Here is a 72,089-nt window from a genome sequence, read left to right on the forward strand (position 1 = left end):
GCCTGCCCAAGCATCTCAGCAACAAAATGCCTCCACCAGCAACAATAGGTCTACCCAAGAAAAAATAAACCCCCATCAGCAACAGTAGACCCCCCAGCATCCAGCAACAATAGACCCTCAAGCAGCTAGTGACAACAGACCTGCCCCAAAACAATAGATTCTCCCAGCAACAATAGATCCCCCCCCCCACCGCAGCAACATAAGCCACCCACCAGCAATAAAGCACCCTTTGCCAGTACAGTAATTCTGTGTTCTCTGAAAAATGCCCCGCAGTACAGGAGGGGGGGGTCCCTTTTCATATGGTTTCACACACATTAGACTCTGCATTTTTTGCTAGAAAAATTACATAAAGCCCTATAATTTACTGAAAGCAGAGACCCTGTAGAATATAATGACAGTGGCAGATGCAGTTCGAAAAGTATCAGTTCTATAAGTAGTCTATCTCTGGCACATTGTCTCGGCTGAAGGAGTGGACGCCGACCCCAAGAAATTGGAAGCTGTCCCCTTCTGGCCAAGGCCTTGTAACAAAATAAAAAAACTGGTCATTCCTGGGGTTCTGCTTCTAGTAGATTTGTAGAGTAAAATAAAATAAAAAAAAAATCTAAATGTTTTTTAAAGCGCCCTTGTCTACCTGTGCTCTTGCACAGGGGCGAATGCATACGTAGGTCGCGCACACATATAGTGCCTTAAAAAAGTATTCATACCCCTTGAAATGTTCCACATTTTGTCATGTTACAACCAAAAACATATATAGATTTATTTGGATTTTATGTGATAGACCAACACAAAGTGGCTCATAATTGTGAAGTGGAAGGAAAATGATAAATGCTTTTCACATTTTTTTACAAATAAATATCTTAAAAGTGTGTCAATACTTTGTAGAACCCCCTTTCACTGCAATTACAGCTGCAAGTCTTTTGGGGATGTCTCTACCAGCTTTGTACATCTAGAGAGTGAAATTTTTGTTGCCCATTCTTCTTTGCAAAATACCTCAAACTCTGTCAGATTGGATGGAGAGCGTCTGTGGACAGTAATTTTCAAGACTTGTCACAGATTTTCAATTGGATTTAAGTCTGGACTTTGCCTGGGCCATTCTAACACATGAATATTCTTTGATCTAAACTAGGGCTGTTACAGATTAAAATTTTCGTGTTCGACTAATCAATTTTTCTTTTAATCGATGAATCGACTAATTTCGATTAATTATAACGCACATACAGATCCAACTACTTTTAGCTGATCTCCTTGCATTGCAACTCTGCATTAGTCAGTGGTAAATGTGGTATACACTATATACAATCACCTGACACTAGTTAGTTTCCACAATTCATGACTTAACGTCACAGTTCACACAAATACGTTTTAAATTCAAACTGTAGCACTAACGTAAGTAATTTTTTTTTTCCACAGTAGCGCGACAATCCCTCCACCTCCGGTCTAACTAATCACTCTCACCTTATGGCATGGACCCCTGTGCAAACAGGTGGTCATGCAAGCGGGTATCAAAAGGGTTAACATGGACCATAAACTTCTCTCACGTCTCCTTAGATCTCAGCAAGGACACCAGGTCATGGGTAGAAAGAAAAGATCTAAGTGCTCAACGCTTAAGTATAAGATTTATATTTTGTGTTCAAACACAAACTACTCAGATAAAGATGATAAAAACACAGCATGTAAAGCCGACAATCGTGTTAGTTCCGTAGGGCAGCAGTGGGTGACATCATGCATAGCTCCTCCCCGTACGCGTTACGTTCAATCAGAACTTCGACATCACCGGACTTCTCCCCCCTTCCCTTCGTTAGCAGACGGAGGCAGGCGGAACTCCCTGAAGACACGGAAGCCGCCGGAGAGGTGAGTACCGATCAAAAGAATTTTGATCGATCAAAAACAATCGATTAATCAAGGAATTAATCTTTAATTTCCACAGCCCTAATCTAAACCATTCCATTGTAGCTCTGGCTGTATGTTTAGGGTCGTTGTCCTGCTGGAAGGTGAACCTCGGCCCCAGTCTTAAGTCTTTTGAAGACTCTAACAGGTTTTCTTCTGATTGCCCTGTATTTGGCTCCATGAATCTTCCCATCAACTCTGAACAGCTTCCCTCTCCCTACTGAAGAAAAGCATCCCCACAGCATGATGCTGCCACCACCACGTTTCATGGTGGGACTGGTGTGTTCAGGGTGATGTGCAGAGTTAGTTTTCCACCACACATAGCATTTTGCTTTTAAGCCAAAAAGTTCAATTTTGGTCTCATATGACCAGAACACCTTCTTCCACATGTTTGCTGTGTCTCGCAAACAGGACTTCTTATGGTTTTCTTTCAACAATGTCTTTCTTCTTGCCACTCTTCCATAAAGGCCAGATTTGTGGAGAGCACGACTAATAGTTGTCCTGTGGACAGATTCTCCCACCTGAGCTGTGGATCTCTGCAGCTCCTCCAGAGTTACCATGGACCTCTTGGCTGCTTCTCTGATGAATGCTCTCCTTGCCCGGCCTGTCAGTTTAGGTGGACAGCCATGTCTTGGTAGATTTGCAGTTGTACCATACTCTTTCCATTTTCGGATGATGGATTGAACAGTGCTCCCTGAGATGTTCAAAGCTTGGGATAGTTTTTTACAACCTACCCTACTTTAAAATTCTCCACAACTTTACCCCTGACCTGGTGTGTTCCTTGGCCTTCATGATACCATTTGTTCACTAAGGTTCTCTAACAAACCTCTGAGGACTTCACAGAACAGCTGTATTTATACTGAGATTACATGACACAGGTGAACTCTATTTATTAATTAGATGACTTCTGAAGGCAATTGGTTCCACTAGACTTTAGTTAGGGATATCAGAGTAAAGGGGGCTAAACACAAATGCACGCCACACTTTTCACATATTTATTTGTAAAAAAGTTTGAAAACCATTTAGCATTTTCCTTCCACTTCACAATTATGTGCCACTTTGTGTTGGTCTATCACATAAAATAAAATACATTTACGTTTTTGGTTGTAACATGACAAAATGTGGAAAATTTCAAGGGGTATGAATACTTACACTATATATATATATATATATATATATATATATATATATATATATATATATATATATATATATATATTTTTTTTTTTTTTCTTTTTGTATTAAAATAAAAAAGAATAATAAAAAAATGAAAGTGTATTTTTTCCCAAAAAATTGCGTTTGAAAAAATGCTGTGAAAATACTGTGACCATTTTATTCTCCAGGGCCTCTGCTTTAATTAATATATATATATATATATATATATATATATATATATATATATATATATATATATATATATATATATATATATAATGTTTGGGGGTTCTAACTAACTTTCTAGCAAAAAAAAAAAAAAAAAGATTTTTACATGTAAACAAAAAAATGTCTCAGAACAGGCCCGGTCTTCAAGCAGTTTATAGATTAACAGGAAACCTCCATATACCCTCCCTATAGCTACAGTTGATCCAGAGGAAGGCAATTATTTAGAACTGCTCATTATAATAATGTACTATAATAATATACATATTAAAATAAAAGAGGCAGCAACGTTCTTGTCTCCAAGTTTTGAAGCGCGGTACGGTTCCAATGCTGCAGTTAGGAATATAAACGATTTTCCCATAGCTCGCTATGTAACCACAGACACATTACTGGTGGATTCAACCTTTTTTTAGGGTTTAAAAATCATGATATCAACCAAAAAGTCACTTCTACATTATTCTGCAAAAAAATTAATAAACACCTGTGAAGCACACATTGCTGTTTTTCCAATTTTACCTAATCAGCACAAAACATTCAAGTTAAAAAAAGAACATCCTAAGGGTGGATTTATCCTTTAAAGAACATTCTCCTTTATCGTTCATCCAAATTTCACCCACCCATAACAATGACGGCATCATTTTTTTTTTAAGGTTAACCCTTCGATTGCTACTCTGTTTACAAGAGCTGATGTCTTATCTGAGCTTCCACTTTTTTGTTCCCCCTTTTAAAAGTTGTGAAACTCAATGGGCCAATCCCAAGTGTTTGTGGGAGGGGCCAAGACACTCCTCCACCGACTGCCCCGCTGATGTTCATCACTTCATGTTCGTCCTCAGTGCAGGGCAACAGGTAAGAAAATTTACTGACTTTCTATACAATCGGAGAACAAGTCATCTAAGATTTTACAAACCTTGCACTAGGCATGCATGACATAGAACAATGTTTCAAAATATTTTAGTTCCTCTTGGTTTTTATTATTATTACAAGTTGTATGTTGTAATCCGGCATTTGTAACAGAGGTGTTTAGAAATTTTTTGTACGATATGTGAAGAATAATAGACATATACAGAGCTGGAGCGCTAAGGCTGACCATACACTATACAATCTGATTCTACAATCTCTGTACAATTAGAGTTACCCAAACTATGTAATATAAGCACAAAGCTAAGGCTTCATTATTCATTATTATTATAATTATTCATTATAATTTTTTTTTTTCCGTTCAAAAAGCAGCAATATGCTCTTCCTAAACATTACTACACAAGTTACAATGTGATTTAGATCTGCCAAAAAAAGTATGTAGTATATGTAGTATAGTAGTACAAGGACCTGCCTGATTGGGTACAAATTGATTGGCTAGTTTAGGTAGATCCTCTTATTACATAGTTTTGGTAAATCCCAAAAAGTTGGTTGTAGAGAGATTGTACGGTCAGATTGCAGTGTGTATGGGGAGCCAAAATAATTTGCCTGTTTATGCTGGTATATATAGACCCCTTTTTTTGCGTTATGGGAAAGAAATGTGAATGTGGTCCTGTGTTTCGATGACAGATGAGAGGCTGGCAAATCGATAGGAAGCGTTATTAGAGTGAAAAATTTCTGAGGCATCGGTCAAACGTCCGTCATTAAATCTGGGAAACAATAGCCGTTATATTAAAGGATCACTGTGAACATTTATCTACCTCTGACACTTTTTCTGCATTTTTTTAGAGAACGTTGATCCATTCTCATCTCCCGAAGGAGCTTACAATTTAATAACCCCACACAGGCATACCAAGCAGAAGGGGCTGGAAGCCAATTAAACTATTATTATGAATATGGAAACCCTTCATAATGACCACAATGGGTGTACTTCCATTATTACATAATATAAAATACTATAATATAACATACTGTATAATAAAATATAATATAATTTCAACTATATCATCACATTTATAAAATGTATTTTATTATATTATATGTTATATTTTATTATGTTATATTATATTTTATATTATATTTTATATGAGGTTATCTTATAATGTAACATCACATATAAGATAATATCAAATATAATATCACATAAAATAGAATATCTAATATAATATGGAAACCCTTCATAATGGCCACAATGGGTGTACTTCCATTATAATAAAATATAATATAATACATTATAACATATAATAAAATATAACATATACTTATATAATTTATTATATGTAATATTATATTATATATTTTATGTGATGCTAAATTATATTATATGTGATATTATATTATATTTTATTTGTTATTATATTTTATGTGATATATTATACTGTATGTGATGTTATATTATATTTAATTATATGTGACATTATATTATATATGTTCTAATATAACATCAAATATAATATAAAATACAATATATTATAATATCACATATAATAAAATATGATATATATCATATAAAATATAATATTACATATAATAAAGTATATTATAACGTGATATTGTATTATATGTTATATTTTATATGTGATATTATATGTTATTAGATATAACATTTTATGTGATGTTATAGTATATTTGATAATATATTATATGTGATGTTATTTTATAATATAACCTCAAATAAAATATAATGTAATATAAAATATAATATAATATCACATAATAAAATATAACATATAACATAATATAATATAAAATAAATACATTTTATAAATGTGATATAATATTTATATTTTATTATATGATATTATATTATATAAATATATCAATCAAAAATATCAAATAAAATATAATATAGTATAATATTATATTGCATATAATATACAGTAATATCACAAGTAATAATATACTGTATCACATATAATATAAATATAACAATATAATATAAAAAAATTCAGTAGGGAGAATTGGAATCCTTTGTAATGGCCACAGCAGGTGTGCAGACCTTGAGCCATATAAGGACTTGGCAGGCAACCCTGCAGCACCTACCAAAACTGGAATATTAGTTTTGGGTGGACAGACCCTTTAAATGCCTTGCTCCTTAGTTACCCCTGTTACAGCCTGTACTATGCGTATTCTGCCTCTTGCTTGTTTTGCTGGTGTCAGCAGGTTTTACTGAAAGTTCTACCAGAAGCTCTTTCTTATCAGTCCCCTTCTTTGCTACAGAGGAAAAAAAGCTGCTTTTCTAAGCTCAGTCCTGCCCAGATACATATGCCGTAGTGTATGTTTACTAGTTTTGTAGCATTAAGGCCAAAATAACGAGGATGGTCACTTTTATATTATAGTAGTAACGCCATATCGAAAACTGAATCTATATTTGGGGTGATGGAATTCCAAGGAGCAGGTAGCCAAGACCCTACAGTATAAGAAGAATATCGGGTTGAAGTGTTGAAGTCCTAGGTTCCATTTTCACCAGGAACCAAAGAACATAACGTAGTGAGAGATACTAGAGCATTATATTGTATTTCCAGGCAAAACCTTTTTTTTTACATGTTGGATAGAACAGGGAAGGGTTAGACTCTCCTCTGTTTGCCCTGGTTACTATTGTCACAGAGAAAGAAAGTGAGGGGAAGTCTAATATGTTAGAGTTGTCCCCAGAACAAGACAGGAGGATAACTTTTCCAATGGGAACAGCCCTCTTTTACAAATGAATGCTTCTGCTTGTGTTTTTGCATCTAAGCCTATGCACATCAATGTTGCCCAATAGGAATCTTATTACTTTCAATATACATGCTGTTCACATCTCCAGGCTCAGTCAGTGAAAGCTCGAAAAGGTGAAAGAGCTTTTTTGCAGCTGTTTTGCACAGTTTTGGCCCCACAGACTTCAAGGGATGGACAATACATGCGTTTTCGCACGTTTTTGCGCCTGAAAAGCTATCAGGTTCAGGAGTTGTTTCAGGAGACATGTAGACTGGAATGTGTTTCACGAAATGTGTGAACTAGAACATCTTTCAGAAGACTTGTAGACTAGAACATTTTTCACGAAACCTGTAGACATGACCAGACCTGTAGATAAGAACATGCTTTAGCAGGCCTGTAGAGTAGAACATCTTTAAGGAGACCTGTAGACTAGAGCATGTTTCAAGAGACCTGTAGATAAGAACATGTTTCAGGAGACCTGTAGACAAGAACATGTTTCAGAAGACCTGTAGACAAGAACATGTTTCAGGAGACCTGTAGACAGGAGCATGTTTCAGGAGGCCTGTAGATAAGAACATGTCTTAGCAGGCCTGTAGAGTAGAACATGTTTAAGGAGATCAGTAGACTAGAGCATGTTTCAAGAGACCTGTAGATAAGAACATGTTTCAGGAGACCTGTAGAATAGAACATGTTTCAAGAGATCTTTAGAATAGAATGTGTTTCAGGAGACCTGTAGACAGGAACAGGTTTCAGAAGACATGTAGACTGGAGACACATCACATGAGACAGCTAGGGAGCACCGCTATTACAGCCCCCATTACAGCCCCCTTACAAATCAATGCTTCTACATTTGTGCTCCCTACAGCCTCTTTTGATATTTCAGATTATTCTGTTGTAAAATATAAAAGAAAAAAATTGTAAAAAGAGATAGACAGCATGGTAAAAGGTAAGATAGACGGAAAGTCATAAACCAAACCATTTGGCTACTAGAAGTCAGCTTAAAGTATATTTTTCATCACTAAGAAATAATGAGGTTGAGAAATGCAGCCTCCTGCCTCCAGGGGCTGCTAGGGCCACCAAATAAGTGACAGAGGGCCTCATTTGGCCCCAAACACTCAGGTTGGGCACTGGGCTATAGAGAGTTCCCATTTCATACTTTATCAGAGTACAAAGTATACATACAAAATAAAGGTGTGTAATGACTGGACCAGGTGAAGATTATGACATCACCACCCCGCATCATCACCTCGTCCAATCAGAGAACACCTTGTATTGGCTGAAAAAAAAAATACAAGACAATCTGTGAATGGCGGCCAATGCAGAGCAAGCACCCCCCTGTGTTCAGCTGCTTGGCACAGGACCCAGAAGACATCAGTGTGCTTGCAATGACAATTGCTGACCTGTTTTAGTAGATATTCAACATGCTCACTGTAAAGTGTTGTTGAGATCTTTATCATCTCACTTATAATTAGAAAATCAAACAAACTTTCTTAAAAAATACATTTACAACAAAATTCTCCTGGTATATGGCCAGTTTCAGTAAGACTAGCTGTAAATAGGGATGATTTCAGAGACAAAAAAAAAGAGAAATTGTTTCCTGCAAATACTAGTCGACAATTTTAAAGAGTAACTCCACTTTTGTTGAGAAAATAAAACAACCCCACTCTGGGTGATCTCTGTACATTGCAGGGGTTTTAACAATCTTTTTTGCAGATTCCTACCTTTTGCTATTCTGAAGTAATAGCTGTTTGTCTGTGTGCATGTGCAGAGTGAATGTGAATAGGAGTGACTTTGTAATTATCAACCAGCTGCTGCACCTGCAAGGTTCTAATGAGGAAAGTGTCAGGGTCTGCATCTTTTTAGACGTGATTTCCTATTGGGGAGTAGCTCACCAAAAATGGCATTATTGTTGCAGGGGATGACTGAAATCTGACTTGTATCTTAGTGCAGCCTTCTGGGAAAATTAGTGAGACAATCACACAAGCAGGAAATTACATATCTGTGGGGGGGGGGGGCGTTCTGTATACCATCTGTGTACAGAACGCCTCCAGGTTGCCATATTGCATTGTACAGAAAATTACAAAGCTGCAGATTGAAAAGGAAATGTTGTCTTTAATAACATTTAATTACAATATGCCTCGTGTAGCAATTGTATACGCTATATTATTTATTTATTTTTTGCTATTTTTTTCCTGTGAAAGTGGAGTCTACAGTTACTGAATGCCTATTTGTTTCTGTATTATTGTTGTGGTCCACGCATGTTGCACGTAGAACCCATTCATTTCAGTGGGCTGCCCTACCCGCGAGAAACACAGGGAAAGAAGATCCCAACCCTTTTTTTAAATCTGCTGCGGCACCAGGCAGTTTGGTGCACACAACAGCATGCAGTGGTTGCATATCCGTCAGGGTGCCTTTAGGAATGATTTGATTAAGAATGAATTATCAATAAAATTAAGAATTAACGGCACCTCCACACGCCTGCTGTGTGTTTCTCTGGGGGTCGAGAAGGCGTGACTTTATTATTATTTGAATATAAAACACACATATACACAATATATATAATATATATACAGTGGGGATGGAAAGTATTCAGACCCCCTTAAATTTTTCACTCTTTGTTATATTGCAGCCATTTGCTAAAATCATTTAAGTTAATTTTTTTTCCTCATTAATGTACACACAGCACCCCATATTGACAGAAAAACACATAATTGTTGACATTTTTGCAGATTTATTATAAAAGAAAAACTGAAATATCACATGGTCCTAAGCATTCAGACCCTTTGCTGTGACACTCATATATTTAACTCAGGTGCTGTCCATTTCTTCTGATCATCCTTAAGATGGTTCTACACCTTCATTTGAGTCCAGCTGTGTTTGATTATACTGATTGGACTTGATTAGGAAAGCCACACACCTGTCTATATAAGACCTTACAGCTCACAGTGCATGTCAGAGCAAATGAGAATCATGAGGTCAAAGGAACTGCCTGAAGAGCTCAGAGACAGAATTGTGGCAAGCCACAGATCTGGCCAAGGTTACAAAAAAAATTCTGCTGCACTTAAGGTTCCTAAGAGCACAGTGCCCTCCATAATCCTTAAATGGAAGATGTTTAGGATGACCAGAACCCTTCCTAGAGCTGGCCGTCCGGCCAAACTGAGCTATCGGGGGAGAAGAGCCTTGGTGAGAGAGGTAAAGAAGAACCCAAAGATCGCTGTGGCTGAGCTCCAGAGATGCAATCGGGAGATGGGAGAAAGTTGTAGAAAGTCAACCATCACTGCAGCCCTCCACCAGTCAGGGCTTTATGGCAAAGTGGCCCAACGGAAGCCTCTCCTCAGTGCAAGACACATGAAAGCCTGCATGGAGTTTGCTAAAAAACACCTGAAGGACTCCAAGATGGTGAGAAATAAGATTCTCTGGTCTGATGAGACCAAGATAGAACTTTTTGGCCTTAATTCTAAGCGGTATGTGTGGAGAAAACCAGACACTGCTCATCACCTGTCCAATACAGTCCCAACAGTGAAGCATGGTGGTGGCAGCATTATGCTGTGGGGGTGTTTTTCAGCTGCAGGGACAGATGAATGCGGCCAAGTACAGGGATATCCTGGGCAAAAACCTTCTCCAGAGTGCTCAGGACCTCAGACTGGGCCGAAGGTTTACCTTCCAACAAGACAATTACTCTAAGCACACAGCTAAAACAACGAAGGAGTGGCTTCACAACAACTACGTGACTGTTCTTGAATGGCCCAGCCAGAGCCCTGACTTAAACCCAATTGAGCATCTCTGGAGAGACCTAAAAATGGCTGTCCACCAACGTTTACCATCCAACCTGACAGAACTGGAGAGGATCTGCAAGGGGGAATGGCAGAGGATCCCCAAATCCAGGTGTGAAAAACTTGCTGCATTTTTCCCAAAAAGACTCATGGCTGTATTAGATCAAAAGGGTTCTTCTACTAAATACTGAGCAAAGGGTCTGAATATTTAGGACCATGTGATATTTCAGTTTTTCTTTTTTAATAAATCTGCAAAAACGTCAACAATTCTGTGTATTTCTGTCAATATGGGGTGCTGTGTGTACATTAATGAGGAAATAAATGAACTTAAATGATTTTAGCAAATGGCTGCAATATAAAAAAAGAGTGAAAAATTTAAGGGGGTCTGAATACTTTCCGTCCCCACTGTATATACACATACACACAATATATATATATATATATATATATATATATATATATATATATATATATATATATATATATATATATATATATATATATATATATATATATTTTTTTTTTTTAATATAACGAAATGTATAATATATAAAAATTATATATATTATATATATATATATATATATATATATATATATATATATATATATATATATATAATTTTTATATATTATACATACACATGTATGTATGTGTATATACAGTGGGGACGGAAAGTATTCAGATCCCCTTAAATTTTTCACTCTTTTTATATATATATACACACACACACATAGATAGATAGAATTTATTATTTCATTATTATGTAGTTGCTATATTCTATTTGATAATGTTTCGCTCCTTATGTGTTTTTACAATGCTACAAGTCGGTGTTATGCCTGAATGAGGTCCAGTGTTTGTCCAATGGTCCTTGTAATATCAAGGCTTGCAACCAAAAATTCATCTGGGGAATAATGGCCAGTTACGTCATTCTAACTGCTCACCCGCAACTGGAACATGAGTTCCTCTTGAGCAAGGAGTGTATTCATTGTTAAATAACAGAGCTCAGGCTATGCCCGGCCAATCACGTCCAGTGTAGAAAATGGCCAGGTAAGGACTTTATATAAATTGAGCAATGTAGAAGAAATACCCTATAAAAATACAATAAAATGTAGGGCTAGAATTTACAGCAAAAAAATGTTTATTAGCTGGTATGATGGGACCTTACTTCCAGTGCATAATGTCACTTTCAAGAGAATTCCTCTCATTTCCTGTTGTGTCTACACAACATTAAGTGAAGGGAAATTTCCCAATTGGGACACAAGTGGACAAAAACTTAAGAGGCATTTTAAAGTCCAACAGAAGAAAAAAAAACTATTCAGGAATAAGGAGTAATACGTAACTTATTCCTGGGCTCCTGTAGGCTTCTCCCATCCATGCGACCATTCCAGCAAAGCCTCCTCTCTGAGGTGCTCCTGGCCAAGGTTGTATGCTTGCCTCCTCCATGTACAATACATAGTTCGTAAGGTTGAATAAAGACAATAGTCCATCCAGTTCAACCTGTGTAGGTGTGTGTGTCAGTGTCTATAATCATTTCCCATATCCCTGTATGTTGTGTTCTTTAAGATGCACGTCCAAGAGTGTTAAAAATATGCATACTTCCCGCTGACACCACCAATTGTGGGAGAGAGTTCCACATCCTTATCGACCCAACAGTGAAAACCCCCTATGTAGCTTAAAGAGGAAGTAAACCCTGTTGGGTTTTACTTCCTCTTTTGCTCCCTGCAAAGCCTGCAAATTAAAAGCATAATGGGCTAGTATGCATCGCATACTAGCCCATTATGTGTCACTTACCTGCAAATGAATCCATCGCTGTCCCCTGTGCAGGCTGCAACCATCTTCGCCTCTCTTCCTTCCAGGGGCTGCAGACTCCGGCTCTGTGACTGGCCAGAGCCGCATGATGTCACTCCCGCACTTGCCTGGGGAAGAAACGGCACTGAGGTCCGTTTCTTCACATCGCATGCGCCGATTACATCATCGGCGCATTAAAAGTGAAATGTCTCCTAAACGGCGCACGTTTAGGAGATATTTCCACTACCTATAGGTAAGCCTTCTTCTAGGCTTACCTATAGTTAAAAGTCAGGAGGGAGGGTTTACAACCACTTTAAGATAAAACTGCTTCTCCTCCAATCTCATTGTGTGGCTCCGTGTCCTCTTACACCCCCTGAGATTAAATAGTTTTCTACCTACGCTGGGGTCACCATTGAGATATTTGTAAATTGCTACCATGTCCCCTCTCAAGTGTCTCTTCTCCAGAGAGAATACATTTAGCGCTTGCAGTCGTTCCTCGTAATTGAGGTCCTCCAATCCCCTTTTTAATTTCGTTGCCCATCTTTGGACTCTCTCCAGTTCCAGCACATCCCTTCTGAGGACTGGATCCGCATCAAAACTATAAGTCTTCATGTGGAGGGACCACCTACAGCCCACCAGAGTGGAGGAGAGAAGAGGACAGCACCGTAGCTAGGCTATAACCCTTCTCTGCTCTATCCAAATGGAAAACAAAATGGGCATGGCTGTACATCCACTTTCAGTTTTGGTGAAATGTCTAAAGGCTTAGTCACATGATCATGTGATCTTCAATGAAAGTGAATATCCAGTCTAAGGCTATGTTCACACTTATGTGTGTCGGGAATGCATGCTTAAAGTGGAGGTACCCCCCCCCCCCCCCCGAAAGGTGCCAAATGTGGCACCGGAGGGGGGAGGAAGAGACTGATAAGCGGAGCTTCCACTTTTGAGTGGAACTCCGCTTCAATCAAGCGCTTTCCTAACGTGCGCAGAAACATGATTTAGCAAGCATGCGGTGGTGCCAATAATTCTTGATCTGCCAATACATGTGTTTTGGGTGCTGAAACACATGGTTGTCGCAGCACCATGCGTTTCGGTGCAGCACGATTTGTAAACCATTTTGCAAATGAGTCAAGGTCTTCTGTGCATTTCTTACGCATAGGGCAGCTCTTTGAAGCGAATGGGCTATGCTGCACGTGGAAACGCACACGCATTTCATCGCACCTACATGGTGTGAGTAGAGCCTTAAAGAGGAGGTCCAGCCTGGTTGAAAAAAATAAAAGTCAGCAGCTACAAATGTAGCTGCTGACTTTTAATATTAGGGCACTTACAGTACCTGTCCAGGGAGTCCGCGATGTCGACACCCCAACCGATCTTCAGATTGACTCCTGGGTGCTGCCACCGCCATTCCTGGTAAGGGAAGGTGGCAGTGAAGCCTTTCAGCTTCACAGCTGGTTCCCTATTGAGCATGCGCAAAGAGCGCTGCGTTTTCTAATTTGCCCAGCAGTGGGTGAAGGAGGAGGGGGGCCGAATTTCCTGGGAGATCGGGCCGCGGCTCCATCTCCAGAAGTGGGGAAGGGGACCTGTCAAAAACAGGTCCCAGTTCCCCTCTCCAACCTGAAAGGTGCCAAATGTGGCACTGGAGGGGGGAAGGAAGTGTATAAGCAGGAGTTCCACTTTTGGGTGGAACTCTGCTTTAACTCCTACCCTTCCCTTCAGTAAAGATGGCACAATCAAGTGGCTAGGCCTTCCGACATGCAGCTAGCACTGAGGGGAACCTGGGGCAGCATTCTATCTAGGAATGGGAACACAAAAGTAACCCTTTGGCTTTGTGGTTAGCACTGGGTCCCTGGTTTATATCCTGGTCAGGATAGTATTACCTGCATGGAGTTTGCACGTTCTCCTTGTGCAGCCATGGGTTCACTCTGGGTACTCCGGTTTCCTCCCACACTCTAAAAAACATGCTGGTAGGTTAATTGGCCCTAGTATGTATGCATGTGAGATAGGGACCTTAGATTGTAAGCTCCTTGGGGGCAGGGACTGATAGTGCTGTGTAAATTGGTGACACTATGTAAATTTCTATAATAATGAATCATGCCCCATGCCATTGGTCTATTATAGCGTACCCCCCCCCCCCCAGGTCCTTCCAAAGCAATGATAAACTTTCTATGGAGCTCTGCATACTGAAGTGTGTGATCTGAGCCAGGACCAGCTGGGTGTGACTCCACAATGTCCAAAGATAACACCCCATGCATTCGTTATCTCTTATATACACCCTGCCTCTGCTAGATAGTCCTACCTACTCAGCAAAACCAGGACAGGGACAAATGCCGAACATCAGATCTGAGTGTCCCGTACAGCAATGTCCTATAGTGATGACTGATCACTCAATGAATCATTGCTACAATTGTACTTTATTTTATAAAGACCTAAAAATGTGCAAAAAAAAATCTGCAGTTCCCTTTACATTAAAAAATAGGATTTTTATAACAGCTTACCTGTAAAATCCTTTTCTTTTGAAGTACATCACGGGACACAGAGCCATAGTAGTTACTATGTGGGTTATAGGCCACCTTCAGGTGCTGGACACTGGCACACCCTAAACAGGAAGTTGCCTCCCTATATAACCCCTCCCATACTGGGAGTACCTCAGTTTTGTAGCATTTTTGTAGCAGCACACTACGCTCAAAGGCAATATCCTCGTGCCTTTTTACATTCACCTGATAGAATCTGGTAAATGTATGGATTGAAGACCAAGTTGCGGCCTTGCAGATTTGAGCCATGGAGGCTTAGTTATGTGCTGCCCACGGAGCACTAACAGCCCTAGAGGAGTGCATTTTGATTTGAGAGGGTGGAATCTACCTCTTTAAACCATAAGCTTGTAAGATTACTTGTTGAATCCATTTAGAAATAGTAGATTTCGATACTGCCTGTCCTCTTTTAGGACCTTCAGGCAATACGAACAAAACATTTGTTTCCCAAATCTGATCAGTCGCCTTTAAGAAGACTTTGACTGCTCTCACCACATCAAGAGAATGTAGTGTTTTTCTTCCATAGAACAGGGTTCTGGAAAAAAATGAAGGTAGAACAATATCCTGGTTTAGATAAAAACCTGATACTACCTTCGGTAAAAAGTTAGGATAAGGACGCAATACTACCTTATCCTTGTGAATAATAATAATATGGCTCTTTACAAGAAAGAGCAGCCAACCCTGATATCCTTCTTGCAGAAGATATGGTTACCAGAAAAACAAATTTCCTTGTCAAAAAAAGGACCAAGGGAATATGTCGTATCGGCTCAAAAAAAGCTGTTTTTGTAATGCCGACAGAACTAAATTCAAGTCCCAAGGGTTCAGGGGTGACCTAACCGGAGTATTAAGCCGCGTTACTCCCTGAATAAAGCTACGAACTAGAGAATGCCAAGCAAGTGGTCGTTGAAAAAATACTGATAAGGCTGAGACCTCTCCTTTGAAAGTACTCAAGGCCAGCTTTATTTCTAACCCCATCTGCAGAAGGTCAAGGATTCTACCTATGACCTATTTCCTGGGGTGCCAACCCCTGGTTTCATACCAGGAGACATATGCTTTCCAGACTCCATAATATATGATTATGGAGGCAGGCTTCCTTGCATTAACCAAGGTAGATACCACTGAACCAGACAGCCCATGTTTCCTCAGAATGTGGGTCTCAATAGCCAAACCGTTAAATTTAGCGTTTGAAAGGCAAGATGGAATACTGGACCTTGCAAGAGAAGGTCTGGATGTGGTGGTAGGGTCCATGGGACCCCTACCGCCAACCTTATGATGTCTGCATACCAAGATCTTCTGGGTCACAAAAAAAATCACAGACTTCCCTTCCTGCTTGATCCTGCAAAGAAGTCGTGGATGCAGGCAGAAAAGGAGGGAATGCATAAAACAGTAAAACTGATTCCACGGGAACACCAAGGTACTTTTTCCGCATGCTAGCGGATCCTTTGTTCTTAACACAAAGTTGACAATCTCTTTGTTGAACCTGGACGCAAACAGATCTACGTCTGGAATCCCCCATCTTTGACCTATTGTCAGAAGATATCGGGGTGAAGGAACCATTCTCCCGTGAACAACTGCTGGCGACTCAAATAGACTGCCTGCCAATTTTGTATTCCTAGTATTCAAAACTGCCAATAGGCAAGGTACATTGTTTTCTGCCCAAGATAGGATAGGATTCACCTCTCTCTGGGCCGCACAACGTCTTGTGCCCCCTTGGCGATTGATATAGGCCACTGCTGTGGCATTGTCAGATTGGATCATGACAGGACAGCTCCACAAATGAAACGTCCAGGCCCTCGGGACCAAGCGCTCTGCCCGAATCTGTAGAATGGTAATGGGCAAGGTCATTTCTAATCTGGACCACTTCTCTTGGACATTTGCCTCTTCCAGGACTGCTCCCCAACCTAAAAAAGGTTGGCGTATGTTGTTACCACTTCCCAGGTAACTGTAGGAAGGATTTTTCCCTTTGCAGTTTTTTGGTATTAACCATAAACTGAGGCTCCGGCGCACCTTTGGAGTCAGACACATTGGAAAATCTAGAGCTTGAACCCTCTTGTTCCAAGCCGATAAGATACCGTTTTGCAGCAGTCTTGAATGAAACTGAGCAGAAGGAACGGCCTCGAATGAAGCCACCATCTTTCCCTCATGCAAGCTGAATAGAAGGAAACTGAAAATGAAGATTTTCTACCTTAATAATTAAATATTTCTAGTGTGCGGGGAAATATGCCCATGGGGGTATGCACCCTTGACGTCAATCGACGTAAAAAGTTCTCCTCCTTGTAAGATGGAGACAACTGATTGGATTGACTCCATGCGAAAAAGAGCGGATATTCAGGAACCGGTTTAGGTTCCTGAAATCCAAAATGGGTTTGACATTTCCATTTGATTTTGCCTTGAAAAAAAGGTTTGAATAAAACCTCAACTCCAGCTCTTTCATGGGGACCAGAATGACCACTATTTGCTAAATTATGGTCCAATGCTAGAAGAGAGACTTCTTTTTCTCTGGATCTTAGGAACGTTTGACCTGAGAAAACCAGGAGACGGTTACTCTTGAAACCCCAGATTGTACTCTAGAGCTATTTCTGCCAGACCCTTGAGAACTGGAGACGTCTTTCCACCCCCAAGCGACCGGGGGCGCCTCATAAGGAAACTTTAGTATCTTGTTTGTAGGTTTCTTTTGTCCCTGACGATTACCTCTTGAACTTGATGGGGGAAGCCGTCGTGACTACCTGGAGGCTGATACCCCTGGCACTGGAGAAGGAGCTTTTTTAAATGAAATACATTTACTCCTTTTCTTAAATGGCAAAGGGCTACCTTTCCACTAGAAATTCTTTGGATGAATTAACCAAGATATCCCAAACAGCTGTTCACTGCAAAAAGGAAAATCAGCCAGGATTTTTTTTTTTTTTAGATATGATGCTTCGGCTGACCAATTTTTCAACCATAGTATTCTATACATATGTACCAGCCCAGCGAAATGTGTGAGGCCTGAAGATAGAATCTCTCATAGCATCTATTGCCAACATAAAGCTACCAGGAGCTTGCCAGAACCTGGGCCTGCTGAACAGGGATAACTTTGAGAACCTGTTTAAAACTGGTCTCTCAAGGATTTGACATATACCAATTACTGTCAGCACAGGCTGAGACACTCAACCTGTCAGAAAAACAATATATGTTTTTTTTTTAATTTGTATTTCTTAATAGGAATTCCAACTCTTTATGCGTTGGAACCCTAATGCTGCAAACACACGATTGGAAATTCGGCCAGCAAAAGACCGATGAGAGATTTTGGTCAGAAAATGCGACCGTGTGTATGCTCCATCGGACTTTTGGTGGCGGAATTTCCGCCAGCAAAAGATTGAGAGCAGGTTCTCAATTTTTCGGTCGGAAAAAGTTCCTATCCGAAAATGGGATCGTCTGTACAAATTCCGACGCGCAAAATTCCTACGCATGCTCGTAAACAATTCGATGCATGCTCGGAAGCATTGAACTTAATTTTTTTAAGTCACCGCATTCTTGACGGTCGAAAGTTTAGAGAACTTTTGTGTGACCGTGTGTGTGCAAGACAAGCTTGAGCGGAATTCCGTCGGAAAAACCATCCAAGTTTTTTCCGATGGAAAATCCGCTTGTGTGTATGCGGCATTAGTATTTGAGCATTGTCTGCTGGACAAGTCAAACTTTTAATCAGCGTCAATTGCTGGTATCTTCCACCTTTAGAAAGTTTTTTCCTCCATAGGATAAAGTGTGAAAAACTTTTTAGGAGGGAAAAAATGCTTATCTGGGTGATCCCACTCAGAATACATGAACTTTCCCAACAATGAATGGACAGGAAAGGCATGCACAGCTTTGAGGAGGCTTTAGCGAATCCAAAACAAGAAGAGGACACTCAGTTAAGGGTAGCATAAAATGTGGAGCGGGCCAATTCAGTAAGAAATTGCACCCACAATGTGAAGCTGATCATATAACCCCTCAGAAGAGAAGTCATCAGCCTTATCACGGTTCTCTGAGAGAAAACATCTTCTCCTGCCCCCAGATCCTCAGTTTGAGGGTCCTAGGGTAATGGAATGGAATCTGTCGCATTTTAACCCAATCTGGGATGCGATTAAAGTCGCTAACCTTTTTCCCATCCTATCATGGCTGAGAGAAACCCTTTTTTGAAATATAGGCAGGGGCTGCAGTGTTGTAAACAGTTGCAAACATTCCATGGCCCCTGAAGGCTCACTCTGACCAGCCACCCCCTCTCAGGGGAGGATGCTATTGCAGAGATAAGTTTTAGCTTTCAGAGCTTGAGGGAGATCCCTTTAGCCCTCTTTTGGGGTGTTTCTAGCCCCCCTTCCGACCAGCACCTGAAGGTGGCCTATAACCCACATAGTAACTACTATGGCTCTGTGTCCCGTGATGTACGATTAAAGAAAACTAAGTGTCTCCTTCACCAAACACATGACACCCTCTCCTAGCAAACTTAAAGGAGAAGTACAGGGACAGCTCGTTTGGCTGTACTTCTATTGTGGATCACAGGAGTGCAGTTCGTTCTGCACCCCTGTGACCCATTTTCAGCTGACAGCGGGCTGAAGCACACTGACGGCTGACGTCACAGAGCTGGTCCAGGCTTGGGAAAGATTGCAACAATGAAGTCGGGATCCGCCCACATGCCTGGACCGGCACCGCTGAAAGCCTGACTCAGCCGCTCCTGCCCCCTTCACAGCCCAGCGCTCCAGTGAGGGAGGGGGGTAGAGCAGAGAGCCAGTGACTGACAGTCACCAGGGAGCCAAGAGAACTGAGTGATCAGGGGTGTTTAATCGCTCGGTTCTCAGTGTTAGAGCCGGCGGGGGACAGATGGGCAGGGCTTTTTTTCTCAGAGAATAGGTGCAGGAACTCCCCTTTTCCAAGTCACCCCTTGTCTCTGTCCCCTACCCACCTCCGAGCACCGTTCCTTGGTTCCACACCCTACCCACCTCCGAGCACCGTTCCTTGGTTCCACCCCCTACCCACCTCCGAGCACCGGTCCTTGGTTCCACCCCCTACCAACCTCCGAGCACCGTTCCTTGGTTCCACCCCCTACCCACCTCTGAGCACCATTCCTTGGTTCCATCCCCTACCCACCTCCGAGCTCCGTTCCTTGGTTCCACCGCCTACCCACCTCTGAGCACCATTCCTTGGTTCCACCCCCTACCCACCTCCAAGCACTGTTCCTTGGTTCCACCCCCTACCCACCTCCAAGCACCGTTCCTTGGTTCCACCCCCTACCCACCTCCCAAGACCACCCCTTTTAAAGAATACAGGAGCAAGTAACATCTGTGGTACTAAGTAAGTTGTATTTAGCTTATTATAGATAACAAAAAAAGCAGTAAAATCGATCCCCTGCAGCCAACAATAGATCCCCCCAGAAAAAATGGACCACCCACAACCAAATACCCCCCTCCCCAGTAACAATAGACCTCCTGCAGCAACAATAGATCTCCCCGCAGCAAGCATCGATAAACCCCCCAGCAACAATGGACCACCTACAACAAAATACCACCCCCCTCCATCAGCAACAATCAACCTCTAGCAGCAACAACAGATCTTCCAGCAGCTAGCAACAATAGACCCCTCCCTCAACAGTAGATCCCTCCAAGCAACAACTGACACCCCCCAGCAACATAAGACCCACCCCTAGCAACATTAGATCCCCTGCCAGCAACAACAGACCTCCCCTCTGGAAAAATAGATCCTCTCCAGTGACAATAGATCCCCCAGCAGCCATCAACAGACCCTGCAGCACACCCCTGCACCCCTTGCCATTACATACATTCAGCCCTGGAGGTGCCAGAATTGCGTTCCCCCTGCGTTCCCATTTGAAAAAAAGCCCTGCAGCTAGGTAAGTATGGTTCCAAAATAAAAACCAATCCCATACTTCTATTTTAAAGTAGAACTAAAAGTAAAACTTAGTTTCATTTTGGATCTAGTAAGGGAGGGTTTTTGCCATCTGTGTCCCCTTTAGGGAGATTTCCCGTGATATCTCATTAAAAAGGACTTGCCATGGGTTCAACTGTCACAGCGATAGGGGAAGTGGCTAATAAAGCGTGATCTGCAATCTATTAGCTTCAGTGGAGAAGTGAGACATCAAGGATATAATAGACCCCTGATGTCTCATTAAAGAAAACCTGCCATGGGTTCAACTGTCACAGTGGTTGGGAAAGTGGCTAATCAAGCGTGATCTTCAATCCATTAACTTCAGTGGAGAAGATATGAGACATCAAGGGTCGAAAAAACCCCTGATGTCTCGTTAAAGAGAACCTGCCATGGGTTCAACTGTCACAGCGGTTGGGGAAGTGACTAATAGAGTGTGATCTGCAATCCATTAACTTCAGCGGAGCAGAGATGAGACATCAAGGGTCTAATAGACCCCTGATCCGGCTGAGTTTAGAGCAGTGATGAAGCGCTGCTCTAAACTCAGCACATAGGAGACGATGCATTTTGCCTTGTCTATACGGTGGGACTGCACTGGAATAGGCACCCAACAAAGTCCCACCGCATCTGGTGTGAACCAGACCTTAAGAGTATTTTTTAGCCCTCATTCACATTGGAGCGACTTGTCATGCGGTTTGACAGGTCAAAAAGAGGCTCAGGGCTTAAGTGGTTAAATAGCGTTTATAGGTGTTTTTGGCGGTTTTTCAGTAACCAATCAGAACCCACTTTTTATTGTTTCCTTATTGTTGTAAACTGATAAAAATTCAATATGATTGGTTTTGGTTGGTCGCTACATATGCTGCATTGCACAATCTTCTTAAGTGTCTTACATCTTCCTGCAGCCCTTCATTCGTTCCTTTTTTACTAGTAAGTGCGCTTGTAGATCGCTGCGCAAATACAGTGTGACATCATGTATTGCAACGACCGCCATTTTATTCTCTAGGGTGTTAGAAAAAAAGAACAAATATATATATATAGTTTTTTTGGGGGTTCTAAGTAATTTTCTAGCAAAAAAATAATAATAATTTTAACTTGTAAACAACAAATCTCAAAAAGAGGCTCGGGACTTAAGCGGTTAAATAGCGTTTATGGGCGGTTTTTCAGTAAAAACACTCCCTATAATGTAAAAACGCCTAAAAATGCGACTAAATGCTGTTTTTTTTGGCATTTTACAGCTCAACAGCCTCTGCTCCTGGACGCACAGGCTGTCATTTTTTGTTTCTGCGGCCCCTAAAGGTTTATGCCTCCAAACGCCTCAGTTTATGTGTGTATGGACACATAGGGTAACATGGAGGGGCTTTTAGAGGCAGTTAAAAAAAAAAACGTCAGACGCCACTAACAGCAGCTGTAACAACCAAGCAGAGAGAAGCATGCAAGGTGTGGTAAGCCAAAGCAACCAATCAGAACTCACTTTTCATTGTTTCCTTATTGCTGTAAACTGATAAAAGTTCAATACGATTGGTTTCGGTTGGTCGCTGCATACACTGCATTGTACAATCTTCTTAAGTGTTTTAGATCTTCCTGCAGCCCTTCATTCGTTCCCCTTTTTACCAGTGATCCCTCGTGTGTAACCACAAGCAGGATTGTGGTTACACATGATGTACACAACATGACTATTTGTGTTTTCCCAATGAGTGAGATTTCAACAAATCACTTAACTGTTACTCAAGCAAAATCATTACACATCGAGCAACGGTTGATTATGTCACCACTAAAACCTGTCCCCCGAAAGTCACAGAGATAGGAACAGGAGAATAAAAGGGTATTACACCCAAAATCAAACATTTATTATATTGCAGCCCACCACTTCTTAGATGTAACGGCTGCATTACTTTTTTTTTTTTTTTTTTAGGACCGGTTCACACTAGTGCGATGTGACATCGCATATGAGTCGCACCACATTGCTGTGCACATCCACATGCGATGTCTGTGCGATGCCATTTCAGTCATACAAACTGTATGGCTGAAATCGCATTCGCACCAAAATGGTGCAGGACCCGTTTTTTTTTTTTTTGGTTCGTACTGGAATCGGATCGCTGCATTCAAAATCGATTCCGGCACCATTTTACAGTTCGCACTGCGATCTGCAAACCGATCTGGGGGTGTCGTTAACTTTACATTGACACCTACAGCAGTTTGCAGATCTCAGTGTGAACCAGTGTGCGATGCGGGAACCCGCACCGGATTAGCAGGGTTCTCACGTCTCACTAGTGTGAACCGGGCCTAAGTCTATTTTTCAAAAGCACAAGCTGTATCAGTGACAGAGATGAGACAAACCATTTACCACTGAGAGGGGTGCTTACAATGATCAGCTATTATTGTAAAACATTTATCCCAAAAAGGAAAAAACTATTTTCTGTAACTTCTTTTTAAGTGTTAGCTGGCTTCAATGTGTTAGTGTAGTTAATTTTACTAGTGCACATAACAATCCCCCTGTCCCCAGACTGTCAATCCATAGCAGTAAGTGTGATTTCTGTCTGCTGCTTCCTTCTTCTGCTATCAGAGCAAGAGAAAAAAAAAAAAAGGTGAAAAGAGAGGGAACCCCAGCACACAGCCTGTGATTGACAACCTCATCTCTGTTCCTGTTTGAAGGGGGGGGGGGGTGTCCCTTCCCTCAAATCAGCTCTCAGACCTCTCCTTACCGAACTCTGCAGTGTCTAACTCTCCACCCCCTGCTTTCTGAAAGCTCAGACAAGCTGTATAAATTCTAGACTTTGAATGAAAGAAGAGAAGTCTGCAGATAAACAGGTAAAGCCTATGTAGGAGGATTTGTGTCATCTCTGTATACTACCTGAGGCCAGTCACTACACTGGGTATATGTAAAGGTTTACAAGCACTTTAAAATGTATGAAATTAGCATTTACTAATGCTGCAACTCACGGTTTTCCCCTACCCACAATGTCTTTTTTTCCCCCAGATACCCTGATATTTGAACATGGCTTCTTTCATCAAACTCTGTCCCTTCTACACTCGGGACCCCTCAGTGTTCCTGCGGGTAGCTAAACCCGCCATCCTGCGCAGTGCAGAGCGCTGTCCAGTCTTGGTGTCGCGCGCCTTGTCCACTAGTGCAGCTAACCAGCAGAGGTCCAAAGACTCCACACCACCTACTGGAAGTAAGTCATAATGCTATAAACTGGGTGGACGCCCTTTTGAAAGCTGATTACTATTTTATCAATGAAGACCTGTCACCTATATACTGCTAGTACAGGGGGCTGGCTGCCTCAGGGCCAGAGAGATAGATTATAATAGAAGAGATCCTGGTCTATTTTTGCAATAACAGATGAGTTATAAGAAAGAATGTACCAATGGTTTATGCTGGTCATGGCCAAAACCTAGAAACGGTCAAAGAATGCACTATGTGTAAAAAAAATTTGGTGTGGAGGAGCTCAAGTGTCTCACACAGAGTCCTGACCTCAACCCTACCAAACACCTTTGGACTGAATTAAGAAATCAACTGCGAGCCAGGTCTTCTCACCCAACACCAGCACATGACATCACAATTGGGCTCAAATTCACTCCAAAACCTCGTGGAAAGCCCATAGTTTTGGATTAGGATGGCCAACAAGCTCATATAGGTGAGATGGTCAAGCGGACACAAGCTTGTGGCTGTAGACTGCTTAGTTCTCAAAGCTAACACACCAGGGTATGGATCCTATATGGCTCAGTTCTCAAAGCTACTACACCAGGATATGGATCCTATACCACCCAGTTCTCAAAGCTAATACACCAGAATATGGATCCTATATACCCCCCAGTTCTCAAAGCTAATACACCAGTATATGGATCCTATACGCCCCAATTCTCATAGCTAATACACCAGAATATGGATCCTATACCCCCCAGTTCTCAAAGCTAATACACTAGAATATGAATCCTATACTGCTCTGTTCTCAAAGCTAATACACCAGGATATAGTTCCTCTACCGCCCAGTTCTCAAAGCTAATACACCAGGATATAGATCCTATAACGCCCAGTTATTAAAGCTAATACACCAGAATATGGATTCTATACTGCTCAGATCTCAAAGCTAATACCCCAGGATATTGATCCTATACCGCCCAGTTCTCAAATCTAATACACCAGAATGTGGATCCTATACTGCCCAGTTCTCTAATCTAATACACCAGGATATGGATCCTATACCGCTCAGTTCTTAAAGCTACTACGCCAGGATATGTATCCTATACCGCTCAGTTCTCAAAGTTAATACACCAGGATATGGATCCTATACCCCCCAGTTCTCAAAGCTAATACACCAGGATAAGCCTTTAAAAAAAATGTTTGAAGCTGAAAAAAAAATTTCTTATCCTTGTTTGAAGTTTCGTGAACTAAGCCGCTAATGTACTGTATATTCTACAATATTTGTTTAGCATATATTACATAGAGTTAAATATGTACATTTTTTTTCAGTCTCTTATGGAGCCTCCAACCGACGCACCCTGGCTCAAGCAGCTCCACAAGCTGCCACCGCCAGTGCCAAGTGCCCCTTTATCGAGACAGAGATGGAGAGGGATGAGAGTAATATTGTCCAGAAGGCAGGGCCTGAAGTGCAGGAGGATCTTAAAACCTTCAAAACTGGTATGTACTGTCTATAGCTCAAAAGTGTCCCTCTCTTAGGTCTGATTAATAGACCTGTGTGAAAGATGCACTATTAAAAAAAAAAAAAAAACACAACTGCGTTTTCAGCCACAAAATAATAAATCTTCATGCAAAACCACCATTTTCCCGATGTACCCAAGGATGTAACTCTAGTCATAGAAGACCATATGACTGATATGGGGCCCAAATGCACAAGGGACCCATAATTGTCCAGCTACATGGTTAGTTATTTGGGTAGAAATAACATTTAAAATTGACATAGGCAGGCCATTTTCACATACTGTATATTGAAAATATAGTTCCCACTCTGACCACACAAGGTCATCAGATCCTCAAGGTGATTGTATAGCTATGCACATGCACACCCTAACCAGGTCCTCTTGATGCAAAGCATAACCCTTGGGCTTTAGGAATATCATATAGTCTATGCGTCTTAAACCAGCCTATCTAGTTCAGGGGTCTCCAAACTTTCTAAACAAAGTATAGATAGTGCCCCATTATTGGTACTAGTGGGTGGAATAGTGCCCCCATCATTGGTGTCAGCAGGAGGAATAGTGCCCTATCATTGGTGTCAGCGGGAGGAATAGTGCCTCATTATTGGTACTAGTGGGAGGAATAGTGTGCCAAAATTGGGTATCAATGGGAGGAATAGTGCCCCATCATGTGTAGTAGTGAGAAAAATAGTGCCCCATCATTAGTATTAGTGGGAGGAATAGTACCCTATCATTGGTGTCAGTGGAAGAAATAGTGCCCCATTTTTGGTGTTAGTGTAATAAATATTGCCCCTTTTTTGGTATCAGTGGGAGAAATAGTACCCCAAGGGCCAGATAAAGGGCCACCATCCAGCCATCGGGCCTCAGTTTGGAGATCACTGATTTAGTCTATAAGCCTTATCCTAGTCTATTAGCCTCGCCCCAAGAATCAGTGCAGCGGTTTCAAGTGCTGTATCATCCTTTACTAACAATGGTGGTAGTAAAGAGACTTTTCCTCTTCCAGATGTCCTCAGTTCTCTCCTGTATGAAGTCCAGTCCAGCCTGAAGAAGAAGTTCCTTGGTACTCCAGTGAAAAAAGTAAACCTTGGAACTGGGGCCCCTCTCACTCCCACTCATCTAATCAAAGAAAACATGACAGGTACAGACCAAATGTATTTAAAGTGTTATGCTGCATGAATATCTAATTTTATGTTACACCTTGTAGCTTTATGTAAAAACAAATATTTGTATGATGCCATGATTTTGCAAGAAATATAGAACGGCTTTGCTAAAAACAGATACAAAATTGCACCACTTGTTTTTCAAAGCATTGTACTGCATTTTGCAAAGAAGTTTCACCACTCTGCGCTCTAGTGACCCCCTCCATCTCCTGAAGATAGGATGCCTGGCCAGAAATAAGCCTGTCCATGCTCTGTGTACACCAGGAGTCTCCAAACTTTCTAAACAAAATGGCCAATTTACTGTTCTTTACACTTTGTTTGGGGACCAGACTGTAGCTAGTAAGAGTAGAAAATGCCCCAGCATTAGTGGGAGTAGACCATGTCTCAGGATTAATGGTTGGGGGGGGGGGGGGGATTACATAGAATCCGTGGTCAGTACTGCCCAATTGGTGGTATTAGTGGGAGAATTGATGCCTCATCATTGGTGTCAGTGGAAGGAATAGTGCCCAATCATTGGTGTCCATGGAAGAAATAGGGCCCCAATGTGGGCATTAGTTGAAGGAATAGTGCCTCATCATTGGTGATAGTGGAAGGATTAGTGCCTCACATCAGTGGGAGGAACAGTGCCCCAAGGGTCGAATAAAGGTAAGCAAAGGGCCACATCCGGCCTGCAGGCCGCAGTTTGGAGACCACTGGTGTATACCATAGAAAGAACAAGCAGCTGCACACTGATGAGGTCACTTAAATCAAATCAACTTTCTTCCACAAGACACATTGATGGTTGCACATAATACAACTAAGCCCGTACGGGTCAATGCGTCAAAGAGAGCCATCAGTATGTTTTGTCTTGTGGAATAAAGTTAATTTTGATTTACATAGCTTCAATGAGTAACCCATGTTGTCTACCACGGTCACCATGAAGTAGACTATATGTGCATTTCTGACGCAAATACTGTGTCCTCTTAGGTGGAGCTGCCTTCGGCTACGATGAGTTCTTTGACCGGAGGATTGAGGAGAAGAGGCAGGACCACACATACCGGTTGTTCAAAACTGTGAACCGCAGGGCTGACGCCTACCCATTCGCTGAGGATTTCTCTGACCTCCAGGGCAGCAAGAAGGAAGTGTCCGTTTGGTGCAGCAATGACTACCTGGGCATGAGTAGGCACCCTAAGGTGCTGCAAGGCATTGCGTGAGTACTGACGTAATAAAGTAGACCTTTAACATGAAACGGAAGTTTCAGGCAAATATTTAGTGTGATTCCGCAGTTTGCTCATTTAGCTCTAAGGGTACTTAGTTCCACTCATTTTTGGCCATCCTGGCCACTACTAGAACCCATCCAAAAATCCCTGTGTCAGGTCTGAGCTAGAGCTTACCCAAGAGGTAACTTTTCCCAGGAGGCAGAACAGACCTTTAACTAGCTCTTTCTTGTAGCTTATTGTACCAACTTTTCCTATGATAATAGTAAGGCACTGCCTCTGCTATACAAATCAGCCAATCACATTCTCCAAAAACACAATTTCTGCCTTTAGGGAGACTCTCAAGGAGCATGGAGCTGGAGCAGGTGGAACCAGGAACATTTCAGGCACCAGCAAGTTCCATGTGGACCTGGAATGTGAATTAGCAGACCTGCACAATAAGGATGCGGCTTTGCTCTTCTCTTCATGCTTTGTCGCCAATGACTCCACTCTGTTCACATTGGCAAGGATGCTACCAGGTAGGTGCAAAGTAATCATCACTTGATCCAGCCAATAAATGTACCATTATAGGAAGACAACATTAAAACCCTTCATTGGGGAGCCATAGGTTAGCTTGTCCTAGGCACTGGAGAGTGTTGAAGATCTCAGTTACATGATTTGTAGTAGGAATATATAACCTCTCTATCCTGCTGGGGTACTTCCAATTCTATTGAAAATGTTGGAATTGTTTGCAGGTTGTGAGATTTACTCTGATGCCGGAAACCACGCCTCTATGATCCAAGGCATCCGAAACAGTGGTGTGGCAAAGTACGTTTTCCGCCATAATGACCCTGATCACCTTGAAGAACTGCTCAAAAAGTCAGACCCGAAGAAGCCAAAGATTGTTGCATTTGAGACTGTCCACTCTATGGATGGTAAGTCCTCAGCCTTCATATTGGAATTATTGTTGTCTACATGGACATCTAAACTATTATAGTGTTAGAGAAGTTATCATTGTCACAGGTCCTTTCATAAAAAGGAAAACATCAAAAGGGCCCACTTCCATCAAGAACCTATTCTTTTTTTTTCATTTGTAGCAACTGAGGCCTACTGGGTGATAAGTCACAAATCACTGAGCAGAAATAGGTTAAAGGTACATTACAGAATGTTTGCCCAATATGGCCATTTTTGGTCACATCGAGGATTGTTGGTGTGTGTTTGTACGCCTCTCCAATACCCTAGCTTAGGTTCAAGATCCTGCATAATTTTCTATGCCTGGGTCCATGAGGTCTAAAATTGCTGCAAGTTAGTATTTTTCCTATTATCATCATAACAATGGATGCTTTTCTGTAACCGGCCATTCATATATCCAAATACCGCCTTTTAGCCCAGAGGAACCCCTAAAATAATTGTCAGGTATCAGGGGACAAATACCAAAAACAATTCCTCAGGAGTCAATGTCAATAATGCCTCTTACATGGGTGGTCAGTAGTAAAATAAATGATCTCCTTATAGTGGTGGGCAGACTGCCACAAAAATAAATTGGTGTCATGATCCTAGAGCTATGCAGGCATCATCAAATGGGAGGTCAGTCTGCCACAGCTCAAGGAACCCTGTGCAAGTTCTAGAGCAGGGGTCTCTAAACTTTTTAAACAAAGGGCCAGTTTACTGTCCTTCAGATTTTAGGAGGACCGGACTGGCCATAGGGAGTGGAAAAGTCAGTGGGAGAAATGGGGCCCCATTGTTGGTATCATTGGTAAGAATTGTGCCTAACTGGTGTCATTGGGCCCCATTGTTGGTGACATTGGGAGGAATTGTGCCCCAAGGGCCAGATAAAAGCAAGCAAAGGGCCGCATCCAGCCCCCAGTTTGGAGACCTCTGCTCTAGAGGAACCCTGTTTGGCAATGGGTAGTTTAGACCATTCCCACAGTCTCATTTATGTTATCCTGTCTTCATATTCAGGTGCCATCTGCCCCCTGGAAGAGATATGTGATGTGGCACACAAATATGGAGCCATGACATTTGTGGATGAGGTGCATGCAGTGGGTCTGTATGGGGCTCGTGGTGCAGGTGTCGGAGAAAGAGATGGAGTCATGCACAAGATGGACATTATCTCTGGAACACTGGGTAAGCCAATGCTGCTGTGTATGTGTTTTTTTTTTTGCATTTACATTGGTCCAGCTTGGATAGGCTTGCGGTTGCACCATGGTATTTCAATACAAAATTCCCCCTTTGGGGTTTAAAAAAAAAGCCCCCCAAAAAGGCTTTTTATGGGTGGCAGGATCACCTCCAAAATGTCTGGCAGCCCCTGCTCTACTGCCCTATGAAATAGAACCAGCCAGGAAAACCAAAAAGTATGTTGCCTACATCCCTAAACTTGATAAGAAGAAGGTAGTAAACCCCATTATTATACTGGGTCTTTATAGTCAACTGGGAAACCAACAATTTTATTTGTACAAAAAATATAAATTAAAAAAGTTTATTAAATACATTTAAATAAAATATAGGTGTCCTTTCAGACTATTAAAATGTATCACAAATGAAACGGCTGAATAGTGTCAACATATACATAGACTTTAGTGACAGTATCTCCTCTCCATCCAGACACGTTTCAGGAGGAATTCAATCCTTTCTTCAGGGGTATTCTGGGAGAGAGTCACAGCATTTCATTTAATTCATGATAAGCAGTACAAGCTACAGCCATTGAAGTATAAAAGCAGAATTCACTTTTGCCATATGATGGAGATAGTCGTGCGTCCCTACATTCAGGGCCCAATGCATGATCCTTGCAAGGGTCACCCAGCCGAGCTTGACAAAAGAAACAAGCATCTAGTAGTTGGTGTCAGGCTGAACAGAACGGGGTGTCACAGCAGACAGGGCAGAAGTGTTTTTTATACAAATCCAATTTTTGGTTTTCCAGTTGCCTGTAAAGTCTCAGTATAATATTGGAGGTTAATACCTTCTTACTGCCCACAAAGAGCAATCCACCACTGATTGCTTTTCAGAGGGTGGTGGAGACTGCCACCTGTGTGAAAGAGCCCCTCTGATTGGAGAAAAGCCAATGTAGCACCAATATTTAAAAAGGGCCCAAAAAACATCCCTGGGAATTACAGACCAGTTAGCCTAACATCAATAGTATGTAAACTCTTGGAGGGGATGATAAGGGACTATATACAAGACTTTAGTAATAAGAACGGTATCATTAGCAGTAATCAGCATGGATTCATGAAGAATCGTTCTTGCCAAACCAATCTATTAACCTTCTATGAGGAGGTGAGTTGCCATCTAGATAAAGGAAGGCCCGTAGATGTGGTGTATCTGGATTTTGCAAAAGCATTTGACACAGTTCCCCATAAACGTTTACTGTACAAAATAAGGTGCGTTGGCATGGACCATAGGGTGAGTACATGGATTGAAAACTGGCTACAAGGGCGTGTTCAGAGGGTGGTGATAAATGGGGAGTACTCAGAATGGTCAGGGGTGGGTAGTGGGGTTCCCCAGGGTTCTGTGCTGGGACCAATCCTATTTAATTTGTTCATAAACGACCTGGAGGATGGGATAAACAGTTCAATCTCTGTATTTGCAGACGATACTAAGCTAAGCAGGGCAATAACTTCTCCGCAGGATGTGGAAACCTTGCAAAAAGACCTGAACAAATTAATGGGGTGGGTGACTACATGGCAAATGAGGTTCAATGTAGAAAAATGTAAAATAATGCATTTGGGTGGCAAAAATATGAATGCAATCTATACACTGGGGGGAGAACCTCTGGGGGAATCTAGGATGGAAAAGGACCTAGGGGTCCTAGTAGATGATAGGCTCAGCAATGGCATGCAATGCCAAGCTGCTGCTAATAAAGCAAACAGAATATTGGCATGCATTAAAAGGGGGATCAACTCCAGAGATAAAACGATAATTCTCCCGCTCTACAAGACTCTGGTCCGGCCGCACCTGGAGTATGCTGTCCAGTTCTGGGCACCAGTCCTCAGGAGGGACGTACTGGAAATGGAGCGAGTACAAAGAAGGGCAACAAAGCTAATAAAGGGTCTGGAGGATCTTAGTTATGAGGAAAGGTTGCGAGCACTGAACTTATTCTCTCTGGAGAAGAGACGCTTGAGAGGGGATATGCTTTCAATTTACAAATACTGTACTGGTGACCCCACAATAGGGATAAAACTTTTTCGCAGAAGAGAGTTTAATAAGACTCGTGGCCACTCATTACAATTAGAGGAAAAGAGGTTTAACCTTAAACTACGTAGAGGGATCTTTACTGTAAGAGCGGCAAGGATGTGGAATTCCCTTCCACAGGCGGTGGTCTCAGCGGGGAGCATTGATAGCTTCAAGAAACTATTAGATAATCACCTGAATGACCGCAACATACAGGGATATGTAATGTAGTACTGACACATAATCACACACATAGGTTGGACTTGATGGACTTGTGTCTTTTTTCAACCTCACCTACTATGTAACTATGTAACTATATAGAGAGGCTGGCATTGCTAAACCATCTTTTTAAAAAATACTAGTAATCTTTGTTCAGCAGTAGCTGAAAAATGTGCTCTGACGTGTGTTGGTTGCCATGTACCACAGCCTCTGGGTGTGGCAGATATCTGCATCCAGTGCCTTATCAGAGTCGTCAGTGCAGACTGGGTGTGTTCACACAAGCAGGACCCAAATCAGCTGTGCTGAGCACTGGCCGACATATACCACTATATACTATGCCTGACATTTACTAGGGGTAAAAAAACAAAGCCCAGTTATGATAAATGAAGACTTTAATACTCTTTATAGAGCTGCACTAAACTGTGCAGAGAGAAACAGAGAGGCTGCCAACACAGGCATCTCATTTTAAAAATGCTAATGATTTAATGTCTTCAGATCTTTGGACTCTCTTTAGACGTGTGGTGCCCTCTAAAGAGCAGTTTTCAGATTGTTTTTCAGTGGGAATTTGACAGGCAGTAAGGAGGCCTTATAACCAGTGGAGGCTGGTGCTGCACCGTGCTCGCTCGTCTCCCCCCGCACTTATCCCATCTAGGTTGCAGGCAGCTTCGGCTCCTTCCTGTGTCTCCTACTCCTTGGCAGCTTCCCCTGCGTCTCCTCCTAGACGGGCAATACGGTACTTTCTCCTCTCTGCCAATCAGGTCTTAAAGCATTTGTTAACCCCAACAAAAAAAAATTGGATCCTGCTCCTTTAAAGAATGTTATACAGCACAGTGCTTGTGCTGTGTCATTTGGCCCCCTGTATCACCTGAAATACCTGGCTGATCCTGCCTGGTTCTGCCCCCTCCCCCCGGTAAACTGACCACGGTTCATCATGGCTGCTGAGCCCTGACACCCTGGTCAGTTTACGTGCCTCCGTCATCCGCAGCTTTCTTGTTTCAAAAAAAAAAAAAGCTTTGCATACAGTTCTACTTTAAAATACTTATATGGGTAGAAGAGTCAACCTAGCCACCCAAAACACATAGGGGTATATATATATATATATATATAAAATTTGCTGTGCATATGCTTTAAGCATTCACACAGCTGTCATAAATGTACCCAATGTGTTTATTTACAATGATTGGCAACGCCATCTAGTGGCCATAATATTGTATTTCCCTGATTGCGGTATTTCAGTTAAATACCGCATTAAGCCCTCTAGGTGGAGCTGACGATCATAGCAAATAAACATATTGGACACATTACAGTTATTATACACGATTGAATTGTGAATGCTTGAGGGATTCACACAGTAAATAAATAAATAAATAGATCCCAAGGTGTATTTTGGGTGTGCTTGGAAGGTGGAATGGGGCTTCAAGTTTCATTGCTGCTTATAAAGAGATTGATGTGTAGGTGACCCTTTATATCAGGGATATGCAATTAGCGGACCTCCAGCTGTTGCAACCCTAAAAGTACCATCATGCTCTGCCTCTGGGTGTGCTTGTGGCCATCATGGGACTTGTAGTTCTGAAACAGCTGGAGGTCCGCTAATTGCATATCCCTGATATAAAGGGTCACTTTATGGAGAGATAAAGAAAACTCTAATACTTCAATGGGCAGGTGATTTTGTCTAGTCACTCGAAACATGAGCTATTAAATTCTCCATTCTTTGATCTTTCAGGAAAGGCTTTTGGCTGTGTTGGTGGCTATGTAGCAAGCAGCGCTGCACTCATAGACACAGTGCGTTCTTATGCTGCCGGATTCATTTTTACGACCTCCCTCCCTCCCATGGTGCTGGCCGGAGCTTTGGAGTCTGTGCGTGTCTTAAAGAGTGAAGAGGGGCAAGCTCTCCGACGTGCCCACCAGCGTAACGTCAAGCACATGCGCCAACTTCTAATGGATGCTGGGCTGCCTGTCATCAACTGCCCAAGTCACATCATCCCCATACGGGTGAGTTGATATCATTGCTTGCAATGCTTTGGTGTGTCTTAGTCAAGGGCACCCTATGTATAGGTTACATGTCAAAGTATGCAGAAATTCCGAATTGGTTTTGCATGTTGGGGTGTTAACTCCTGTTCTAAGGAGCTGGGTTCCTTATAACGTCATTAAACTTTTGTATATGGCCATGAGACTCAAAAATAAAAGTCAAATGCAGCGAAGAGAAAGCACCACAAATGTCTAGAAAGTACCACATATGTCTGTATTCCGCCCCAAGAGTCTACCCTACTTTTACCTATTGATCCTGGTGACCACTGCCCTTAGTATTAAAAACGATGGGAAATCCAAAATTTTTTTTTGTTGGTACAGAGACTGGAGGTAAGGCAGAATCTTCGCTGTGGGAGACCTGTTCTGGTAATAACTAAATTAGCTGGTAGGCAGTTGCAGTCTACTTTCTTCCCTGCAGGTGGTGCTATTCCGCAGCAGCACTGCAGCTGGAGAGGAAGTCAGGAGGATGGTTCCTCTATGGTTTCCTGGGTCACCAGGGAAGTCATCCAATTAGATGCCGCTGCCCCATCTGACTTGAGCAGCCATCTTGGGTCAGGCAGAGCCTATTTAAGGCCCTGGCTCCCAGCATTTTGCAAGTGGCAGGGTGGGGAAAGGTACGATTTCTGTTAGGGACAGTACTATCGTTAGGAAAAGGTTCCTGATGAGGAGGGAAAGTGTCGGGTCACAACTCTTCTGGAGACCTTCCTGATTAGGTGCTAGACGGCCAGGCCACATTCTGTCCCCTCTCAACAGACGCTGTCAGTCCAGCTGAAATATGTTTCTTTCACATTGCTGGAAACTGCGCCTGCACTTAGCTGGGTAACATTCCCAACGGGTTTGTTTTTGGTGAAGTGTTACTGTATTACTTTAATACAAGTCTTCTATTGCATCTGCCTGTGTGAATTACTGCTGCTGCAACACCCTTACAAGCTTATCTAAAAAGGGGATTTACCCTCACTTTTGGGAGATCTTCTCTTACTTCCTGCTGTGTCTCTAGGACAGGAAGCAAAGGAAAATCTCCCCAAAGGGAGACAAGCAGCAAAAAAAACTTATAGGGGTCATAATTAGGCAGAACTTTTATCTTTGGATAGAGTAAGGGAGGGTTATAACCCCTTGCGTTTTTTTTGCCATCTGTGTTCCATAGCCAAACAGGAAGTGAAAGGAAATCACTGCAATCCCTTAGGGCCCCCCTGGTCACCAGAACATGTGTCCCCATTGAATGATTTTCCCTATATTACTTTCTTGGGGACAATCCAAAATTTGGTGTTTTCTTTTACTTTCAATGATACAAATACAGAGGGTGAATCTCCCTAACGGGGAGACACAGACAGTAGTAAAAACCTAACCAGTGTTTTAATCCCTCTCCACTCTATCCAAAACAGCCCCACTGTTCTCCATGGGGCAGGCGGAAAGGAAACAGACCCGCCTGTCTGTTTCTATCTGCCTGTCATCCAATCCGCTGGACACATGTCCGCTGACATCTGCCGCTCCATAGAAGGCAATAGCTGGTCTGATCACCTCCACCTGAAAAACTGACAGGGGGACATGATCTGACCGCCCATGTGAAACCAGCCTTAAAGAGACACAGTGCCCTAGCCAACCTGACCCCTCTTATAACTTATACACCCTCTACCAGTGCTCCCTCACTGCTCTAGAACTTAAAGACTAGTGTCGATATCCAGGGCGGAGCAGTGAAGACATGTTCATGTGATAGTGCTTGGGCCCAACTATCGGCTGGTAGCGCTGCCACAGGCTTCTCCAATTGTCGTTGGCTGTGAAGGAGCAGCATGCAGAGGGAGGGTGATGCACTCTGCCCAGAGACTCTCACTTTGTCCTGCATGGGCAAGGTGACATTGGGGTTGATTTACTAAAACCGGAGAGTGCAAAATCTGGTACAGCTGGGCATGGTAGCCAATCAGCTTCTAACTTTAGCTTGTTTAATTAAGCTTTGCCAAAAAAAAAAAAAAATCTGAAAGCTGATTGGTTTCTATGTACAGCTGAACCAGATTTTGCCCTCTCCAGTCTTAGAAAAACAACCCCACTGTCTCTTTAACCTCTCTATTAAGCCTAAAGCTGGCCTTACATGGCTCACATTTTGGCCGATTCCTGCTGAGTTGACTGAAATTTGAGTTGTGGTGGCCTGTCGGCAACCCCCAGCTCACCAAAAGTTGATTTTTTATTCAACACTTGCCAAGGAGCTGGGTGGAAAATTGTGGACAGAACTTGTATAGAAGAATAAAAGCATGTTAAACCCAAACAATATGGACCGTACACTTTGAATTTACAAAAACCCAACAGAACAGTAATAATAGACACTGCTTGATACAATCTAAATGTGTATTTTGAGGATCACTGGTGAACAGCCAATCCTACAGAGGTACAAGTTTTCTTTCGAGAGATAAAACCACTGGAGCCTCAGTAGGCAGATTTTTATCACCGGTCACACACAAGGCCTGCAAGGTGTTAATCTTTTTCTGATATCTTCCCCAAGTGCTCCTTTGTTAATCAGTGCTCACCAACAGACATTTAAATACCCCACCCTAGTCTACAGCTGGCTATATGCTAGTAGAACTTCATTCAAAAATTTTCATTTTCAAAATGTTCAGTTCATTTAATGTCCCAATGGTTTGACATCAATTGACGATCAATTTTGACCCTGGTGATGAGTAAATTCAAAGGCGCAGGATGGAAATTTTTTATTGAATGATATTTTAACTGTGAATTTGGCCTTCATTCAGGAAAAATTGTACATGTTGTAATATTTTAGGTACAAAAAAACCTACGGCTGGGATTCCACTCAAGTAGCAGGTCTACATAAAATTTTAAGGGTTTATGAACTATATTAGTTGACATAAATATGGAAAAGCTCTGATGAACAAGTTTCCATATGAATGAAATTCTACTTGGGGATGGCCAGCTTTACGGTAAATGAAAGTGTCCCAGTTGGCTAGTCTAATAAACCTTCACAAGAGTAAAAAAAAAAAAAAAAACAATTGCCCAAGGGAATTTTTATGGAGGTTAGACAAGTACAAATATAATTAAAAGTAGATTATTTTACTTTATTACATAGAAAATTTTTAAAAAATTTTAAAAACAAAAGGAATGCACCAAACAAATTTTTTTTACAATTTTCACGTTGATACAGAATGTACACTTTCTTCTTCAAAGCTGACAAGGTTTGTATAAAGATCAACAAGCAAACATAAGATATATCATAGATGTCACTATTCACTTCACGGGAATTTGAGGTTTCTGACCTGCATTCGGAACAATAAGATCAGCCAACAAATGGAGAGTCTGTCCCGGGGGCTGAGTAGACAGGGGACAGCCTAAGAGTTAAATCAACAGAGTCTCTCAGTCCCAAAATTTGTTCATGAAAATATGAAAATTAAAGGCACTTGGAAATGAATAAGATCAAAAATGTGCTGGTTCCAGGAGATGATGATCCAAACTGGTAAGGTGACATGGCATTGATGGCTCAGGATCAAACAGTCAGCCATCTGTGGTATCAATAAGGTCAGGTTGGAGATCAGGGATAGATGAACCGGTCAGGAAGTTTCGCAACTAAGGCACATTAGATCTGCAAAGGATCCTCAGAAGCATATGGAAAATATAAGGTAACCAAACGTCAGGAATTACTAAAACATAGTATCATTTATTAAATTAAATTAATTATTTAATTAATTCAAACAAATTATCCACGTACATCAAGGTTAAAGACGTGTTGCTTGGACATGGAGGGAATCAGTGTGCATGAAGCTGGATCACAGAGTCAGCAGGCTGTCATGTACACATGTAAAAAGCCGGACCCGCCTGGTGGATGGAGCATTGGCGGTGTCCTCTGGCCTTCCTCAAGGAACCTGGCGAGCACCAGAGGATGACAGAGTGCGTGTACAATGAGTTTCAGAGGCCCCACACCCCTTTTCAAGGTGTAGCTAATGCACCAGATGAAATGAACCAAACTCAGAAAATCCATGGTGACTACCAATACTGGACCAAAGGTGATGTGCAACATTAGCCTTTTTTTGCCTCATTTTGCCCAATTTCATTGTTTTTTTCACATAACCTTTGGTCCAGTATTGGTGGTCACCATGGATGAGTTTGGTTTGATCTGGTGCATTAGCCACACCTGCCCAATGATCTCCACCACTTGGAGCGACTCTTAGCCTGCCCCATCTCCTCAGCACCCAGGACAGACTCTCCATTTGTTAGTTAATCTCTGAATTGTTACAATTACAGATTGGTTAAAAGTTTTGGCTACTATCATCATCTACACCCTGTCAGAAACATCAAACTCCTGCTGAGGTGAATAGTGTTCCACGAAACGCGTTGAAATGTTTCTTATGTTTATTCATTACACAAACCTTGTCAGCTTTGAAGAAAAGAGTATATAATCTATATCAAATATAAAAATTGTAAGAATTAGGTTTGGTGTATTCTTTTGTTTTTAACTTTTTTCTATGTAACACAGTATAAGAATCTGCTTTTATACATGGTATTTGTACTTGTCTGACCTTCATAAAAAGTCCCTTGGGATATTGTTTTATTGTTTGCTCCTTTGCAAGCATTTAGGACAAAGGCATCTGTACTAGACCTAGCTGCCTTTTGTTCTGATAAACTATCACACCGTTGTGGTCTCAACTGAGGTTGCACATAGACAGATAAAAATAGACAGAATAACCTATGCTGGATGATCACTCAAGTAATATAGAATATGGGGCAGCGTTTACACTTCTCTTACTTTGTCCTGCATGACAGGTTGGTAATGCCGCCATGAACACCAGGATCTGTGACACACTTCTGTCTGAGAACAACATCTACGTCCAAGCCATCAACTACCCAACTGTTCCCCGTGGAGAAGAATTGCTCAGGTTGGCTCCCTCCCCTCACCACACTCCTGCCATGATGAGCTACTTCGTAGGTAAGGAATATTCTATAGGAGATTATAAACGCTTCCATAATGCATCTAATATTGGTCATAATCAATAGTTGGGTCAGGATGGACGCTGGGCTGATTTAGGCTTGCTTCAAAATGTGGCATTGGACACACTTTTTTAAAACACTACAAATGCCAATCAAAGCACCTCTAACTAAATAAAATGCTTACCTTACAATCCTGTTCACATGTTGCATTTGCTTCATAAATTATACCCCGTGTCATTTTCTTGGTGCTTCAAAGCGTCTCCAAAGCCTCCATAGAAGTCTATGACAACGCTCGCTAACAGCACCTGGGTGAACAGGGTTGGGACTTTAGCGGAGCAACTAGCACACGGCACACGTGGTGTGCAACATGGGAAGGCGGAAGGTGAGCAGGGACCGGAGAGACAGAGGACTGAGCGATGGAGGATCAACAGAGCTGGGGGTCTAGAGCAGGAGAAACTAGCAGAAGCCACATGTGGTGAGCAGCATTAGAGCAATATAGCGGGAGGTGAGCGGGGACTGAAGAGAGAGAGGTGGGATCAGCAGAGCTTGGGGCAACTACTGAGCAGGGGGATCAACAAAGCTGGGGGTACTACTGAGTGGGACATCAGCAAAGCTGGGGTAATACTGAGCAGGGGGATCTGTTGGATTGGAGTTACAAATGAGTTAGGGATCTCCTGAGAGGGGTACTACTGAGTCGGGGGGGTTCTACTGAGCCCTTTAAAGCCGATAGAAGATCAACACACACAAGGCATTTTCCAAGCTTCAAAAAAAACATCACCGAAGCATCAAAAACACATCAAAAATGTTAAAGCGGTAGGTGCTAAAATGTGTGTTAAAGTTGAAGCAAGTGTAAATGAGTCCTTAACGTTTAAAAGCTAAGATCACACCCTGGTCCTATGTTTTGGGTCCTAGAAACTTCCCCTCACTGACTTCTTTAGCACCATTTTCAGTGTACAAGTCATGCTGGAGTTCTCGGTCAAAAAGAGCCTCAAGGTACTCATAATCTGACATTATGGGTCTATTTATTTAAAAAAAAAAAAATAACATGCTGTATGAATATGATGAACATAAATTGCAATGAAAAGTTGTCATATTTAGGCTCATATATTTCCTATGATCATAAGAGCCATCTAGTGGCCAGAATCAAGCATTTTCCTGATATGTATAGGTCAAGAAAATAAGGCATTGTGGCCACTAGATGGCGATTACAATCTTAGGAAATCATATTAGACAAAATACGGCAATTTTCCACTGTGGCTGTGCAAACATTTAACAAATAGACTCCTTGGTATATTTTCTGGTGGCTTCATCCCAACTGGAGGACTTTAATAGCATTGCATCTTTCTGTTTCACAGAGAGCCTGGTACACACATGGAAGGAAGTCGGAATGCCCTTGAAATCACCATCTGCTGCCGAGTGCAACTTCTGCCACCGACCCCTGCACTTTGATCTAATGAGCGAGTGGGAGCGTACCTACTTTGGAAACATGGAGCCGAAATACATCACTATGTACGCCTAACCACCACGTTCTGAGGCTCACCACACCAAGACCAGCGGTCTTCATGAAGCAACTCCACCAATAATCTTTGATACTGCCAATAATCATTCTGACAGGCCTGACATATAAAAGTTATCCAAAAGAAAAGAGTGCGGTCAGCTAGATTCTACCTGGCACTTTGTAATTTGCAATTAAAAAAAGGACAGCTAGAATCTGATTGGCTGCTATTGGCAACACAGGCTTATTATCGCGCATCCTTGACTGGTGACCAGGAACCTCCTGAGTACCAATTACCATAGCATAGCTTCTGAAGCCCCACCCCTTCTTTCTTGCCTGCAATGTACTGTACAAGAGTACGTAGGGGTGTATTTATATAACATTTGTGGAGCCATTCATCCTATTAAAACTGTTCTTCGTGTTGTGCAAATGGGGGCAAAATTGAATTTTTTTTTTCCTCCAGGATATTGTTCTGTGTACTGTACCGTAAGTCCAATACGCCCCCCAATTTCTTGGTCGCCTGACTGGGGATCAGGCTCTCAATTTTGTCTAATCCTCCAGGATGAGCAATTTAGGAAAATGCCTCATTGGGTCCACTAGGTGGAGCCAAAGAAATAAATACTTGTTTACTTTGTCAACTCCATGTAGTGGCCTGAATACCACTTGACCAGAAGAAAAAAAAAAAAGTCTAACATTCAATATTACCTCCATTCACACAGAATGAACACACATGCAGTTTTACAGGTTGAATAGCTCTACAATTTTTTTTATTTTTTTTTTTTTTAAGTACACCCCATATACTAACTGCACTTAATGCTTATACAAATTAAATTTAGCTATCATCTACAACTAACATTTATATTCTGTCTATTGCAACTGAGATTATTACACTGAAAAGAAAATGAACTTAAAGTGAATCCATACTTGTCCCATACCGGACAAAAGAACAGACCCAGTAGGGACTTTAAGTGTATGTAAACCCTAATAATGATTTTCTCTTATTTGCTGCCTTTTGGTCTGTTAAACATATCACTGAAAGAGTTTATAACTGGGGGGTATTCTGTAGTCCTAATACATTTACCTGCGTTAGGGTGACAACAGTGTCGTGCATAGAGTACAGAGATAAAAAGAGTAGTCACCCTAGGACAGGAAGTGTGTTATTTGCAGGATCACTAGATAAAAATAAAAAAGGTAAAAACCCTAAGAAAAGAAAACAAATGCAGCCGCCACATCTAAGGATGGGTAAGCTGCAATATATTACATTTATGTTCTTGGGTTTAGATACACTTTAATATGGTGTGTGTACTTATCTTCCCTACACTCACAAGCCACCTAAGATTTGACTTAGGCCCCTTTCACACTGGGGCGGTTTGCAGGCGTTATTGCGCTAAAAATAGCGCCTGCAAACCGCCCCTAAACAGCCTCCGCACACTGAAGCGGTGCGCTGGCCGGAGAAGAAAAAATCTCCTGCCAGCCGCATCTTTGGAGCGGTGAATTCACCGCTCCTGCCCATTGAAATCAATGGGACAGCGTGGCTATACCGCGGTAATACCACGGCTGTAGCCGCGCTATATGAGTGGTTTTAACCCTTTTTCGCCCGCCAGCGGGGGGGTTAAAACCGCACCGATAGCGGGCAAATACCGCGGTAAAACAGCGCTAAAAATAGCGCTGTTTTACCGCCGACGCCCCCTACCGCCCCAGTGTGAAAGGAGCCTTAATAAGCAATGGCCATGCCCTCCTTCACATGACAAACAATTGGCTCCTCAAGTACCAGGCACTGCTTTGTGGGATGGCAGAGGGAATTGTCTCGCTCTCCCTTACCTAAAAATTCCAGGTTGGTGGTTTGATGGAGTGGAAGAGCATCAGAAGGAAAGTACATGCTGCTTAAAGTGGAAGTTCACCCTAATACTAAAATCTCTACATGCATCCACAATCTAAGACTAACCTACACTATATTGCCAAAAGTATTGCAACACCTGCGTCTTGGTCCACAGGATTCAATATTGAGTTGGCCCATCCTTTGCAGCTATAACAGCGTCAACTCTTCTGGGAAGGCTGTCCACAAGGTTTAGGAGTGTGTCTATGGGAATGTTTGACCATTCTTCCAGAAGTGTATTTGTGAGGTCAGGCACTGATGTTGGACAAGAAAGCCTGGCTCACAGTCTCCGCTCTAATTCATCTCAAAGGTGTTTTATCAGGTTGAAGTCAGGACTCTGTGCAGGCCAGTAAAGTTCCTCCACCCCAAACTCACTCATCCATGTCTTTATGGACCGTGCTTTGCGCACTGGTCCAAATCATTTGGTGGAGAGAGGATTATGGTATGGGGTTGTTTTTCAGGGGTTGAGCTTGGCCCCTTAGTTCCAGTGAGGGGAACTCTTTAGGCGTCAGCATACCAAGACATTTTGGACAATTTTATGCTCCTAACTTTGTGGGAACAGTTTGGGGATGGCCCCTTCCTGTTCCAACATGACTGCGCACCAGTGCACAAAGCAAGGTCCATAAAGACACGGATGAGCGAGTTTGGGGTGGAGGGACATGACTGGCCTGCACAGAGTCCTGACCTCAACCAGATAGAACACCTTTGGGATTAACTAGAGCAGAGACTGCGAGCCAGGCCTTCTTGTCCACATCAGCGCCTGACCTCACAAATGCGCTTCTGGAAGAATGGTCAAACATTCCCATAGACACACTCCTAAACCTTGTGGACAGCCTTCCCAGAAGAGTAGAAGCTGTTATGGCTGCAATGGGTGGGCCAACTCAATTTTGAACTGTAAGGACTAAGACTGGGATGCCATTAAAGTTCATGTGTGTGTAAAGGCAGGCGTCTCAATACATTTGGCAATATAGTGCATCTAGCCCTGTGAAGAAGAAATCGCTATACATACCTTTTCTGAAGCCACTCTGGTCAGGTCTCCAGCGGCGGAAGTCCTGTGCAGGAGACAGCGGACAACGGCTGTGAAATACCTGGGAAGTGACGTCCCCCATAGAATTACTATGAGGCTTCTGTTGTCACTGTCTCTACACACAACTCCAGAGCAGAGCCGCAGCTGACAGCTCAACGTGGGACAGGACCGGCTTCAGAAAAGGTATGTATAGCGATTTCTTTTTACAGGGCTAGATAGGTTAGTCCAGTGGTTCTCAACCCTGTCCTCAAGTACCCCTAACAGGCCATGTTTTGGGAATTTCCCTTAGATAAAATAGCTGTCCAAAATGCCAAGCCATTGACTTTGATTTAAAGCACCTGTGCAAGATGAAGGTAAATCTACAAACATGGCCTGTTGGGGGTACTTAAGGAATTGAGAACCACTGGGTTAGTCTTAGAATGATTGTGGATGCCTGTACATTTAGACCCCTTTCACACTGGGGCGGTTTGCAGGCGTTATTGCGTTAAAAATACCGCCTGCAAACCGCCCCCCAAAACAGCCTCCGCTGTTTGTTCAGTGTGAAAGCCCGAGGGCTTTCACACTGAAGCGGTGCGCTGGCAGGAGAAGAAAAAATATCCTGCCAGCCGCATCTTTGGAGCGGTGAAGGAGCGGTGTATTCACTGCTCCTACCCATTGAAATCAATGGGACAGTGCGGCTATACCGCGGGTATAGCGCGGCTATAGCCGCGCTATACGAGTGGTGTTAACCCTTTTTCGGCCTCCAGCGGGGGGTTAAAACCGCACCGCTAGCTGCCGAATACCGCGGTAAAACAGCACTAAAAATAGCGCTGTTTTACCGCCGACGCCCCCTACCGCCCCAGTGTGAAAGCAGCCTAAGAGATTTTAATATAAAGGTGAACTTCTACTTTAAAATTTCTCCTGTAAAGTGAATTTGCCCAGTATGGTGCAAAAGAGAGGTTCACTTTGAGTTAATTGTTTTTACCCCAACTTACAACGGATCCCTATTAACCTTACAAAGTCCAACTGACTCTAAAATCTGCAAACTATAGCCATTGTTCAGCCGTGTCCAGGCTTTTGGTGTGTATGAGAAGTCCACACTTGAAAAACTGACAATAAAGAGTGGTGCAAACATTTTGGCGTGCTGTTTTTGGATTCTTGCAGCTGCAAACACATTTACTTGGGAGAAATGTTAGGAATTTGCCTTATGATTTTATTTTTTTTCACTCCAAGTTGACGTCTTCTTAGCTGTGCATTGAGGAGCACCTGGTACAAAAGTTCATCTCACTTGAAGAACATTTTAGAACAGCGAGAATTCACACTTGTAAGTCGTGATATAGCAGAGAAGCCGGAGCAATTCAGAGCAGCGTCCACAGAATTTTTCAAGGGGGCGGGGGGGGGGGGGGGGACCATTTTAAGGTCACCTATGCTCTGCCCCTTTTTTGACAATGTCATGAAGAGGAGGGGCTCAGTCGTTATCACATAAAGCACAGGCATGTGCCCATTATATACAGCCTCACTGTGCCCGTCAAATGCGGCCTGTACAGTATGGAGGGTTACAGTATCTGTATATAGAGGGGGTGGATGGTATTAGTATATACAGGAAGGAAAGTGGGTGTATATAGCACTGTATACAGGACAGATGATGTATATCTGCAGTCAGTGATGATGGAGGAAGGTCTCTATATACAGCTATATATATACATCCACCCTCCTTCTTGTATTAGAGACCTTCCTCCATCATCACTGACTGCAGATATACATCATCTGTCCTGTATACAGTTTTTTATATATATATATATATATATATATATATATATATATATATACACATACATATATACACACACACACATATATATATATATACACATACATACATACATACACAGGACAGATGATTTATATCTGCAGTCAGTGATGGAGGAATACAGGAAGGAAGGTGGGTGGGTGTATATAGCTGTATACAGGACAGGACAGATGATATGATCTTTCCAGCAATAGCTGTTCCACTTCCAACTTTCCAATAAATATTATGTTCCTCCTAATGTAACTGCCGTTACCCGTGGTTCTTCACTGCTGAAAGGTATGCCACTTGACTTAAAGATTTCCTGTGTTGAGGCCTAGGCAGTGACGACTCCTCCAGTCCTCCGTAAGCATTTCTACACCACTCCAGTCCACCTGATGAGTGGGCGGCGCCGCACCCGGACAGATCTGTATCTGACAGTCTGCACAGGGACTGGAGGCTGGAGCCAAGCCATTTCATTAGATGATCGGTGGTGAGGGAGAGACGGACGATCAGAGAGCAGCAACCAGCAGTCAATCAGCAGTCTCAGAAAACAAAGTCTGCTTCGGCCTCGGTGAATCCTTGCAGATTCCAGGAGGGGGGGGACACTTGCCCCTACCTGCGGACACCCATGCGCTCTGTGTTTCAAGCCGACTATGGGGCAGGGTGGTGCACGATTCAGCGAATCGCAACATCCCTTTTTTTGATTGTTTTGCAACTAGCTTTATTTGAAGTGTACAAAATGTACACTTCATTGCCTGACATTGCAATGCAATTTGGGCCGATGCGCTGCAATAAAATGCAGCATGTGTTGCAGTGTGAATGGGACACATAGAAAACAAGTGTTTGCTGTGTATCACCGCAGATAGTGTGAACTGGCCTTTAAAGTGATTGTAAAGTCTTGTTTTTATTTTTTTTTTAGTTAAAAATAACAGCCACATTATACGTACCTGCTCTGTACAGTGGTTTGGCACAGAGCAGCCTGGATCCTCCTCTTCTCGGGTCCCTCTTCGCTCCCTCTCTCCTGTCGAGTGTCTCCACAGCAAGCAGCTTACTATGGGGGCACCCGAGCCGGGTCACAGCTCCCTGTGTTCCTTCAGACATGGAGCTGCAGCCCAGCCCCACCCCTTTCTCTTCATATTGGCTGACTGACTTTGGGTGTGGGATCCCTCTGCAGTGTAGGTAAACCGCAGCACATCAGTGTGAAAGCAGCCTTATAGGCCCAGGACTGTAAGGACTTGCATACATTTGTGGTGTGGGGGGCGGTAAAACCCCATACTTTATTGTGGCCCGTGACCGGTTACCAAATCACTTAAAGAGGAACTGCAGTCTGCTCACATACTTTGTAATAAAAAAACATTCTGAACCTTCCCTCCAACCACTTTCCATATTATCTTATATATACTGTGATTCTGTACTTGCCAAATATGCTGCAGAAATCTCCCTCCACTGAGTCTGGCTGCAGCCACTTTGACTGTAGGCAGCTGAATCCGCTGCCTGTTCACTTCCTGGATTTACACAGACACACACCTTCAGCTCTGCAGTTCTTATTGGCCCTCTTATGACTCAACCCCCCCTCCCTTCCTGGCAAACTCACGGGAGTGAGAGAGAGAGAGCTGTGCATGATTTCATAAGCCTAGGCTAATGACCAGACAAGAAACAGGAAGTGGGCTGTATAAAGTATTTACAGGCAGAAAAAAAAAAAAAAAAAAAAATGTTTTACTACCCAAAGTTAAAACAACAAGGGCAGAAGATTTACTAGATGGAAAGTTGAAACAATGACTGAAGGTCCGCTTTAAGTGGCCCTCGCTCTTCCAACAGGTGAACCCCCCTCTGCTGTACTGCATTGATACTTTTTTTTTTTTTCAAATCTGTAACTGGAGGTCCGTACGTCCGTGAGATGGAGGGAAGGCCCTGCAGAAGCCAGAGCATTGCACATGAGACCCACTGATAGCGGTTGCAAAGCTTTGCAGGCTCAAATGTAAGAATAATAAAATAAATCTTTGCTTTTTGCAAAAGGTGGAATTTTCCTTTGAATTTAAAGCTTTTCCATGAGAGGCTATGCGGTCACTAAGGAGTTTGCTTTAATCATCAGCACAGCTTCCAGCTCCAGGAGGGAAAAAACAAAAATAACAAACAAAACTAAAAAAAAAAAATCAAACAAAAATAACAAACAAAATCGCTTTAGGCTGATCTATGTAGATTGCAAGGGTTTTAGACTTTGTAGCAGGTTTCCTACCTTTGCGGTTGTGAAGAGAAACAGGCTTGTCCCAGGATTTTCTTTCCAGAATGACTTCCGAATGGGAGGGTCTGTTCATTAGAACACTGAGGGCTCCAGGTGATTATAATGAGAACAGCTGCAGTGTCGGCATCCCTTTAGAAGTTGTTAACCCTCAGGGCAGTGGTCTCCAAAGTGCAGCCCCTTGCTTGATTTTATCTGGCCCTTGGAGCACTATTCCCACCACTGACAGGGCACTATTCTTCCTACTGACACCAGTGACGGGGCACTATTCCGCCCACTGACACCAGTGACGGGGCACTATTCTTCCTACTGACACCAGTGACGGGGCACTATTCCGCCCACTGACACCAGTGACGGGGCACTATTCCGCCCACTGACACCAGTGACGGGGCACTATTCCGCCCACTGACACCAGTGACGGGGCACTATTCCGCCCACTGACACCAGTGACGGGGCACTATTCCGCCCACTGACACCAGTGACGGGGCACCATTATTGCAGTGCAATGTTGAGACAATAAATTTCACTTAAATCGCAACACGTGCAGCTTGTTGCTCAAAAAGAAGCGAGAGCTTCTTTTGGGAGACAGCCGTGTAATGTTGCCGTGGTTGTAGCACGATTTATCGTGGTAAAAATCACACCGCAACCGTGGTGCCATTATTAAGTAATGGCATTGCAAACGCATCTTGCAGCGATACTGAATTGCAGGCAGAATTGACACGATTCTGCCCGAGATTCAGATCACCCAGGTGTGAATAGTGTTTAATGCAGCTGAGCTGAACAGAGGGAATGTGATCACTTCTATCACAGAGTATGGCTTCAAGATAGGGTGGGCTTGGGTCGCAGAGCGTGCGACCCGAGCCCACCCAGGTGTGTTACAACAGCAAATGTGATGGGTGTGAGACCAGGAGCAGGAGAACGGGAGTCCGCCACCGAGCAGGGGTAAGCCGCCGGTGATGGGGTAAGTTGGCAGTTAGCATACTGTTTGCCGCCCCATCCCAAAAAATAAAAAAATTCCACCAGCCGCCACGGATCCCAACAAAGTGAGTGCAGAGCTTTGACAGTCTTTTGGAATGTTATCCTATGTGTCTGTGCACAAATAGGCTTTTAGCAGCGTTTATTGGTGGGGGAGTTTAGAGGCAGGAAAAAAAATAACCCACCTTGAGCAGCAGTGTTTTGGCAGAAAAGAAAAATGCTTGACGCTGATAAATGTGTCTAAGCTCTAGGCCAGTTTAGCACTCAGTGTTTGTTCATTTTAATAGCCAGAATTAAAATTGTGGCCAAAGAAATAAACACAAAACGCTGCTAAACTGGTTCTTAATGACAGGATTTTGAAAGGATTTTCTCCTGTCAAAAGAAACAGCATTATACAATAAACCAGTGTGAATGAGGCCTAAAGGCCGGAGCCTCATGCACCAGGGATAAACACCCAGTGTACATTGGTCTCAACAATGGCTCTACGAATCCGTGTACAAATTGGCTGCACTATAATGTGACATTCTATGGGTGTCAAGGTCTCCATTCAGATACCACTGGGATAGAACATGTCAAGTCTGCCATTAACTTTCAGCCTACGTTAATAATAATGTCACTTGAACTTCTGTAAATGGAAAAGGAAGACTTAAATATAAAAAAAACAAAAAAAAAAACAAACATATTAATATATTACATTTATTGGCAAAGTACAAAAATAGTTTGATCTTTATTATTCAAAACTGGCAATATTCAGGACAGTAAAAACAGTAATAAAATCAGGACACTGGGTACAGACATTTAAGCGGTTTATATTAAAACAACTCATTGTGAGAGCTATACATGGGCTACCATTGCTGAAATGCTATCGGCCTCTCATGCCGATCCAATGGCTTCAGCACGTAGAATGAAAACCACCTTGTCGTGACGAGGTACGTAATTTACACTCTCCCATTTGCTCCTGGGATATCAGTGTCATTAATCCCAGGATTCAATGGGCATCCGCCGCTTCTGGCATTGCGTCATTTCAAAACAGGAAATGACGCCATGCCAGGAGGAGTTAGGCGCCATTTTTGAACTGTGGACTCTTGTCACTGAACGGCAGCGGAGAAGGAATCGGTAGCGGCAGTGGCATGAGCGTCAGCAGCAAGAGCAGTAAGCGGAGGTGGCAACCTGTCAGGAAGAAACTGGGCCATGCAGTGTCATTACTGCGCTGATGCAAGAGATTGGGGGGGGGGGGGTGTAAACGCTAGATAGCCAGCTGCACCTAATCCTGAAAATAAACACAAGCAGGCTCCAGATGCCCGCAATCTCAATGGCCCCTGACTGCTCCTGAGATCAGGTAATATTTTATTGATTTCTAAGAAAGAAGCAGGAAAACATTACTAAATGCATGCAAATAATATAGTAGAAGTTTTAACAATCACGAGTGAGCTTTTAAAAAAATAAAGAAATAAGATAAAAATAAAAATAAAAGGAAGGTTATGGGGACTGGAGCTCTGCTTTAACTGGCTGAATGAATGTTTCAAAGACTTAAAAAAAAAAAAAAAAAGTTGGGAGAGAGGTTGCTTTAACTTGAGAGGAACCCTTAAAATAGTTTTCAAGTCACCAGTTCATTGGTGATTAATGGGAAGAACGTCTCTTCACAGTCTGGAGTGGTTTGGTTCACCAGTTCAGGTGCATATTTTTACTTTTATTCGCACTTAAACCGGACCCAAAATCACACAGAATGCTTTTCAGAAAGGACCGCCGCTGCCCCGAGACTTAAATTGGTGGTCAGTTGGTAGAAAAATTCCACTCCGTACAGTGGTGGTCAGAATGCACACCCCTTACAGATACTCAAAAAAAAGCATTGGTGTCAGGCCACTAGATTTGTTGAGTGGCAATGGCCCAGTGACTATGCAGGCACCAACAAATGGGGAGGTAGAAATTGCTCAAAGGAACCCCTTAGTAACCCCTTCAGGAACCCTAATATTTCACAGAACCCTGGCTGATAATGGATGATTTAGAGTTATTAAACCAAGAGACAGCCAGGCAATTACATTTTAGCAGCTCAGCAATGGCAGCCTATGAATTTCTCCAAGCAGCCGATTCCTATAAATACTCCTTGACAAATCCTTAGGAGTAGTATTTCAGAAAACTCTCATGCGCTTTGTACAACTCATCTCTAATGTTAGACAAAGTTCATGAACCTACAGAAACTTGTTCTTTCCAAAAGGCCCCTTACCCAAATACCCTTCAGTCTAATTCAACAGCCAGCCTTCTGAGAGTTGTCATCCAATTGGTTGGTTGCCCTTTCCAAAAAAAATGGTTGTGGAGCCAATGACAGTAAAGCCATCCACTCTGCTGGCTTAATCATTCAGCTACCTCTAGTGCTTGCCTTGAGGTAGCATAAGTAGATTGACAATATCTAAAGTATGTGCAACAGGCACACAATGAGTTCTGTTTGCCACAATTGTCCTACCTCTTGCATCTCAATTAGAAATCATTCCAGTTCCAGAAGCTATAGTTCCTTATCTGGAACTCCTTGTCTACCGCATCCAGTTAAACCTCATTACCGAGAAGGGGTCCTGGAAGCTGCCATGAACAAGAAGGCCTGGCCCTGATTTGGTCCATAACACTGGGTACGCAGCACCATTTTGTACTAGAATACAGCACCTACAATCCTTTGTCAGCCATCCATTCCATTCTTTTTATTAACCCAAAGGAAAAAGTTGCAACGGGCCTGCGGATTGGAAGAATGCCCATCAGGACGTGCGCATACATAGAACTGGCGTCCGCAGTTAGGGCCGGCCTTCTTCACTGTCCGCAGAACACAAGGCTCCCCGTGACCTTTACAGTTGGGTGGAGGTGGAGGTCCTTTAAGCAAAGTCTTCCAGAAGGCTGCTTGTTGTTGGTTGGGTTTCTGAGAAGCAAGAAAATGGTCTTCTGTACCTTTAGGAAGCTCCTTTTCAGGTTCCAGTTTAGCAGTGTTAGTCTGTGGCTGTGTAACAGTTGCCTTTTGTGCTGCTGGCCTAAAAAAGTCAAGGAGATTGCCTTTCCCACTCTTGCTGTCCACTTTGTTCTTCTTTCTGATGGTTTCATTAACTTTTTCTTGTGTCCTCTTCCGGGTGGAAGTTTGCTCAGACCCTTCAGCTGAAGACTGAGAACTTGACGGGCCCATGGTCTCGCCGCCCGAAAAATCTTTGTTCTTTACCACAAAAAACTGAGACAGTTTTTGCTGCCGTCCTGCAAACTCCGGTAGGTATTTAGTACAGAGAAGGGGACATCTATCTGCTGCAACTGCCCTGCATTTCATAAATCCCTTCACCGGACAATGGTCAGATCCCTCAACCTCTGGCATTATAACCGAATCCATAAATTCAGTCTCAACCAGGCTTCTGTCACCCAGAATATAGTCAATGCGGGTGCCATAATTGGTCTGCCGGGCCCCAGATGCTGAGTGCCAGCAGGTGAAGGCATTCTTCTGAGTGGGGTGGAAGTAACGGAAGGTATCAAGGAAAAGACCTCCTTCGGGTGGATTGCCATCACTTGTTTTAGGTGCCGCCGGGTCACCAAGGAACTGATCCAACCACTGACGCCCTGGGTTCTCTGCAAACGCTTCCTAAAAATTGAAACCCATGTCATAACATAAAGGATTAATCTTCAAAACTGAAATCTATTTTCCAGTGACTCAGAAAAACTGGTGGAGCAAGTGAGGCTTGTATTTGCAGCCAGGACTGATCATGTCAAAGGAATTAAAGTGGTTGTAAACCTCAGACATGAAATATGAACAAAGCATATCCTTCTCTAGTGTGTATTAAATACTGTAGGTCACATTGCCTGACTTTGTGCAAAACGTATGTAAATCAGAAGACTGGTTGCATGGAATTACAAACACTACGGTAGGTAAATCAGTACATATATTTGCGTTTCACCTTTGTTTTTGGCTTTTTGCCCAGAGCTTTATGTGTGTACAAATTTTACTGATGTTCAGACTCATTTATTTTCCTTCCACTTCACACTTTATATGTGCCACTATGTGTTGTCTATAGGACATAAAATCCCAATAAAATACATTTACGTTTTTGGTTGTAACATGACAACATGACTCATGACTACATGACTCAGAGCAGGAGATAAGTTTATGATTGTTCTAATATTTCCCCAAGATACAACACTGTCCCTTATAATCTGCCAATGCACTGGCCAAAAAAGCAGAACTCACCAGATCATCGGGATCACAGTGGTCAACGGGCTTGTGCGAGGTGTTCACATCTCCCAGTATTATCACATGGCTGAAACATTGAGAGCAATGCAATCTGTCAGTAACCCTTATGTAGGGTGCAGGGTGGATATAAATCAATGATTAAAAAAAAAAAAACTTTTTAAAAATTTGATTTTTTTTTTTTTTTTTTTTTATTTAAAATTGATTTTTTTGATTTTTATCAAATTTATTTTAATTTTCATTTTATTCATTTTAATAAAATGCTTTTGTAATAAAAAATCTATCTAAAGATAGTTTTCCATTTAAGATACATTAATAATTTTGTTTATTCAGCATGAAATGGAGCTTAGTTATGTAGCATGAGGCTGTATATTCTGCAATACTTACATTTTTGGTAAACTCATTCAATGAATCCAAGCTGAGATAACATGCACTGCATTGATGCATTCACACAATTTTTACAGTAACCATGAGATAAAACAAAGTTCAGGAATATTCCTTTATCCCGTTGTTTTGCAAATCTATGTACACTACAAACTGTATGATTGAATCGGTTCTGATACAGCCGTTTTACTAACCTGACAGCTTATTATTCTATATAGGAAACCTTCATTTTTGTTTGCAAATATTAAAGATTTTAACTACTAGCAAGAATAAGTCCTTACATTTAAGGAGCACCTGTCATTTCAGATCCATCAAGGCAGTGCCTGTTAGCGGGAATCCACTCACCTGCTGCCGCCACGTCTCTCACCTTGTTGTGTCACTGCCGCATCACCAGATGTCCCATTAAAGTGAATGGGACTGCTGGTGAATCAACAGCGGGTCAGAGGAGGAGCCGCTGCGGGACAGAGATGACAGTTGCTCTTGAAAAATTATGATTGAAATCAAGCTATTTTACTAGTGATTTAAATCAAATCCACCCTGGTAAGGAGTCGCCATCCTTCTCACCAAGCATAAAAACTCACCCGCCATTTCTCAGAATAGCTTCTGCCCGTATCTGTAGCAAACTGTAAAAGCGCAACTTGTAGGTCTTGCGCTCTGGCTTCTCAGGATCGGCCCGTGGACAATATACATTAATCACCGTCAGCGTGTCCTCTTTGTTATCAGAAGTTCTGAAATGCAGAAAAAATCCTGAAAGTTATGGACACAGCGAGAGACATCTTTAAAAATAATCTTTGTCTGGCATGTCCACTGTGGCCTTAAAAAAAAAAAAAAATTAAAGGGCAAAGTGACAGGTTCTCTTGTAAGAAGAACTCTACACTTACGAATACCTACATAGAGCATGACATTCTACATTTTATGTAAGCTCTAGGTTAGAACCTACAAAGGGAGAACAATCTCCACCTCCTCACATGAAAGTGTTCAGGTTGGTCATTCGGCCGCTCAGATTGGAGTACTGCAGCGGCTGGATGGGAGCGTGGTGTTTTTTCCTATAAGAGAACCCAGTCGTTTTGCTGAATGGGCAAAGACACTGGTTTCATTGGATGAGAATGGTTTTTATTAAAAGTGATGCTAAAGTCTTGTTTGTTTTTGTTTTTTTTTCTACCCCGTTTAACCACTTCAGCCCCTGAAGGTTTTACCCACTTCCTGACCAGGCCATTTTTTGGAGATACGGCACTGCGCCGTTTTAACTGACAATTGCGCGGTCGTGCGACGCTGTACCCAAAAAAAAAAATTGATGTCTTTTTTTTCTCAACAAATAGAGCTTTCCTTTGGTGGTATTTGATCACCTCTGCGGTTTATATTTTTTGCGCTATAAACAAAAAAAGACCAACAATTTAGAAAAAATAAAATCAATACTTAATTTCTGCTATAATACATATCGGAAATAAAGAAATAATTTCTTCAACAATTTAGGCCAGGGTATTGCAGGGTACTGTGGGGTATTGCAGAGTACTACAGAGTATTGTGGGGTACTGTGGGGTATTGCAGAGAATTGCGGTGTATTGCAGGGTATTGCAATATGGCTGAGCACAGAGGGATGGCTGAGCATGGATGGATGGATGGATGGATGTGACTGCAGGTGTCACGGAGCAGCGCTGTGGGCACTACAGATCCAGCCCACAGCGCTGCTGCCATCCAATCCCTCCCCCTCTCCTCCCACACTGTACCGATCGGTACACAGAGGGGAGGGAGGAACCATTTGTTTACATGTGATCGTCCGTCATTTGACGGAGCGATCACATGGTAAACGGCCGCAATCAGCAGCCTTTTACGGTGATGCGCCAGGTCCAGAGGACACGGCGGTCACGGATGTTCTTGGGTGCACGCCCCAGGGGGCGCACGAGAGCAGGATTCTGGGAGGACGTCATAGTTTGCCCTCCCAGAGTTAAGTAACAGCCCTGTAGCAGTCATTCGGCTATGGGCCGGTTGCCAAGTGGGTAAACAAACCTGTCATACTTACCTCCGCTGTGCAGTTGGTTATGCACAGAGTGGCCTTGATCCTCCTCTTCTGGGGTCCCTCCACAGCGCTCCTCACTCCTCCTCTTTGAGTGTCCGTTCGGAGAAGCGCTCTTCTACGGGACACCCGTGTGGGAGCCAATGGCTGTGCTATCAATCTATCCAATCAGGACACGAGACACCAGCCAGAGCTGGTGTGCATGTTCCTGTTGCGGGAATTACTGGGCTCAGGTAAGTATTAGGGGGGCTCTGGGGCGTTGCAGCAGGAAAGAATATTTTTCACCTCAATGCATAGAATGCATTAAGGTGAAAAATGCAGAGGGTTTACAACCCCTTTAATGATGTGACTATAAGCAACTTTTCATTTACTTATGGTCTGTCACTATTGGAGGGAATTCCTCTTCCGGGTTTGCTGTAAATACAAGTCATTTGCATGGTGTGCATCAATTAGCTACGCCCCTGACAACTGACGTATGAGGAAACGCGTATGGAGGGGCCCAACTACATTATCACACACAACGGCCGCAATGATCGCACAGTGGATGTTACTGTTTTACTCCTAATACAAAGTGAGCATGCGCGTGCACTATTTTTTACTCAAATACCTTTTTTTTTTTTTTTTTAAATGATATACTGCACTATGCACGCTGAATTTTTTCACATATTCCTATGCTGTGAGTGGAGCGGGATCAAACAGTTGGACTACACCATATACCGTGGGCACGTGTGGGATTTATCCCTCAAGCCTTTTTGCCCACTTAGTAATATGAGGGCCAGCGCGGTCTGCTAAGCATTTAACTATATTGCTGTCTCTACTGGAAATCTGAGAGCTGTTCTGGAAAGTGGAATCACTTCCTGGACTTATATGGAATTTTTTGAGCACAAGAGCACTTAAATGCATTGGATTTTTATTTTGTTTGGATTTGTCACTTATATTTGGAATATTAACACTTTTATGTTTATATTCATTATGTAAATAATTGATTTTTAGTTCATTATGTTTAACATATTTTGAAAGCGCTGCACATTATGCATCGTTCTCTATAGAGACTGGTTTACTTTCAAGGCAAAAAAAAAAAAAAAAAAAAGAAGAGAAAAACAATAAATTTGACAATTAATTTTGTAGACAGAAATACTATTTCTATCCTTATTTGCTTGAGGGTTCAATAACCTCTAGTGTGTTCTGTTCACTGACGCAGGCTCATGAAAAAAAGGACACAGTAAATACTATTGCAGCCTATATGCCCCATTGACCCCAAAGTATTGCATTGGCGTGTGCTGGGGAAAAAAAAAAAAAAAAAATGTATACGTGCTGCATTTTTTTTTTTTACAGCACACAAAAATGTTTTGCAGTGAGTTATGCACTGCAATGCTGTGCTGAACTAAAGAATTACACAGAATTTAAAAAAAGGGCAAAAAACTAGCACTTTCATGCATTTTATATCTGTGAATGAGCATTTAATCTTTAAAATTTCTTCACAAATGTGAAAGGAAATTTTATAATAAAAAAAAAAAATAAAATAAAAACTATTTGCACCCCAATTAACCCTCCTCCCCCACTTTTCTTAGTAATATTTTTCTATTCATATTTTTGTTACTTCTATTATTTTTTATTGGTCATTACACTTAGACATTTTTAATTTATTTTAGTAAATTTTTTAGTGAACAAAAAAAAAAAAAAAAAAGTTTAAAACTGATCAAAAGCATTTATTTTTGTGTAAACAAAATTTGCTAAGTTTCATACAAAATTAAAAAAATGTTTGTCATAAGCGGAACAAATTATACAGTAAAATATATTCCTACAGTATCACAATTTTAAAAGTTAACACTGGGAAAGCTTTTTTTTTTTAATATATTTATATATTTGTCTATAGATTGTATAAAGCAAAACATTTTTTGAAAGCATTTCAACAAAAACATTACTTGCCCTAAAAAGTAATGGCAAGAAACGATGATTCTATTTTTATCTTATTTTTTGCCTGTGTTACAATTAGAGATTTTCACAGGGGAAAATCTCTTATGTACCCCTGGCATACTAGTGTAAACTTTACAGAGGCTCTAATCCTTACCCACTCTATGCAAAATTAAAAACTAATACAAGTTGGACACACAGCTTATCACTTGAAGCCTTGGTTTAAGAAAGGTTAAAAAAAAATTATATATATATATATATATATATATATATATATATATATATATATATATATATATATATATATATATATATATATATAGTTTTGTTTTTTAATAATAATAATGAATTAAAAAAATATATTATAAAAAACATTTACATATACACACACAGTTGGGAAAAATATATATACATTATATTATCTATATCTGTGCAGTGGCCCTTTAGGGGAAAACCTGAATCCTTTTCTTACAGGATGCTGTGTTGTGTGATGACTGTTCTTCCCTCTTGGTCCAGAGATAGCAGCTCCTCCTCCGAGAACTCCTCTGTGTTGCCATAGCAGCCCACAGATCCCTTCTGACTGGTGAGCTGCCCCGATAGCCCCTCCTCTGCCGCATGAGGAATTGCGTGGTTCTTACAGAATGTGGCCACTCCTAATCAAACAGAAACCCTCGATAGAATATGTGCCATCCTAAGTTTTCACAGATCTCATTTCTTGAAGCCGTAAAATGTCAGGACAGCACAAACAAAAAAGTTGTAATTTTTTGCTACAATTGTTTTGTGAAATTAAGAAAGTCAATAAAAGTTCAATTATAAACAGCCTAGCCACACTTAGAATCACACCCAAAAACACATTCTGCTACTCCTCCCTAGGATGATATGTCAGTTTTACACTGCCCAGACAAATAGAGTGGCCCAAAATCCAAAGAGCACCTTCAGGCTTTCAAGGGGCATAAATAATGCATCCAATTTCCTGACTATCCAGAACATATCTTGAGGCTCTAAAGTTCAGGACCATAGAAATACCCACAAAATAACCCCCTTTTGCAAAGTATCCCTGCCGACGTATTTGATTCATTCAAAAATGGAGGGAAAAAAAAAAAAAAAAGATAAATGTATTAGCTTGCATAAACTTTATTATGATATTTCACACACATACAGCAGGGGCGTACTTAGAATTTTACCCCAAAACACATTCTGCTATCCCTCCTGAGTATGGGGATACCACGATGTTTGTTGATTTTTGTAATACATCAGATACAATGTACCGATACACAATCAGTCCAATGTATCAAATACACAGTGTACTGTAATGATCGCCAATGTATGAGAGGTCAGGGAATAGAGCTTAGAGTAGCATCACCGTTGATATTCCTACAAGCCAAGTGACCCTTACTGATGCATGGCTGTTCCTAGAATGCTAGGTTTATTTCCATGAAGTACAGGTGGCTGAATGAAAGGTGAACAAGAGAGTTTCTGTGGTTCCAGGATTGTAGCTGTCCACAGGGAATGAGGTCACATAGAACAGTCAGCGGGACATGCAGATTGGTCTGTTCAGGCTAAGGCAGGCACAACAGTGGACTGGTGGGGTGGTGAACCGGGACACTGTTGCTGGCAACACTGTACTGATGTAATGGTGATCAGGGACCCTCATGATAGCTGCCCTGTCTCTAGTGACACCAGAACTGGCAAGACTAGCAATCAGGAACATTATTGCTGGCTGCAAAGGTCTGGCAACACTGGGACTGGTGTGGCAGCAATCAGGAACACTGTTGCTGGCTGCACTGGTGTGATGGTGATCAGGAATAATGTTGCTGGCTTACACTGGTCTGTTAGCAATCAAGAAAACTATTGCTGGCTGCAAAATCACAGGCCTTGGGTCAACCAGGAACACTGTTGCTGGCTGCACTATCACAGGTCTCGCAATACTGGGATTGGTGTGGTGGTGATCAAGAGCACTGTTGCTGGCTGCACTGGTCTGGCCGCGATCAGGTGCACTGCTGCTGGCTGCACTGGAACTGGTGACACTGGTACTGGTGTGGCGGTGAGCAAGAATAATGTTGCTGGCTGCACTGGTCTGGCAACACTGGGACTTGTGTGGCGTGGATCAGGAACACTGTTGCCAGCTTACACTGCTCTTGCGGCAATCAGGAACAATGTTGCTGGCTGCACTGGCACAGGTCTTGCGTCAATCAGGAATACTGTTGCTGGCTGCACCATCACAGGTCTCGCAATACTGGGATTGGTGTGGTGGTGATCAAGAGCACTGTTGCTGGCTGCACTGGTCTGGCAATACTGGGACTGGTGTGGCGGCGATCAGGAGCACTGTTGCTGGCTGCACTGGAACTGGTGACACTGGTACTGGTGTGGCGGTGAGCAAGAATAATGTTGCTGGTTGCACTGGTCTGGAAGCGGTGAGGAACAATGTTGCTGACTGTACTACTCTAGTGACACTGGTGTGAGAGTGATCAGGAATACCTTTGCTGGCTGCACTGGTCTGGGGGCTAAATGGGGCACTGGCTGACTGGTCTAAGTGTTATCAGGAACACTGGCTGGCTGGTGTGGTATGGTGACATTGTATTGGTGCGACTAGCAATTAGAGACACTGGCTGGCCAACAGGGCAGCAAGCCAGTGTGTTCTTGATCATTAGTCACACCAGTACAGTGATGCCATAAGCTGCCACAATCTCTGTTTGGAAACACACACTCTGCTTCCTCTCAGAGGCCTGGCTGCAACATGCAGATACTGTTTCCATGTGTGATCATTGTGATTGTGTAAAATGGATTATTGGAATTCCTATCACTTTCTGTCACAGGAACAGTGACAGACATTCAAATAGAGAATGTTAATCTTCCTAGTAAAGACAGACAACACAAATCTGGCAGGGGCTCCAACCCTTCTTCACTCCATTAAAAACTAAAAAAGAAGAAAAAAAAAAAAAATTTGTTTTGGCCTTATATTTACTTTAAGCCAGAGGTCCCCAACCCTGGGGCTGCAGACTGGTAACGATCTGTGGCCTGTTGGGGCAAGACTTGATTTGTATTTTGAAGGCTGCTTCCGTTGCCTGAAGGGCTCCTCCTAACCCTGTATCTCCCGCTACACAGAGGGTGAGGATAGTCACAGCCATACCAGGAAGAGGGCACCGATTGCCTCATTGTTCCCATCTGCTCTGTGGCCGACAGGAATTGTAGTCCGAGAACCTGAAGAAAGACTAATTCCAGCCCTACACTGGACTACCGATCCCGGAATCCTCCGTACCAGGCCAGATCAGTTGATCTGGAGCAGCCAATCAGCTCAGACGCTCGGCTTTCCTGCAATATGAAATCAGTATGGTATGGTTAGGTCAGTGATGTGGAAGATGGACAGAAGGTTGGCACGGCTGCACCGAGACTATGAGAGCTATGGAGGTCATATCGGTGAGCAGGCAACAACTGAGCTGCAGCACCTGATCTCACCCCCAACCCCCAACCCCCATGATGCCTTGTGCCAGGGAGTTTGGGGACCTCTGCTTTAAGCCAAACACTTTCTTTGTGAAAAGAGCATCACCGAGGAAAGTTTCGTCTTTGCCCATAGTCACCCAGCAGTAACTGGCACTCTTGAAGTCACACGGTTAGATTGAGTCACGTGGGGCAGAGGGGAGCAGGAGCTGATGTAACCTCACTAGGGGGAGGGGGGGCTTCAAAATGGAGGTGACATGCAGTCAACTGCTTCCCAACAAGCAGCAGACAAAACATATGTATTAAGAGGGGCAAGGCAGCAGCCAGAGGATCTGTTTCCACTAACAGTGGGGACGTGCATGGAAATGGCAGGATCAATTTACAAAAAAAAAAAAAAAAAAACACATAAATTATAGAAAGCTTATGCACACAGATAATAGGGTGTCATTTTAAAAACCTATACACACACACACACACACACACACACACACACATTATACTGCAGCTTACAGATTCTTAGATGCAATGGCTGCATTTGTTTTCTTTTTAGGCTTTTTCGCTTCTATTTGCATCTGGTGATCCAGCTCAAGTCTGATTTCAAAAGCACAAGCTCTCCTGCAGAATGCATCAGTTTACATGGATTAGACAAACCATTTACCAGTGACATTGGTGCTTAGAATGATCAGGTTTTTATTCATGTAAAACCTTTATCCCCAAACGAATTAAAAAAAAAAAAAAAAAAAAAAAAAAAAAAGTTTGCTGTAAACTGATTATAAAGTGTGAACTAGAGTTCGGCTTCAATTTGTTAGTGTATCTAAATTTGCTAGTACATCCAACACTCCTCTCCCCCCAGGCTGACAATGCTGCTGTCCAAAAGGTGTCCCCTGTGCTTCTTCACCCAGAGAGGGGGACACCAAAACAGGAGGTGTGTTACTGGCCAGATCACCAGGTGAAAATAGAGGGGGGGGGGGAGCCTAAAAATAAGAAAACGAATGCAGCCACCACATGGAATGATTGGTAAGCTGCAATATATGACATTTTTGGTTTTGAAGTTTAATACAGTTTTAATAAAGAGGATTCCACTGAGACTGTAGATGTTGTAAATAACAACTCGCCTACCTGAATATCCACTCCGTGCACGACTGAAGCTAAAGTAGGAATTGTAGCCTTCTATTATGGCGGTAGGTTCATCCAGCAGGTCTCCTAAACAAGCAAACCGTGCAACATTACAACTGTGTACTGCAGTGAAAATGTAGAAAGGGTCTAATTCCAAATTCCCATAAACATATATGCTCTGGTCACGTCCCACTGTACATATATATCGAAAACAAAAATATTGGGACCTTCCACCTTTTTTTCAACAGTCAAAAATCTGACTCCCCCCCACTTTGAAAAAAATCTCTTAAAATTTTTAGCCTAGGTAAGAATGGTGTAGCCCCCAGCTGCCTGCAGGCTCCTGGGATTGTCAGGTTAACCATGTGACCTTCAAAAGGTTTACCCCCCTTCATGACCAGGCCATTTTTTGCGATATGGCACTGTGTTATTTTAACGGACAATTGCGCAGTCATGCAACTCTGTACTCTTCAGAGAAGCCTACCCTACCCACACTTAACAACTGTATTTTCATTTTTTCCATCAGCTCATCCCCCACAGTTATTGCCTTTTGTTTCCACTTGACCCTCCCCTCTAGATTGTAAGCTCTAACGAGCAGGGCCCTCTGATAGAGGCTTCTTTTGGTGGTATTTGATCACCTCTGTGGTTTTTATTTAAAAAAAAAAAAAAACTATTTTTTACTTTCTGCTATAAAAACATGTCCAATAAAAAAAAGAATGTCTTCATTAATTTAGGCCAATATGTATTCTTTTACATATTTTTGGCTAAAAAAAAAAATCCCAAAAAGTGATCAGTGACTTATAGCGGGACTGCGATAGTGCGGCGGACAATCTGACATTTTTTGAGGACCAGTGACACTAATACAGTAATCGGTGCTAAAAAAAAAAAAAAAAAAAAATATATATATATATATATATATATATATATATATATATATATATATAGACATGCTGGTAGGTTAATTGGCTTCTGTCCAAAATTGGCCCTAGTATATGAATGTGCGTTGGGGACCTTGGATTGTGGGCTCCTTGAGGGTAGGGACCGATGTGAGTGTGTGATGTATGTGTGGAGTGCTTTGTAAATTGACAGCACTATATGGATACCTTAAATAAATAGTGACAATTGTAGACACACACCCATACACACTCAGGTTGAACTGGATGGACTGGTGTCTTTATTCAACCTTACTATGTAACTATATATGCACTGTCACTATACTAATGACACTGGCTGGGAAGGGGTTAAAATCAGGGGTGGTCAAAGGGTTAACTGTGTGCCTAACTGGTGTCTTCTTACTGTGAGCGAGGTGCTTGTACTAGGGGAAGGCATAGATCCATGTCTCTGCTTTGCAGAATCGCAGGATCCGTGCCTTCTGTGCTTGTTTACATAGGCAGACAGCCGTTCTCCCTCTATACCCAAGGATCGGTGGGTGCCAGCGGACGTTGAGTCCGCGGTGCCCGCTGATCAGCTCCCATTTTGTATAATCATATCGGTACCGGGCCACCAGCAGCGCTATTGCGCTCCCCAGACTCGGAAGTGTCTAATCACGTACTAGGTACGTGATTGGGCGCAGCCGTGCCACATTGCCGCTGCATATCAAAGTCAGACGGTCGGCAAGTGGTTAAAGAATATGAACACCCAACATTTCATATTCCTGTATGTGGCTGCTGTACCATGTACTTGTATAAGAAAGTAACCGGTCCTCTCTGTATTGCTTCCTTTGTGTGAAATCCCTGGTGTTCCTGCCAGTCCCTCTGCTTTACTATTAAAATCTAAACACACTAAGCAGGAGAGCGCAGCATGGTCAGTTTTCTGGCTGTGCTGAGAACTCAGCCTACTCACCTCCAATGATCAGACTTGTCCTGAACCCCCCCCCCCAATATTCACAGGGAAGACTAGTGTACTGCAGTTTTGCCTCCCCTAGCTCTCAGAGTTCCTTATGCAGCTGATAACAGAGGGTAGGTAATCACTTATTAAAGAAAGAGAAAAAACGTTTTTTTAAAACGCTATACACAAAATGTTTTTGCAGATCAAATTCCCTACAGCAGGGGTAAACAATCTTCCACAAGACAGCTGTTAAGAAACTACAAGTCCCATGAAGCATTGCAAAATGGACAGGCTCAGCCACAACTGCCAGAGGCAGACTGAGATCTGTGGTTTCACCACAGCTGGTGCCAAGATTGCCACCCCCCTACCCTATGATGTGGGTGTGTGTCTGCTTCCCCACCAGGGCTGCTTACTGGTCACTTTAGTCTCCTGCAGGCAGATAATGTCTGCATCCAGCGAGTCAAGGATTTCTTTCAGTCCCACCCGAGTTGCCCGAATCCCATTTATATTCCAGCTCAGAATCTTCATCCTTCAAAAAAAAAAAAAAAAAAAAAAAAAAAAAAAAAAAAAAGAAAAAAAAGTTACGAATACTTTGCAAGATATTATTGGGTCAGTCCACCTAAAAATGATATACTGTAAGTCTCTGACATAGTAATAAAGTGGGGGGGGGGGGGATAAAAAAAATCTAATAAAATAAATAAAAATTGATAAATGTTAATGTTAAAGTTCCTTTGCCCCTCACAGAAAGAGACATACAACTGGCAGATGTTAATGGCTTCTCATATTTCTCTTCTAAAAAGGCTTTTGACCATTTGCTGTCCAAGGCAATTTTTTTACACATTAAAAAAATCATTTTTGTCAGCAAATTACTTAGAATGCCCAAATATTGAATATTTTCTAAAAGCAAGGAGAATAAATAAATGGTGGCTGTTGCATTTTTTTTTAATGCAAGTGAGTGAGCCCTAACTCTGGAAGGAGGGGATCGTCCTGAAGATTTGTAGGCCTCACATATAGCTTCTCTAATCCATCTGGTAATGGAACCTCTGGAAGCCTTGGAACCCTTTTTGGGGCCATTAAAAGTAATCAGTAGTTGGGAATCTTTCCTAAATTCACTAGTAACTTATAAGTAGTGTAGAAGATATCTTACATCTAAAAAAATCTAACCTTTCTTCCTCCGGATTCCTGGGGGGAGGAACAAAAGCTAGAAAGAACTACGGTACTTCCTGTGATCTGTGGCAGTTAAACGAAACTTTGGGCAAATACAAAGAGTCAGACCTGATCACTACTCTTACGAAAGGATCTTTACACAAGAAAGAACCTAAATCAGAGACCCTTCTCCCAGAAGTGATCGCCAAAAGGAAAACCATCTTTAGGGTGACTAATTTTAAAGAGGCGTCACGCAGTGGCTTAAAAGTGGGTCTGGTAAGGGCGTTAAATACCAACGACAAATCCGGGGGAACCTGCTTGACTACTCTGGGTGTACGTCTAGCCCTAGCTAGGAGGAGTCTCTTAATTAAAGGCTCCTACGCCAGTCTTTTCTCAATGAATAGAGATAGGGCAGCAACCTGAACCCTAAGAGTGCTGACAGCAAGCCCCTTTTCCACTCCCCTCTGTAAATAGTCCAGAACATAGGAAATAGAAAACGAGTCTACCCCAGCCCTTTTTTGCCAGGCTACAAACGTCCTCCAAACTTTGCCATAAATCTTCCTTGTGACTAATTTATGGCTGTCTAGAATAGTCTCAATAACCCTAGCTGAACATCCTTTCAATTGTAGGATGCGCCGCTCAGCCTCCAAGCCATCAGATGGTAAATCCGAGGGTTTGGATGTAGCATTGGCCCTTGGTATAGAAGGTCTCTTCTCTCTGGCAGGGGCCAGGGGGACTCAGAGTGCTCTCAGTGCAGGGAACCAAATCCTCCTGGGTCACCATGGGGCAATCAGAATCAATTCTGCTTGATCCTGCACAATCTTTTGGAGCACCAGAGGCAATATTTATAATATATAATTGGAGGAAAAGCGTAGGCCAGGGGAAAATTCCACTGGAAAGAGAGCGCATCTGTCTCTAGAGACTTTGCTTCTCTCTCCAGAGAAAAATAAACTGGAAGCTTCCTGTTGTGGGTGGAAACAAACAGATCCACTTTGGGCATTCCCCACCTGACCACTAACTCCTGGAAGATTTCCTGGTTCAGCTCCAAACTGCTGGAAGTGAGTTACTATGCTCAAATAATCTGCTAGAATATTTGCTGACCCACTGATGTGGACTGCCCTGATTGAGGAAACATTGTCCACTGCCCAGGAAAGGAACTCCTGACTTAACCCTAGCGGGCTGTCTGAGCGAGTACTTACCTGCTTGTTGAGGTAAGCCAGTGTTGTGGCATTGTCCGAAAAAAATCAACAGATCCTTTGCATGAACCCTGGTTTTCAAAGTGACCAAAGCTTTTCCTACTGCTAACAGTTCCCTGTAGTTTGAGGATTGGGCTGCCTCTTCTGGCTGCCAGGCACCCTGAACCTGCCAATCCTCTGAGTGCGCCCCCCAACCCTACAAGCTGGCGTCTGTGGTAATCTTTACCGGGAAACGCTGGGCCCAAGCCTTCCCTACCTGCAGATGCTCCGGTCGGACCCACCAGGATAGCTTGAGAGTCATCTCCTGGAAGCCGCACAACCTGGTCTAGAGAGGCCTTTCTGCGATCCCAACAACACGGAAGAAACGCCTGTAGGAATCTGGAATGCAATTGAGCCCAGGGCACTCCCAGAATTGCTGCAGTCATCAAGCCCAACAGCCGCATTATCTGACGCAGGGATGCCTGAGGATTGCACCTGAACCTCTGCACCGAAAAGAAGGATCTTGGAGATCTCCTCTTCCAGTAAGAAAATTCTTTGGGCCAATGAGTCTATCAGGTTGCCCAAAAATATACAGCTCTGGGGGGGGGGGGAACCAGAGCAGATTTCTGCAGATTGACTTTCCAACCCAATCTTTGGAAGGTCTGCAGAACTACTTGCAGATCCCAACCCAGGTCCTCTTTGTCCCCGGCAAAGATCAAAAAGTCGTCCAAGACGATTGAAATTTTCTGCAAACGAAAAAAATACCATGACCTCGGCCATGACCTTTGTAAAGATTCTCGGGGCTGCCAAGAGAACAAAAGGAAGGGCTCTGAACTGCCAATGACTTAAGCCGTTTTCCAAGAGGATTGCAAACCTCAAAAAACCTCTGATGATCCTGGTATATTGGAACATGGAAGTAAGCATCCTGAAGATCCAGGGTCACCATGAATACCTCTGGCAATAACAGATTCCTGTGAATAAATGCTTTCCATCCAGAAACGCCTGTAAACCAGGAAACTGTTTAGGAGGTTCAGATTGATGACCATCCGAAATCCTCCTGATGCCTTTCTTACCAGGAAAACATGGGAATAAAATCTTTGGAATTTTTGATCCTCCGGAACGGGGGAAATAACTCCTTCTGATTTCCAAAGAGAATTCAGACATAACATGCCCTGCCGTTTCTCTTGGTCCCTCGGCAGATGAGTGAGAAAAAACCTCTGGGGCGGAGGGAGATTGAATTCCAACCTGAAACCCTCTCTTATGACCTTGAGAACAAAAGGATTTTCTGTTACCTTTGACCATTCCTCAGTGAAAAAGGTCAGCCTTCCTCCTACCCCTGACCTGGCATCACAGAGCTTTTTGCCTGGGTTGAAGGAGCAAAGAGAGATCCCTTTAGCTTTGTCTTTGCTAAACGATCATTTTTTTCTTTGCCTGCTGACCTGCTGGTTTAAGATTAGCTTTGCCCCGAAAACTACGAAAGGGCCTCTTACTTTGAGACTCAACTTTCCAAGATGGGAAACATTTACCCTTTTCCAAGGATCGAGCAAGTACTTCCTCTAAAGCTGAACCAAACAATAGTTTGCCTTCAAAGGGAATACCGCAGAGTTTATTTCTAGAGGTCAGATCCCCGTCCCAGGATTTCAATCAGATTGCCGTCTAGAGCAATTGATCAAGGCTGACATTTTGGCCACTGATCTAACCGAGTCTGCCACCGCGTCTGCCATTTGGCTATCAGGGAGAGAGATTCTTTGATCTCTTCTACAGGCGTGTCGGTGGGGAGCAGGTCATCTAGCCTATGGACCCAAACATATAGATTTCCAGCTAAGCAGGTGGATGCCAGGGCTGGCCCCAGAGAGACGGCTGAAGCCTCCCAGGCCTTACGGAGCAAAGCGTCAGCTTTCCTATCCATCTGGTCCTTAAGAACCCCAGAGTCTTCAAATGAAAGATCAGATTTCTTAGACACTTGAGACATAGGAACATCCAGTCTCGGATACTTGAAAAACATCTCAATGTCAGACTGAAAGGGAAATCTCCTCTTATGCCCTCTGGACCGGAACAACCTTTTCTTAGGCTCTTTCCATCCTTAAGTGACTGGTGTACCGGAAAACACTTGAAGACCCCTATACATTCTATCCTGAAACAATTGAGATTTTTGTGGTGGCTCAATCTGTTCAGAAGTAAAAACTGCTTTAAACAGTTCTTCAATATCTTCGACTACTGCAGGAGGGGCTGAGCAGCTATGTGATCTCCTCAGCTGATGTCAGAGGGAGATCACATCCCCTTCTGCGGTATCCATCGGAGCTGTACAGCGGCCGCGAGTCATGTGACCGGCCTGAAGACAGCTCTAAATCGGTATTTACAGCGCTCGCTTTTCTAAAACACTAACGCAATGAGCCATGCCAGGCTATAATAGAGGGTCTGCCAGTGTTTGAGTTATATGGGTTAACAAACCCTTTTAAGTACTCCCATTCAGCAGGACTCTGTCTCTGGGACTCCCCAGTCTTCAGGGTCTCAGTCCCCCTCACCCCAGTCTTCAGGATCTCCCCGGTTTTCCTGTCTCGGGGGTCATAGTCCCCCCCCCCCACCACCCAGTCGCTCCCATTCTGCAGGACTCTGTCTCCGGGACTCCCCAGTCTTCAAGGTCTCAGTCCCTCCCCTCCAGGGTTTTTGGGTCACCCCAGTCTTCAAGATCTCCCCGGTTTTCCTGTCTCTGGGCTCATAGTCCCCCCACCCCAGTCTTTGGAATCTCCCCAATCTTAGGTGCTCCCATTCTTCAGGGCTCTGTCTCCGGGGCTCCCAAGTCTTCATAGGTTCCAGTCTTCATTTTTGGGGCTCTCATTCTCCAATCTTAGCACCCCCTTGGTCTCTTAGGGGCCCTTTTACACCAAAGGCAGTTGGATGGATTTTGAACCTCACTCCAACTGAGCAGACAGCCCAACATCAAGGGATTCCTATGGGGATAGTTCACATCATTGCAACGCAGAGAAAAATAAACAAGAATAAAAAGTGTAGAGCATGCTGCATTTTCCACACCGTAAATTCAGGGAAGTGCTACAAATGCACGACATCCAGCCAAGAAAGTATAGAAAAATGCACTGCGAAACACATGCAAGCACACGTCAAATGCATGTAAACAAGCATGATAAAAACACAGTTATTTGCAGTTTCTGCTGTGAAGGGGCCCTTGGTTGTTGGGCCCCTTAGGTAACACATGGACACCCCAAATTATCTGTCTGCTAAACCATCACATTGCCCACTACATGACCGAGTCACCCCCCTCTACAGAGGGATTCTGGATAATATGGCTCATCTCTTATACACACATCACACACCTACAGCTCTTCCCCCTGTCCAGCGACATTTCTACAGCACCCGGTCCCACTGCAAACACGTCATTCGTGTATTACACTCCGCTTTCTATTTCCCGCTCACAGAGCTGACAGGAGCGCAGCCGCTCGGCGCAGAGAATATAAGTCATCAAGGGGGAGGAGCAGCATTGACAGTGAGAACGCGTGTGGGCAAGGAGAGGCGCGGAGTGTATACAGGGGCGGGGCAATACTGGCAGCAATGACAGAAGACGGGAGTGATAGGAGAGGCAACGTGGTAGGGGCGGGGCGCCGATGACAGAAGGAGGCACCTGTTTGCAAGAGAGGGGAGGAGTATAGTGATAGGGGCCGCCCCGCCCGCCTTCCAATGTCTGGAGGGTAAACACAGCCCAGGCCAGCAACACGTGCTCCTCCGGTTATTGCTGCCAGGATCGCCCCGCCCCTGTCACTACACTCCTCCCCTACAGACATGTGCTTTCAATGTCATTGCTGCCAGGATCGCCCCGCCCCTGTCACTACACTCCTCCCCTACAGACATGTGCTCTCAATGTCATTGCTGCCAGGATCGCCCCGCCCCTGTCACTACACTCCTCCCCTGCAGACATGTACTCTCCCCGCCCCTATCACTGTACTCCTCCCCTACAGACGTACTCTCAATGTCATTGCTGCCAGGACGGCCCCGCCCCTGTCACTACACTCCTCCCCTACAGACATTTACTCTCCCTGCCCCTATCACTATACTCCTCCCCTACAGACATGTACTCTCAATGTCATTGCTGCCAGGATGGCCCCGCCCTCTCTGTAGGAAAGGAGTGTAGTGACATCAGCGGGGCGATCCTGACAGCAATGACATTGAGGTTCCATGCACACTGGAGTCAAAAAACGTCCATTCTACAGGCGTTTGACGTTTTTTTCTCCTGCCTCTAGAAGCACTTCTATTGTGTTCTATGTGTCTTTGCACATTATGACTACTACAGGCGTTTTCTGTCACAGGCAGGAACAAAAAAACCCTTCTCTATCGCGTTTTCTGGAGAAGTTTAGGAGCTGTAAAAACGTCAGTCTCTCCTAAACTCCTCTTATCTCTTCTGAACGTCAAGTTTCAAAGTTTTTTAGTAAAAATGCAATGCAGTGTGAAATGCATTCTGGTTATTTTGGGAGTAAAACTTTTGCAGAGGGGCGTGTAGTGCAAAAAACGCCTATAAACTAAAATGCTTAAACTCTCATAGACTCACCTAAACTTACAATATGCTTTCTGTTTGTGTCTTTTATGCCACGTTTTTAAAGCTAAAAAATGACGTTTTTTTCTGCTCCTAGTGTGCATGGAGCCGCGGTACATATCTGTAGGGGAGGAGTGTAGTGATAGGGGCGGGGAGATTACATGTCTGTAGGGGAGGAGTGTAGTGATAGGGGCGGGGAGATTACATGTCTGTAGGGGAGGAGTGTAGTGATAGGGGCGGGGAGATTACATGTCTGTAGGGGAGGAGTGTAGTGATAGGGGCGGGGAGATTACATGTCTGTAGGGGAGGAGCGTAGTGATAGGGGCGGGGAGAGTACATGTCTGTAGGGGAGGAGCGTAGTGATAGGGGTGGGGAGATTACATGTCTGTAGGGGAGGAGCGTAGTGATAGGGGCGGGGAGAGTACATGTCTGTAGGGGAGGAGTGTAGTGATAGGGGCGGGGAGAGTACATGTCTGTAGGGGAGGAGCGTAGTGATAGGGGCGGGCAGAGTACATGTCTGTAGGGGAGGAGTGTAGTGATAGGGGCAGGGAGATTACATGTCTGTAGGGGAGGAGCGTAGTGATAGGGGCGGGGAGAGTACATGTCTGTAGGGGAGGAGTGTAGTGATAGGGGCGGGGAGATTACATGTCTGTAGGGGAGGAGCGTAGTGATAGGGGTGGGGAGAGTACATGTCTGTGGGGGAGGAGTGTAGTGATAGGGGCGGGGAGATTACATGTCTGTAGGGGAGGAGTGTAGTGATAGGGGTGGGGAGAGTACATGTCTGTGGGGGAGGAGTGTAGTGATAGGGGCGGGGAGATTACATATCTGTAGGGGAGGAGTGTAGTGATAGGGATGGGGAGAGTACATGTCTGTAGGGGAGGAGTGTAGTGATAGGGGTGGGGAGAGTACATGTCTGTGGGGGAGGAGTGTAGTGATAGGGGCGGGGAGATTACATATCTGTAGGGGAGGAGTGTAGTGATAGGGGCGGGGAAAGTACATGTCTGTAGGGGAGGAGTGTAGTGGCAGGGGCGGGGCCATCCTGGCAGCAATGACATTGAGAGTACATGTCCATAGCTCCCAAGAGTAGCTGATTTCGAGGGACTGTCCCTGATTTGGAGCAATGTCCCTCTTCCCCCCTCATTTGCCCCTCACTTTGGTCTGTTCTATATAGTTGTATATAAAATGCACTTTTTATCTACTGTTTCCCAGTGCTAAACCAAATTCTAAATTGCTGCATTTGTAAATTTTAAAAGCCAATATAAAGGAATAGAAGTGGTTAAAAAAAAAGCCCTTCTGGATTTATTTAACTTTTTTTTGTGGTTAATTCTCCTTTAGGGGGTGTGGCAGGGGGCGTGTCCTATGCCTACATACGTTTGCTAGTAAGTGTCCCTCATTCCCATCTCAAAATGTTGAGAGGTATGCATGTCTGTAGGGGAGGAGTGTAGTGATAGGGGCGGGGAGAGTACATGTCTGTAGGGGAGGAGTATAGTGATAGGGGCGGGGAGAGTACATGTCTGTAGGGGAGGAGTGTAGTGATAGGGGCGGGGAGATTACATGTCTGTAGGGGAGGAGTGTAGTGATGGGGCGGGGAGAGTACATGTCTGTAGGGGAGGAGTGTAGTGATGGGGCGGGGAGAGTACATGTCTGTAGGGGAGGGGTATAGTGACAGGGGCGGGGCGATCCTGGCAGCAATGACATTGAGAGTACATGTCCATAGCTCCCAACTGTCCCTGATTTTGAGGGACTGTCCCTGATTTGGAGCAATGTCCCTC

General features: G+C 43.0%; 2 protein-coding genes across 2 annotated transcripts; one reads left to right on the forward strand and one right to left on the reverse strand.

The window, feature by feature from the left end:
• Positions 1-3,986: 3,986 nt before the first annotated feature.
• ALAS2 (5'-aminolevulinate synthase 2) lies at positions 3,987-41,470 on the forward strand. Its single transcript, XM_073600198.1, has 11 exons — positions 3,987-4,113; positions 23,832-24,027; positions 25,326-25,493; positions 26,511-26,645; positions 27,634-27,856; positions 28,197-28,381; positions 28,598-28,777; positions 29,805-29,969; positions 33,952-34,220; positions 39,015-39,177; positions 40,535-41,470. Exons 2-11 carry the CDS (start codon positions 23,850-23,852, stop codon positions 40,696-40,698), a joined length of 1,830 nt encoding a protein of 609 aa, XP_073456299.1. The 5' UTR covers positions 3,987-4,113; positions 23,832-23,849; the 3' UTR covers positions 40,699-41,470.
• Positions 41,471-50,125: 8,655 nt separating this feature from the next.
• On the reverse strand, positions 50,126-69,250 carry APEX2 (apurinic/apyrimidinic endodeoxyribonuclease 2). Its single transcript, XM_073600199.1, has 7 exons — positions 69,107-69,250; positions 63,867-63,982; positions 61,633-61,716; positions 57,548-57,728; positions 53,729-53,875; positions 52,764-52,833; positions 50,126-52,160 (listed from the first exon to the last, which is right to left on the reverse strand). Exons 1-7 carry the CDS (start codon positions 69,133-69,135, stop codon positions 51,228-51,230), a joined length of 1,560 nt encoding a protein of 519 aa, XP_073456300.1. The 5' UTR covers positions 69,136-69,250; the 3' UTR covers positions 50,126-51,227.
• Positions 69,251-72,089: the final 2,839 nt, after the last annotated feature.

Source organism: Aquarana catesbeiana, linkage group LG09 (assembly GCF_042186555.1).
Source record: "Aquarana catesbeiana isolate 2022-GZ linkage group LG09, ASM4218655v1, whole genome shotgun sequence".
Classification (NCBI taxonomy): Eukaryota; Metazoa; Chordata; class Amphibia; order Anura; family Ranidae; genus Aquarana; species Aquarana catesbeiana.

Excerpts from the sequence above, each read along its gene's own strand:
- ALAS2 (XM_073600198.1), top strand. The coding sequence starts at position 23,850 with ATGGCTTCTTTCATCAAACTCTGTCCCTTCTACACTCGGGACCCCTCA. Across the intron at positions 24,028-25,325 it reads CTCCACACCACCTACTGGAA|TCTCTTATGGAGCCTCCAAC; the intron begins GTAAGTCATAAT and ends ATTTTTTTTCAG. Across the intron at positions 27,857-28,196 it reads AAGGTGCTGCAAGGCATTGC|GGAGACTCTCAAGGAGCATG; the intron begins GTGAGTACTGAC and ends TTCTGCCTTTAG.
- APEX2 (XM_073600199.1), bottom strand. The coding sequence starts at position 69,135 with ATGTCGCTGGACAGGGGGAAGAGCTGTAG. Across the intron at positions 57,729-61,632 it reads TGCACGGAGTGGATATTCAG|GAGTGGCCACATTCTGTAAG; the intron begins GTAGGCGAGTTG and ends CTGTTTGATTAG. Across the intron at positions 52,161-52,763 it reads ACTGTGATCCCGATGATCTG|GAAGCGTTTGCAGAGAACCC; the intron begins GTGAGTTCTGCT and ends TTCAATTTTTAG.